This window comes from Mustela putorius, unplaced genomic scaffold, assembly GCF_011764305.1.
Source record: "Mustela putorius furo isolate JIRA1106 unplaced genomic scaffold, ASM1176430v1.1 tig00000788_pilon_pilon_pilon, whole genome shotgun sequence".
In the NCBI taxonomy this organism is placed as follows: domain Eukaryota; kingdom Metazoa; phylum Chordata; class Mammalia; order Carnivora; family Mustelidae; genus Mustela; species Mustela putorius.
In genome coordinates this window covers 2,983,737-3,055,825 of record NW_025421481.1, presented here as the reverse complement: position 1 = coordinate 3,055,825, position 72,089 = coordinate 2,983,737, and positions in this window count along the sequence as shown.

The window sequence follows — 72,089 nt, the reverse complement described above, 5'->3', positions numbered from 1 at the left end:
CCATTCCTACAAAGTCACAAGAGGGACTTGTTCAGTGATTCCAGTGAATGGGTAAAGTCTCTTTTGGTCTTGGTGAATGCTGTAGGAGAAAGCCCTGTGAGAATTACATTGTCAAGTTCCATACTGGAATCATTCTATTCCATGCTAGTCAACCTGTGCCATTCTAATGATACCTAACCCTTATTTATATAATTAAACAAATGTGTATATAGCACTCCAGTGCAAGGAGTCTGTGCTAAGTGCTTTATACTAACCCATTTAACCCTTGTATCAATCTTGTCATTAGGTGTAATTATTATCTGCCTTTTATAGATAAGGAAACAGAGGTAAGAAGTTAGTAAAATTTCCCCAAGTCAAACAGATAGTGAGTGATGGAATTGGGATTCAGATCCAGTCAGTCTGACCCCGGAGCCTATGCGGTACTATTTTTCATAACAGCCAATTAACTTAAATTGAGTTTCTAGGTTGAAAAAATAAAATAGTACCATTATATATATTGCATGCAAGAAGATCTTGGCACTTTGTCCTAGACTCTTTTGCCCAAAGTATGTACACTCGAATATCAAATTATTAGGACTGATATGAAGAATAGATTTGTCTGTTTGCTTATGCCCTCCTTCTTTCAAAAATAATTGAATATGTAATTAACATGTTCTACAAATCTGGAGGCATTGAATTTAAATTGCTAGTTGGAGTACCTCATGTAGAAAACATCTATTAGGCATTGTAAAATGCCAGTCAACAGAGAAGAAAGGTACAAATATTTTGGTATTGGAGATTATAAAGTCAGGAGAGACCTACACATTAGAGGGAGTCTGAAAATAGTACTAACAGCAAACATGTTGCACTTACTGTGCTCCAACCACTCTTCTAAAAACGTTATACATAGGAATTAGGCTTATATAGTGGAGAAACCAAAGTGCAGAGAGGTTAAGTAACTTGCCTAAGCCACCTAACAAGTAAATGGTAGAATTGACTTTGAACCCAATGCTGTGTTCTTACCCTCTATGCTGCATTGACCCAGACTAGCCATGTAGCATCTAGTGATAAAGGGAGAGACTGTTTGATATCCTTGACTGAAAGCTCTCTGAGATAAGTCCTACAGAAAGTCAAGAGAATTCCTGGAGAGATTCCTAGTGCTAGGTGATCCTGTTATGCCATAAAAAAAAATTCTCCACACTTGTGACCCACTAACATCTGGTGAGGGTGAGAATAAGGCTCCCTGATATGTCATGAACATCATGGAAGGGATCCAAATGGCCAATGGCACCTTAATCCCCAAACTCAATATCAAGAATCAAAATTCTGAATTCAGAGTCCATAATAGTTCCCACTATTAGTGACATTTATTGCTATGCAGTCACAACTTGAATTGAGTCTGTTCCATTTTCAGCTTCACAGTATAATAAATGAACTTTAACTTAATGAAAATAAAAAGTCAATGAAAAGTTGATGGCAATAATTTACACAATATTAAAGGGGTACTGGATTAAGGGTTTAAAAATCTACCTTAGTTCTACCATTCATTCACTAGATGAACGACTCTGGGCAATTCTCTGATACTGCATGGGATTTTACTTAATCCTCCACTCCCATCTAAAGTTAGGTGGGAAGAAATTAAAGTTGTTGACTGCCTTTTATGTACAAGAGCTTGTTTTAGGTACTTATGTTGGCTCGTTTAAGCCTCATAATATTAGTAACTGATAGAATCTAGCCCATATTTAAGTTGAGAAAGCAGAAGCTTAAAGAAATTAAGAATTTGCCTTAAGTTCAAGGGAAATAAAAGCAAAAATAAGCTATAGGGATTACATCAAAATAAAATGGTCCTGCACAGCAAAGGAAACTACCAACAAGATTAAAAGACAACCTAATGAATGGGAGAAGATATTTGCAAATGACCTATCTGATAAATTGTTACTATCCAAAATACATAAAGAAATGATACAACTCAACACCAAAAAACCCCAAATAACCCAATTTAGAGCAGAAGACACGAACAGATATTTCTCCAAAGACTAACAGACACATGAAAATATGTTCAGTATCACTCATCACCAGGGAAATGCAAATCAAACTGCAGTGAGATAACACCTCACACCTGTCAAAATGGTTAAGATCAAAAACCCAGGAAACAAGTGTTGGTGAGGATATGGAGAAAAAGGAACCCTCGTGCACTGTAAAAATAGAACTACTCCCATGATCCAGCAATTACCTGACTGGTATTTACCCTACAAATCCAAATTTCTAATTCAAAAGGATACATACACCCCTATGTTTATAGCAGCATTATTTACAATAACAAAATTATGGAAGCTGCCCAAGTGTCCATCCATCAGTAGATGAATGGACAAAGAAGAGGTGGTATATTTACACAATTGAATATTATTATGCCATAAAAGGAATGAAATTGTGCCATTTGCTACTACATGGATAGTGCTAGAGAGTATAATGCTAAGTGAAATAAGTCAGTCAGGGAAAGATAAATAGCACAAGATTTCGCTCATATGTGGAACATGAGAAACAAAACAAACAAAAGAAAGAAAGAAAGAGGGAGAGAGAAACCAAGAAACAGACTTTTAACACTAGAGACCAAACTGATAATTACCTGAGGGGAGGAGGGGGGGAATGGGTGAAATGGGGGATGGGCATTAAGGAGTGCACTTGTGATGAGCGCTGGGTGATGTATGGAATTGTTGAATCACTATATTGTTCACCTGAAACTAATATAGCACTGTATAAAATAAAAATAAGATAAAGAAAAATAAAAACTAAAATAAATTAATTAAAATATTTTTTGAAATCATTTATTTATTTATTAAAAGATTTTATTTATTTATTTGACAGACAGAGATCACAAGTAGGCAGAGAGGCAGGCAGAGAGAGAGGAGGAAGCAGGCTCCCCGCAGAGCGGAGAGCCCGATGCGGGGCTTGATCCCAGGACCCTGGGATCATGACCTGAGTTGAAGGCAGTGGCTTTAACCCACTGAGCCACCCAGGCACCCCTTGAAATCATTTAAAAAAAGAAAAAGAAGAATTTGCCTAAAGTCATTCAGCTGGTAAGCCTTAAGGTTTATGTGGTATAATTTTTTTTCTCCATTTGTTAATTTATTTATTTTGCATTTCATTTCCTTTTCATTACTTCAAATCTATAATTTCAGAATTTTAGAAGTGCACAAAATGATATGGTATTACTGCTTTTCTATAGATCCTAGGGCTACTACCTAGGAGACCACCATGTTAACTTGCCTTTAACCTCCCTCTCTTGGGTAATCTCCTTGGATTCTGACTTAATAGTCAAATACTATGGAGAAGTCTTTATTCTCATTACCAAAATTTAGATTTAGTCAACTGTATGATGGCTGCCTATACTGTGCTTCCTACTGTGGGTCAATGGTAACCCAATAGAGTGAAAACTTTGAATGCATTCCCTCAGGAGGTTAATTTATGTCTAGGGAGTGACAGGTATTAGAGAAGAAAATTTGATTATAGGTATTGTTTGCATGGTCTATTTTAATCTTGAAATCTTTGAAAAGACTTGATCTAAAGACAAGAAGGGACTTGTTCGTGGCAGTGGGTGTTTTCTACTCTTATGAATGTAATTTTGTCCCTGCTGAAAATTCAGAAGTTGCTTTGTCCAAAAGGACACTGACATCTTATACTATGCTTTATTTGACATCTTATACCGCACACTAAACCACACGGGGCACACTTCAAACAACTCAGCTATAGGAATGTATATCTGGTTTGAAAACTGAGGTCAGCTCCAGTGTGCTTCCTCATGTTGCTCTCAGAGGAGGTGAAGACATCTGTGAACACATCCTTTCTGTTCCCTTTTCTCTTTTATATTTATAAAATGGCCATCAGATCTTCAAGCACTTATACATCTTCCATTACACCTAGAGATTACTGTCTCAGTGGTGGTTGTTTTGGGTATTAGTAACAAGACCGAATATAAACTCTTGGTGGCTTCCAAGAATGTGAGTGAAATGGATCATTAGGAAATGTTGTGAAAGAAAGAAAAGAAAGAAAGAAAGAAAGAAAGAAAGAGAGGGAGGGAGGGAGGAAGGAAGAAAGAGAGAGAGAGAGAGAAAGGGAAAGAAAAAGAAAAAATTATAATTGAGAAAAAGTTGCCCCACATCAATCTCTGGGATGATAATGGCCAAATAATTTACTGATGTAAAAGTAAGATAAAAACTAAGAATATTCTTTCCTTCAAGACTACAAATTTATAGATGGTATTTCCAAAGACGTAAACAGAAGCCCAGATTGTACAATCATAAATTAGGAAAAAAAAATTATATCAAAGAAAGTGAGCATCTATGTATACTAAGAAATTAGGAGTTCCCCAAAAGAACCTCTTGGTGTTCTTCAAAAATTCTGGGTATACTTCTGTTTCAGAGAGTTCGCACTGCCTATTCCTTCTCCTTAGAATACTTTCTTCAGGTAACCACAGGGTTCACTTACTTAGTCATTCAAGTCTATGCTCAAATATCATCTCACTGGGAACAACTCTGGTCTGCCTGTTTAAAACTGAAAGTACGTTTTAGCACGACATACTGGCTTGTCTTTAATTTGCTTAACTTTATTTCTATTGTATGGAAATAAACCCATCTATTCCCTCTGTTAGAATGTCAGCTCCCAAGGGCTAGAATTTTGATTTGTTTTGTTCACTGCCCTATCTCTGAAAGAAGTCATAGTCAAGGTTTGGGAAACCAAGTATCAGGACTGATTTCACAGGGCAAGAGTGGGAAAGAATGATAAGGTATAGTAACTAGATAGAAATCGGTCTGGAAAGAGTGTAGGTCAAAGGCAAAGGGCTGCCAAGAACAGTTTTTTGAAATAATATGAGAACAGCTGCTTTTACAGTTATCAACTGATAATTAAGAAGTTTGTATAGGGCTGGACAAGTTTCAAGATGTTTGTCATACAGATAAGTACTATCATGAATCTTTGTGATATTTTTTTACTGTGCAACGACTGAATCACCACAGTCAGTTAGGATTGGCAAGGTTAAGCTGCAGTAACAAGCAATTCCCCAAATTGTTGTGGTTTTAAGCAATGATATTGATTTTCCTCTCATTCTGTATGTCCACCACAGGTTGACAAGGAGATTTTGCTCACTGTACTCAGGGACTTAGGCTGACAGAAGCATTATTTTAGCATGCTTCCCTATTTTCAGAGGCAAGGAAAAGTAAATTGGAAGAACCATATGCTGGCCCATAGTGCTTCTGTCCTGAAGTGATATATGTCACCCTTATTCATATTTGATTGACTAAAGTTAATCACATTGCTAAGCCTGAGTCAATGGGGGTAAATAATGTGCTTCTCCCATTGGAGAAGCAGTGAGTATAAGTGACGATGAACAGTCTACCTCATCCAGTTGTATAATTGGAAAATTACCTGACCTAGGGCTCCTGGAGGGAAGTAGAGCTTGTGTCCTGCTATAGGAATTAAAAATACCTGATCATTTGTCTTCCCCAGGCTTCCTGTCCCAATCATATGCCCTGGGGTATGATCTAAACTGGGGTTGGTGATATAAAACAACATAGGAAGGGAGAATTCTTTCCAGCAAGGTCCTGGTGGCAGCAGCATCCGATTTTCAGGGACAGCAGTGGCAGCCACACCAGCAATGGCTTCCAGCATCTTAAGTGTAAATTGGGGTAATCAGAGTCCAGTGGTGAATATGGAATGTTCACCTTACGGTATGTGGTGAGATTCCAGGCATAGTTATGGTTGTAACTTCCTGCCACACCTGTCCATTTTAGAGCCTTTTTCTCTAGCATTCAAATCAGCTCTGTGAGCTCCCCAACATCTTTTAATTAATACCTTTGTATTTAAACTAGCTCAATAAATCTCTCTTGCTTATGCCTAAGAATCACGTTAATACAAATGGTCTGAAAGAGCATACACTCTTTTTGTCCTATTTATTATAATATTTGCACCTGAATAAAAGCTGCTTTATCCAGCCTTGGGCTACATGGAAGAAGGTACTTCCTATCACTTTAAACTTAGCTTTTTTTTTTTTTTTTGTAAAGTTATTCATGAACATAAACTAAAAAAAAAAAAAATCAAATTCCTACAAAAATGTGAAAAGCAACAATCTTCTTTCTACAGCATCAGTCCCTTCCCCCACAACCAATTTCTGCTTCTTCCATTGATTCTTTCCATATTTACTGCCACATCTCTAGCAATGTTTTCTTAGCCAATCCTCCCATACTGCTCGTGGCAAGCCAAGTGCTGTTGTAAGCTCTTGAGAATTTAGCCCACATAATAATCTTAAGAGGTAGATAACTATTATCCCGGTTTTTAGATAATACGTAGGCAATTCACCCAAAGTCGTATGGTTATGAATTAGCAAGGGTGGAATTTCAACTCAGAGAGTCTGACTCAAGAGGCTAGACATGTAACTACCATGCTACATCGCAGTGCTGCGAGCTTTCTCTATGTGCACTCTGATTATTCAGTTTTAAATATTTACCTGTTAACATCCCACTCGGTGACTACCTCTTTTCCCCATCACACACAGGCACTTCTCATATCCCATCTTCCACGGGCTATAGAAATATTTAGTAATCAGTGGGCCTATTAATACATTTATAGATGAGCCACTAATTTAAATTCAAAATCTCTCCCATTTGTGAAAACACCCTCTTAATACATTCAAGCATATTAGGTGTTCCAAAGATTCTATCTTCTTGCAGTTTGCTCTTAGGGTCCCCTGAGTTAGTCTAATATGAGCAGATTACTGTCTAGGCCTGGTCCAGAAACGCTGTTTTGGATCTTTCTTCATAGAAAAACTTGATCTTCCTTCACCTCTCTCTTGTGTTGGAACTCCTTTTTCTAGAATTGCGTATCTTCTATTTTCTTAGTTCATTATTTGTTTTGTTAAGACACAGCCTCTAATAGCTTCCTGAGGAAGAGTACATGAGAGATAATTTATCAAACCTTTTCCTTTCTGGAAATGTATTTGTTCTGTGTACACACTTTAAATGGTAGTTTGTCTAAACCTAGAATTCTAGGTTGGAAATATGTTTTCTCTCCTGATTCTGAAGGCATTACTCCATCATCTTTTAGCATTCAGTGTTGCTTTTGAGAGGTTCAGGTTCCATTCTGATTCTTGATCCCAATTACAAAAACATTACAAAAAAACAGATAATTTCTTAATTATTAAGTTAGTTTGGTATTTGTTAAATTTACAGAGTACACTGCTGCATATTTTTCAGATTTTTATTTTTGGCTTAGAGTTTCATAATAACATAGATATGTTTGGCATTATGGTTCAAATATAATCACTCTTACTGCTCACAGAACTATATATTTCTCCCCTTCTCCCCATCTGATTTTGTTTCTGCAGAAGCTCTTTTAATGTTGTAACTTTTTTTTTCTATTCCCAGTAGAAAGTGGGAACAGTTGGCAGGGAAATTGAGAAGGAATGACTTCACACACCAAAGAAGCTGAAGGTAAGACATAGTCTATTTGGTTCAACTTTTTTATTTTCTGTATGGAAAAAAATTTGAAAAGTTTAAATGATTTTTTTCAGTGTCACATGCTATTATGTCAAGTGACCATAGAATTTATCATTCAAACCAGAGCACTTCTCAGAGTAAAACTGGATAATATTAATAATTATACCAGAAAGGCAAATATAAACCAAGTAAACTAGGTCTGTTCTGGGCAAACTAGGACATATGATTATCTGTGGTAATCATAGCTTAACCAGTCCTAGAATTCTTGTCTGCAGTGTTCTTCTCCCCTATTTTTCCACTTTGTGTTAAACTCACTTACATCTGATCTCTGTTTTGTGGTTTCTTCTTTCACATAGTTTTGTTTCATTCATAGATCCCTTTAGTCTACAAATATTAATTGAACATTTGCTTTCACCTCTGATCCTTAAAATCATTCCTACCCTTGAAAATGATTAGTATTATCCTCTGTTTAATAAATCCTATGTGCATAAAGCCAGTACAAATATTACAAAAGTACCACTGTCGAAGCTGATACCCCATATTTTATTCAAGAGGTAAATTGGTAGGTGAACTGTGACATTATTTGGTAACATTACTACAAAAGAACTCATTCAGTGACACTTCATATGAATTAGACACACAGCCAGCTAAGAGTGAGGGGGCTCAGCAGGTTTCTGAGAAAGCAGTGGTGAACTTGTTCCGTGGGCATTTCAGGAACAGTTTTATAGCACGGGCCAAGGGCATGCCAACAGAGGATGGAGACACAAAGTGAAGCCCAAAGTAGAAGACATACAAGTATAGACATAAAAGTAAATAATAATAATAATAATAATAATAATAATAATAATTTCAAAGTCCCAGCACCCAGTTTCATGCTCAGGGTTACTTTTCTAAAACTTTGCTTTTTTAGAGCAATTTTAGCTTCACAGCAAAATTGAAAGGTACAGGGATTTACCACATACTCCTTGTTCCAACAAATGCCTGGCTTCCTCCATTATCAACATCCCAGCAGGGACATTTGTTACAATCAACAAACATGTATCAACACATTGTAATCACCCAAAGTTCATGGTTCACGTTAGGGTTTTCCCTTGGTGCTGTCTAAGGTGATGTTTCAAGGTATAACTTCTATTTTGATCATCTGAACATACGAATTATAACTTCATTTTATGAGAAATGTGTGAAGTAAGGTTAAACTAGTTCATGTCTTTACTGGCAGTTTAATAGAAATGCTAGCTAGATTCTCTCTCTTTTTCAAGATTTTATTTATTTATTTGAGTGATAGAGAGAAAGAGAGCACAGATGGGATTGCGGGGGACGAGGAAGAAGGGGCAGACTCCCCCTGAGCAGGAAGCCCCATGCGGGGCTCAATCCCAGGACCCTGGTATCATGGCCTGAGCCAAAGGCAGACACTTCACCAACGGAGCCACGCAGGCGCCCCACTAGCTAGATTCTCAAGCTGTTGCTATCAGCTATTTGATACAAATTGTTTTTCATCTCAGATATGGATTTTAAAGCATGTCGTTCTTTAGATGGCCAAAACCGCAGTTGGTAGTATGTGAAGAATTGAGTTTGAAACTGCTGCTACACCACAGATTGATCTTCTGTGGCCCCTGGAAAATGTGAATGGTCTTTTGATTTCAATCAATAAACATATTGTCCTGAAATAGGGCATAAAACAATGCAGTGTGCAGTGCACATCTAGAGTTATTAGAAAGTTGGATGTGAGTTTTCTGACTTTGCCATTTACTCCATCTTTTGGTAAAGTTGTTAACATTTCTAACTTCTAGGCTCCACAGCTGTATAAAAAGAAAATATAATTTTCCAAAGAGGGTTTGTTGGAAAATTCAATGTTATGTTGGGCATAATGTAGTTAGCACAGTGCTGGATGCAGTATGAACACAGCCAGTGATAGAGTTTCTAATTCTCAAATCTTTATACAAATAACTAAACTCAGTTCTAAGATTTAGTTGTAGATGTATGTAAATGCTTTGATACTTTTCACAAATAGCTATAGAACTCATCATCTCAACATGACTGTCAAGATCATTTGATCCGTGCATGATGAAATTCAAACTGTCTATTTCATTCTTGGAAGGGGGTGTCAGTGATGTAGTTTCATGGCCATGGGTCATGTTTACAAATAGATTCTGAGGTTGTGTGGGGAAGCACTAACCTTTCTACTGGCAGCCATTTTATATTGGTAGGGTGTCTTTGAGAATGTGTTGGCGGAAAGGTGGTTTAACAGAAATAACAACAGTAACAGCTAAATAGAGGTTGCAATATTGTCATTTGTTGGGAGTTTCATGCTTCATATGCATTAGATTGGCTAAAATCAAGACATACTTGTGGTGTCCTGGAAAGGTCTGGAAATCTGGCAGTGTTGTCAGGTTCTTGTAATCTAAAACCAGTGAAGCAAAGGCAATGCTTACCCAGATACTCAGATTAAAGCTGTGTGCCATTCAGCTCTGGAAGAACTAAGGCAGTGGAGGGGAGCCAGTGGAAATGGAAATGTATCGTCTTTGTGGAATGGCTTCAAAACATTTAAATTTCTAAAGTTAAATAATCCAAAGCTTTTTTCTTTTTCACAAATAAATTATAATAAAAAAGTAACTTAGGGTTAAATGAATGGAACTACCATTCTATCTGGGGGAAACCAATATAAAGTCCAAGTGAGGATGCTTAGAATCTAGGAGTTTCCACACAACTGCTTCTAATTCTAAGCAAAGATCTTAGTTAAAAAACAACAACAACAACAACAACAACCAAAAACAAACAACAAAAAACTTTCCTTTACTTACATGAAGCCCATTTGACTTTCCATTTTTGTCGTTGTTTTTAAGGTCATAGCTATTTTTCTTGTCTTGTTTTTTTTTTTTTTTTTTTTTTAATGTACCAATTTCACAAATATGAACTCATTTAAATCTAACTCACTTTTCTCTCCAGCACACAGGTCACATGAGAAGACCAGAAAGAAAAAAAAAAAAAAGATTTCAGAAAGCACAATTCCTTTGAGGAGTCACTGTGCCTGCTGCAAAATTATTCGAATGAAAAGATTTTCTTTTTGGAGGTAAAACGACAATTAAGGTCGACCTCCTCCGTTCAAATTAAAAAAAGAGAAAAAGGAGTGTAATGAAGAATCTGACTCCTTCCTCTAATTTTACAAGTTCAATGGTAATCTAACCGTGCCATTCATTTACAGAAACCATTAATTTTACTATGTGGCTGAAAGTAGTAGGCCTCAGCTTTCATTCTCTTGCTTCTCCCCTCCCTTAGTCTTTGTATGTGCACCTGTTCAGGCCACTTTAGCATCCCATTTGTAAAACTTTGGATAATCCTCTGGCACTAACCCTGGTGTGATAATACTTCTGTTATTCAGCAGCCTAATTACAAAGGACAACACAGATAAAACACCCCAGTCCTATTTTTAATAGCTGATTTGCCAATTTCTCCAAGCTCCAAAGAGAATGGTCTCCAAATCTTGCTGGATTTAAATTTAATCTGAATTTGTTCAACACATGGAAGTCCAATACCTCAGAGCAGACCTTTTGTTGTTAGACCTCTGGACACCTCACTCCTTCCCTTACCTTTCCTCCATTTTAATAGTGATGTTAAAAATCTGTTTTTTAGAATATAGTTTAATAATATAATTGGGGCATTTTAAAAACATTCTCCAACACCCTTTGGAGACAACTGTTGACATCCTCCAGTAAGAAAACAATCAGAGAATTGGGGCTAGAGGCACCAAGAGTTATTTTACTCAATTAAGCTAAATGGAAGTTGAGCTAGTCACACTTCTTAATTTAGCAAATTCTTCAGAGGGCACTATCTTCAGAATTGGAGTTCAGTAAGGAAAATGTGTCTAATATTTCTTTTCTGATTTAAGACAGAGAAAAGAGAGGATTATTTCTAATGCATGACAAACCTAAGGATCATTACTTCAGTACAGATAAGCCTCCCAGCATCTGGGTACTTAACTCCATTTCTTTGATCTAGGAATAGGACTGGAGATCTGGCAGTAAAAGACAATCTTGGGAGTTCTGGGTACCTCCAGGTCAGCCAGAGAATATCCTGAAGTTTTGAGGGATTGACTAGATCTCTCCCACAAAACATGTTTTGGGGGGTTTCAAAGGGCACTGTGCAACTGAAGGGCGGCCCCTACCACCTTCTTAATCCCTTGATGTTGAAACTCCAAGTAACTCAAGGGAAATTTAATACATATGTTTCTGATTCGTTTACGCTGCTTCATCAAAACCATGTTTCGCAAGAGCTATTTGATATCTAAGGAGACTTCTCAGTCTTCTTTCTAAGCCTTTTATTTTGCTCCAGGAAATCACATTTTCTTCATGTTCAAAAGAATTGGAAGCAGGGAGGCCGAAATTTGGTTCTAAAGGTCATACTCACAAAATCAGCAGAAGTTTGGATTTGGGCAAAATATATTGCTCTGCTCAGTTATGGTTAACAGACAAATGAAAAACCTGACAAGTGGGAAACTCAAGGGTGTCCATTATCTGAAGGAGGACAGCATAGGTTAATTTCACCTGCTATTCCATTTAATCATTTTATCAACATATACATTCCTGATCTGTAAGATATCAACTGTGGTGTATTAACTGACAGAAGACTAATAAAAACATTCATCCTGTTTTGCACGTGGAAAAATATGTCACAGACTACAGTGATTCTGGTTTTAGTCCAAAATGACACTATGATTTGCTTAAAGCACCAGCTATCCTGGGTCATATAACACTGGCAAAAAGTATGTGGAAAAAAATATGTAGAAAAGACATTCTTTTTAGCTCATATGAGAGCCCATTAACTATAGAGGATTTTAAGGCTTTAGGAGAGAAATTTAGTTTGAAATTTGAATTTCTGATCAATCACCGAAATTCTCTAAAAGAGTGATAATAAATGAGTAACATCAAAGTAAAGCAAGTTATCTGTGAATGGTTTATACGTACTGGTATGTAATAACATTTACTGAGCACTTATAGTTCAGGCACTGTGCTAAGTATTATGTATAAAGTATTGCATTCAATTCTCACATAATCCTGTGAAATGGGTATTCGTGATTTTACATTTTTTTATTCTAATGAGCAAAAGGAGGTCTAACAACTTAAAGGGAAAAAGACTATCAAGACAGGAATGGCTATTTCAGTCATCTCTTATATTGATGCAATATTTTTATTCAATAGGACATGATTAATATATTCAACTTTATGAATAATATAAAATTTGCATGTAAATACTCTAGGTAAGGTAATGAGTTGGATGTTATGAACAAAGGTATTATCTCTAGTATGACACGTTTAAATACAGCAGGCTACCTTTTGTAGGTTTATGCTTGTCTGGTTGACCTTTGACAAAATGTCCTTCCCTGCACCAGCTGGGAAATGTGTCTTATTTATCTAACATTTCCCTAGATCTGATAGTTCTTTTATCCTTAGGGAACATGGCAAGTGGAATGGGATTCACAAACAAGTCAATTTTCCCTTAATAAGGAGTCCCAAACCTAGACTATTATGAGAATTTTCCATGAGGAACTAGAACCTCAGTGGTACACTTCTGTGAAAGTTTAAGTTGAATTCTAGAGAATATATTCTAGATATATTTTTCATTGTTATCCAATACCTAACACAATGCCTGGCAGGTCCTTGGCAAGTTTTTGTTGAAAGAAAGGATGAATGCCTGACTAAATAAGAAACAGAAGTCTTTATTTTTCCTAGCCACCAGTTAGACATTACTGGAAAACTCAAATGAGATGGCTTGTGATCTGGGTCCCTGCTGGGTCTCTGCTTCTGTGTAAATTTGCATGTGGAGAATTAACCAGTTGGCTTTACTCTGTTAATTGAGTGGGAGCTACCTCTTTCCTCTTGCACCCAAGGGCATACAAGAGTCAAGAGTTCTGTATTGGAGTTTGGGCTAGTCATCTCCTAGATGGCCCTTGGTGATTCTCTCCTCCCATATTTTTGTCCCTGTGTCATCCCCTCTTATGCTGAGTAGGGCTGACCTGTGCAACCAATAAAATATGGAAGAAAGGATGGCATACAATTCTAAGACTGGGTCATAAAGGATATTATGGCTTCCACCTTGTTCACTCTTCGAGAGCTGTGGAAGTGGTTACCATGTATGAGGACACTCAGACAACCCCATGGAAAGATCCATGTGATGAGACATTAAAGGGTCCATGGGACAGTCATGTGAGTGAGCCACCTTAGAACAGATGTCCCAGCCCTGCAAGCTTCAGGTGACTGGGATGTTGGCTGACGTCTTAACAACAACCTCATGAGAGACCCCTGAGCCAAAACCACTCACATAAGCTGCTCCTGAGCTCCTGGCGTAGAAAAACTGTGAGACAAAAAAAAAAAAAAAAAAAAAGCTTATCACTGCCCCTAGCTGCAGAATTTTTAGGTAAGTCCTTTCGTAGCAATAGCTAATACAGAGTTGTATTGAGTGACACAGAGTCAGACTAGGATACTTAAGAAAATAAATATATAGTATCAGTTGGCAATTCTTTGCATTGCTTATTTTTGTCTGTTTACACTGGCCCATCAGAAACCAGTTAATGATACTTCAATCTTTCACATAAGAATTACATGAAATACATGAAATTATATGAAAATATAATTTGTGGAGAGAGAGAGGGGTGTGTGTGTGTGTGTATGTTTTAAAGGTTTCAATGACTGATTCATAATGAACTTAATTCTGACACATCATGAAAATTGGATTCTGGTGTCATGTTTACTCTGTGACAATGGTCAAGACACTTGAGCTCTCCAAATTGTAAAACTGTAAAATTGAAAATCTCTTTTAGGTAAAACTTTTATGAATGAAGTATTTGGATCAAACAAAACCAGGACTGACAATGTAATCTGTATTCTCGGATTTTAAACATGGGTATGTGGAACGTCAGCATGGCCTGACTGACACAAAGGAGATTTTGTTTTAAGGTGAGTGCACGCACAGTATTATCCAAAAGGTCTCTGGTCCATAACTTCTGTTACTCAGAGCATTTGAAGCTGGCCGAGCAGCCAGCATGACTCCTAAAGAACAGCAATGTAGCAAGTTGTCCCTGCAGACAAACTACATTTTGGAGATTACTTATCAACACCTGAAGTTTTCATTGCCTATGGCTTCTTCAGAGACAGTGGGGTCTGATGCACGAAAGAGGGACTTTAAGTGTTCCTGGCATCAGCCTGATGTTTTAGCTCCACGGAGGAACATTTCTGCCAACCCTGGGGAAGTGAATGGCTGTGGCACCTTGTGGTGGCACAGAGACGTAGGGGAAGGCACAGTCACCATTCAATTAAGTGCATAAGCCTTGGGAATCTTCAGACAATATGAATGCCATCTATAAGAAACACAGACTAAACTTGTGTTATAATATAGGCAGTTTGAATACTTCCTCTGTCACTTATGGCTTTGGGTAAATTTTTTAATTACTTCAAGTGTCATTCTTTGTAAATGGGCCTAAAAAAACCAATGCGTACCTTATAGAGGTGTTGAAGGATATAATTATCCACACACAAAAAGCATCAAGCACAGTGTCCAGCACATTGTGCTATCTAAATGTTATCCAATATCATAATAATAATTATTACAATTTCACCTATGACCCAAGTGGTTTGAAGAAAGGCTTTGGGAATGTTAAAGGTTTAGGGGGAGGAGGGGGGAGATATCTACATTTCAACTAGGAGTTATAGAATATTTATAAATCCTGTCTTTAAGCCAGACCAGAGAGAAGTCTTTCACAACTAGCAAGGCAGAAAGCTAAAAAGCAATGGTATGATTTTTGGAAGACTTATTTCACTGGGACCAATGGATAACTTTTGTTCCTAAAAGGGGAGGGTGCTTCCTGTGAGAGACAGTAATGTCATTATTCATGCAGTAAACCAGCCCACTTCAACTGCCGGTCCTCACAATGCCTACAAGTGTAATAAAAAAAAAAGAATACAAAAAAACCACTTGCTTCCTTTTTTATGAGTATTGACATTCTTGTGCAGTATTAGGAGAGCTAATTTAGCTTCCAGTTCTAAGAATTTTTGAATCTATAGCCAGTAATTATTGGCATTCAGAGGTACAAAAGAGGAAAACAAAGCTTGCAAATTCTAGCACATTCATGTGGGATTGGGAGCTGAATTAGGATCCTCACACCCCATTGAATGATCAGCCCCCCTATTAGAGCCTTATTAAAATGGTAATGATTATATGCCAGCTATAGGCAGGCAGCCGCACCTGTCAAAAACTACCCCGATTATCCTGTTCATTGAACTGTCTGGCTCTCGAATCAGTGTCTCAGGTTTACTTCTCTGTGAAGTTTTTTTTTTCCCCCCATTTTAAATAAAAAAGATACAAGAACAAACATCTCTTTGGGGTCACAGAACACTCTTAGAGTCCATTATATCTTCTCCTCATTTTCTGTTTTTTATCTGGTCTGGCAATATGATAGGGGAGCTGTCCTCTCTTTGGTTTAGGATGCAAATAGGAGAAAGAAACAGAAGAAATGTAAACTCTCATCCAAATAAAAATTCTAATGTCAGTAAAAGATAATGCAAATCTATAATTAATCTGTAAACTGGGATTATTCGATTGTCAGTTATAAGTACTGTGATCAAGGCATAGATTCTTGTTACTCATGCATCATTTGCCAAGCCTAGAGATCTGTTGTCCTTTATTTAAAAGATATTTTGGGCTGTCATCTACCTTTTGCCTTTTAAAACCCACAGAACAATAATGTGTTTCATTTGAAATCGCTCCCCTCCACGAATGAACCATATCTTTGAATGCACAATGTTGGGTTTTTCCAGAGCTAAATTCTGCCCTTACTGGGAGGAAAAATGTCTTTAAAAGTGTTTCATCTTGTGGTTTGCCAAATTCCAGAATATAAAAGAAGATCAGTGGGAGAGGGCATTGAGGGGTGGATGTCACTGATAGCACTTGTGACATGCTATGATGGTAACTGCTCTGAGCACAGGAGAGAAAAGCAGATTTGTTTGGTTTGGTTTGCTTTTTTTGGTCAGAGGATGGCTTCCTCTGATTCCTAGCATTTCGTGGGTGGGTGGGGGCATCATGAAGGATTTTGGTTTCCTTCAATAGCTACTGAACTGCAGGGATTTCCATTACTCATAAGCCATATGAGAGGAGAGAAGGAAGCACATACTTTCTTATCATCTGCCCTTTGGTAGAACTTCCGCCTAGAGGGACTTTGAAGATACAGGAAGTTAATAATAGAAAGAATCTCAGATTCCTTTTACACATTGTTTTGTTAAGTTGCAGGAAAACAAACAACATTCAAATTTAGGATTTTGTGGGGCGCCTGGGTGGGTCAGTGGGGGTCCCGGGATCAAGTCCCACATGGCTCTCTGCTCAGCAGGGAGCCTGCTTCCTCCTCTCTCTCTCTCTCTCTGCCTCTCTGCCTACTTGTGATCTCTGTCTGTCAAATAAATAAATAAAATCTTTAAAAAAAATTAGGATTTTGTGACACTATCCTAGCTGAAGTACCTTGGGTTTCCAGTCACTTTCATATTACAGCATGAAAATATTCACAACTAGGTCTGTTAACCAATATCTTAATTACACTGAGCTGCTGCTTCTATTACTGTAACAACAAAAGAATGCCTTTTTTACAGCAATTCACAACTCATCTGAGACATTCTTTCTAAACATGCTATTTATTTATTGAATGACTTCTGTGCAACATACTGCCGTGCCTTCCCAACACCCACTGCAATCTACCTTGTCCCCATCCAGCCAGTATTGATTGACTATCATGAAGTACCACCTGCATCATTCTCAAGCCTTTCTTGCCACAATATTTGAAGAAGGTTGTATTATGGGATGATTACATATTGAAATAATTGATTTACTATGCAGCCAAGATTACTACCAGAGCGTCTGGGTGCCCAAATCCTGTTCATAACCCTTAAGCCCCCTGACCTTGTTCTAGCATAAACAACCCTTGCCTCTCTGTCCAGAACCATTCAGCCTGACACCTTTGTGATATGTTATCTCCCTGGCTCTCCTCCTACTTCCCTTCTCTTTTCTTTCCACTCTTTTCTTTTTAGCAATTTATTTTTTCTGCGATTCCTTGTAGTCACCTCTAAAAAGACAGCCCCAAATTTCAGCCTCAAGCAGAGACCTCTGCAGTCACTCATTCCCAATAGCTGGTCTCTTCCCCCAAGGGTGTCCCAGGAGTTCCCAGCTCAGCCTGACTACTTCTGAGTTAGTAGTTCTTATACCTGTTCCCATTTCTGTAGCATTCTCCTCCACTAATGGGTCACAAATTGACCATCGATATTCAAACCTTACAGTGTTTTACAGCAGGATATTCTGACAAACTAGACAGTGTTTCTGTCTAGAAATATATAGCCAGTAATTATTTGCATTCAATGTAGATGTATCCTCATGTACATTTTGTCTCACAAAGACCACCATTCAATGCATAGTAAAGGGTATCACAGAAGAAAACTATCTTGGGTCTTCCAAGTTCAAAGCCAAGACTCCAAGAAAATGCAGTGTATAAACTCTGAATCTGGAGGAATTTGTGGTAAATTATTCCAGTTTTCCTATCCACATCAGCTAGGTACAGATATCTTGGGTTGAAGGGAAAAATGAGAGGACCAGAGGGGTAACTAAGGAGGGAAGCCTGTGGGTTCCAGGACAAGGAGAACAGGGCTTGCACAACCTCCACTCTTGTGGATGTCATCTTTAGCCAGTCCTGTGAGCCAGGGGGAACTGGGCCAGTGCTCACAGTAGTGGTTCTTCTCAGTTCACAATGTACATGGTCATGCTGGACAGTTCCACTGGTGGTCCTTCATGGTGGCATCCGTTGCTCATCCATGGAGAGTAACCAGCAGAAATGACTTGTGACTTAGGACATCGAAGTCCTAAATGACTCACTGTGACTTACCAACTTACCATGCATGGGCAGCCTCCTGTCACTGATTTTGTAAACCTCTCCCTCCCAGCGATTCCTTGATGCAGAGAAAAGGCTCTGTTCTGCACTTCAGAGAGAGCATAGTGGTGTGAGAGGTAAAGCTCAAGGTCTTCCTCTTAGTCAAGGCACTGGTGGGAGAAACAGCCCACCCCACATTCTCTTAAATATTCCTACTTGGCCTTCCACTAACCTATATGAGGTCTTCATTACCTTCTTTCTTACGCTGCATGTCGCTGGTTTATCCCTCCTCCCATCTGTCTTGTGGATTGGGTCCCTTCACGTTAGTTCCCTGTGGAAACACCATGAATGGTCCTCTATTTCATGCTGCATTAAGTTCAAACTGCTCTTATGTCTTATCTACATAGGAATAAAAATCAGTCTCACTTCCTCTAAGTCTTAAAGGGAACCATCCATTCTTGGCTCTGTTAGGATTCATAGACCACAAAGGCTACTCCTTATTTCAACAGATTTAAGTTCCTTCCACTCCTAGAGGCCTGCAATTCATGAGTCCTGTCTACAGATAACCTCCTTTGACAGTAAAAGCTAGAAGTTATTTCTTCCTCCTCTGACTCCCCACAACACAACACTTTATCTAAACCTCTTTCCTGGCCCCTTTCTCTTTAAATATTCCATATGTACCTATTTTATTTACCTCTCAGTTGTACATCTCTTGAAGGCAGGAGCAAATTTTGTTCCATCTCCAGAGAACCCAAGACCTTGCCTGCTATATCAAATTCAAGATACATGCTTGTTAGAGGAAAGCATATCTGTGGTTTGTGTTATGCACCTGGCTGTATTGAAGTGTTGTTAATGTGTCCTGAAGTAATTTCCTGGGAAAATTGCTTAATATTCAGTGCGAAAGGTGAAAAAAAGTAGAAATGCTTAAAATTGAACAGTGAAGTTAATTTTATTATTTTACGAACTGATTCGCATCAATGTTTAGAAAATTTTTTTTAATTGTAGCATTTCATTTTTGCCACATGCCCCAAATCTTGAATTCTTTTTGACTGTACTGTTTCACTTCTCAGAATACATCAGGACATCCTTTCAGAATATATCCAGAATCCCAGCCATTCTTACCACTTCTACTACTACTCTATTTTAAGCTGCCATCAACTATGTTACCATAAATATATAATATATAACATATATGAAATATATAACATATATGGTATATATAATATATAACATTTAACATATAATCATATATTATACATTATATATTATAAGTATATTTTATTTACATAAGTATATTAATATAAGTATATTTTACATAGATAATATACAATATATAGAATATGTGAGATGTTATCATATCATATTATAATCACCACCACCTAGATTACTGTAAGAGCTCCCTAATTGGTCCCTTGTCTCTACAGTTTATTTAATATAGAAGCTGAAGTGATCCTGTTAAGATGTAAGTTAGATCATGTCATACCCCCTCTCAGAACTCAGTGGCTTCCCATTTCATTCAGAGAAAACTTTACAATGGTCTACCAGGGCTTATCTGCCTCCAGTCCTGCCTCATCTATAACCTCTTTTCTTATCACTCCACTTCTTGATGGCTCCGAGCCAGTCACACTGGTGTCCTTGATGGATCTTGAGCACCCCAGATACTCTTGTGTTTTAGAGTCTTTGCCTGACTGTCCCTCTGTCTGAAACACACCCTTCCAGATTTGTACAGGACTTACATCTCATTTCCTTCGAGTCTCTGCTCAGATGTCACTTTCTCATAACATCTATTCCCAACAGTCCCGTTTAAAATTATAGTTTCCTAGGGACTCCTGATGTCCAACCTCTCCCCCCCATGACTACTCATCACCTTCCAACATATAACATAATTCACTTATTTTATTTTATTATCAGCATCCTCCACTAGAAGGTAAATTCCACCAAGCTAAGTTTTTATGTTTTGTTCTATGGTGTATCCTAAGATTTTAGATCAGCTACTCATATATAGTAGCTACTCAATAAATATGGAGTAAATGAATGGTACCATATTAGACTTTAAAGAGAGGTCTCCACAATCTTCTGGTCTCATGGTTTCTGACTTGAGGACCTCTGAAAGTCATAATAGTATCTCTTAGCAATTTTCATAATTTTCAAGAAGTCTAATAAAATAAAAACAACCACTTGGCTAGATAAAATTATCTAGTTTGGGAGTCACACTCCCAAACTGTGTGCTAAGGACCAGAGTCATCATCTAGCTCATGTTCCTTTCATCAGGCTTTCTCCCTATGTCTACAAGGAGTCTGTGGAGGGATTTTCAATACATTAGACTTTGATAGGTACATGATCATTCTATCTGTGCTCTAGTAAAGAGTGTACTTTCCTCCCCTTGCCATGTCCTATGGTCATTGAGTAATTCTTGGAACATATTCAAAAAATGTATGCTCAATTGAATTATACAGTGACCTTTCCATGTATAGATCAGATTTCTTAAGTTCAGATGTATATTGATGATAATGAAACCAAGAGGAAAGTTAGAAAAGCTGCTTGGTTCATAGAGGGAAGGAGCTGGTGCTGGTTAACACAACAATGCATTAAAAATGGAGTGTGTTGAACAGGTGTGCTTGGACACGACTTTATTTCACAGAACATCTTGTGAATGCTGGAAAGAATATAGTCCTATCTATACACAGCACTCTTAGTTAAGAGAAAAGTTTGATTAAGAAGTCAAGGCCCTTTTGATGGAACTAGAGCGTATCATGCTTAGCGAAATAAGTCAAGCAGAGAAAGACAACTATCATATGATCTCCCTGATATGAGGAAGTGGTGATGCAACATGGAGGCTTAAGTGGGTAGAAGAAGAATAAATGAAACAAGACGGGATTGGGAGGGAGACAAACCATAAGTGACTCTTAATCTCACAAAACAAACTGAGGGTTGCCGGGGGGAGGGGGTTTGGGAGAAGGGGGTGGGATTATGGACATTGGGGAGGGTATGTGATTTGGTGAGTGCTGTGAAGTGTGTAAACCTGGTGATTCACAGACCTGTACCCCTGGGGATAAAAATATATGTTTATAAAAAATAAAAAATTAAAAAAAAAAAAAGAAGTCAAGGCCCTAATCATTTTTTTTTTTTTAATGTAGCTCATGCATTAGGATTTGAGGATAAGAATATTTTTAATTCCATCCTTCACAATATAAACATCAGTCTTACTTACCAAATCCAAGTCAGCAATCTAAGAAATGTGTTGGCTTAGTAACCATAAGTATCTAGAGTTGTATATAGAATAGTTTCAAACTGAAAAATGAGAAAATGCAGAATAATGCCTGCTTCTTTAACATCTTGTGCTCCACAGATGGTCCCATAGCCAACATAATTTTCTCTCTCATTTTGATGATATGGGCTGGAAAATGTCTCAACCAAATTAAGCTAATGGAGGTCAGTGTGTGGTATGTGCCATTAATTTGAAAAACAAGGAGATAGATAGAGGAAAGACAAGGTAATGATTTGTGACAGGGGGCCCCAAATTTGATTTAAACAATTCAATTACCCCTTTTAAAGTCCCCCAAAGAAATGTACTGCAAAGCTCTCCACTCCCCACCCATGCAGACAAGGACACAAAAGCTGCTCTTAATAACAGTTCTATATTACTTTCCCTGTGACATGCTGTGGGGATTGCAAGACAAGAGCAAAACAAACCTCAATGTATCCTATTGTGAAAGATTAGAGGTGGACAGACCATGGAGGTCTGTTTATGCAGGACTTGGAGAACAGAAGATGGCAAGTCTCATGGGAACAGCCTTTTTGGCACCTTACTGGGGACACTGGGCTAATGTTGCCAAAGTAGCTCTGGCATTATGAGAGAATTACTTAAGGAAATTTCCACCTGCAACAGCCCAAAGATACCAAGTATATTTAAACTTCAGCCCTGGCCTCACAAGAGAAACCAATGGAAGCATGTACTCTTATCAAGGTCACAAGTTCTAAAAAGAAGCTTGAACATTGGTTCAGTGACCTTCCCTAATCTTGGGCAAATTGGTGAGCTTTTCCCTGTCTCAATTTTTTCATGTGTGAAATAGAGATTATAGCAAAACTGATCTCATAGGACCCTTATGAGGTTCTTAGGAGGACCTCATATTTAATCCTTAGAAGGATTAAATGAGATAATTCGTATAAAGTACTTATAACCAAATTGAACTTGTGAAGGTCAGAGCTAACATATTATGGATACTAAAGAAACTTTATAAAAAGTAAACAATAAAGTATTAATATTTGTTTGTTTTTCTTATTTTAATAATGACAAAAACACTTCTTAGTGTTAGTTATTAGCCATCTTCTGGGTACTTCCTTTCAAAACCAACACCAGTCATCTCTCACCCTAAAAAGGAGCAAGGCCATATGCTTAACTGTCTTTAGTTCGGAAAAGAGAGAGAATTCTCTGATCAAAGGGGAGAGTGTATCATTAGATACACTCAATGAGTAGATCATTAGATCTATTCCAGGAATATTCTTTTATTCCTTCACCTGCAAAGCCAAAACACATGTATAAGACAGAGATTGTTTGGAAGTGCTATGAGAGAGAAAATTGTTCAGTTTCTGAAACAGAATAACTGTAGAAGTATTTCACAATATTTTGTAAATACACAACCTTTGCAAAGGGGTTGTGGCCACAACAATGGGTAGAAGCACTGTGCAGCCATCATACTACCTTACATATTCATGGAATTAGTAAAGGAAGCTGGACATATTTGAATGAGCAAAGACCATAGTCATCAGTTTGTGTCTGGCATATGGTAGGTGCTCAATTATTGAAAGCTATAGTGATGGTAACAATGAGAAGAGGTACGATGGAAAAGAAACTGTATCTTAAGAAGAAAACATAAAAATAATTTGGAGACATATTGCCTGTCAGTTATAACATGGATATTTTAAATATGTGTTCATCCTACTGCAAATATTTTTGTCAGGAAGTGATCTTTTTATCTATCATCACCAAGTCCAAAATTTGCAAGGTATGTTGACTGGATGTAACATTCCAAATATATTTAATAGGTTGATCTCTTTTTGTGGCACCACGAGGTTGAAAGTACAAAGACATAGATTCACTTGTTGATGACTTTGTGACATTGATCCTTAATTCAACATATAATTGTTGCTCATCTAATCACCTGTATATGCTAAGTCAACCAAAATAAGCGAGAAGTAGAAAGAGCTTTCTAACAGCTCTCCGTGTAGCAAGGGATGCAGACACACAAGCCAATAACTTAAAAATCTTCTTGATCTTTACAAGAAAAGAATTATATACAAGAGCATACAGAAGCTGGATATACTAAGCATAAAGCAGCTTGAAGGTTGAGTTTGAGGGACTCAGGATCTCTGTTGTGTTGATCATTACCTACTTTGTCAAATACAAAATAAATTACAACAGCCCCTTTGTAGAGGACTTTGAAAGAATGGAAAAGATATTGCATCCAAGCACAGGAAATTTTATTCTTCTAGTTAAAATAGAACGTATTTTCCATAGTGGTATGAAATGCTGTATCTGGAGAATCATTTTTAGTGTTTCTGTATTTCAAGAAAATGTGACCAATTCTGAATCACCTGTTATCAAAACATTGCACAAATGGGAGTATCACCTTTCTTTCTAAAAGCCTATAAGTTTTTATTGTAATAAATAATAAATATAGTAAAACTTAAAAAGTTTACATGACATTTTATAGACAACTTTCTCTTCTATGTACTGGGAAAATAGACCAAGTTATTTAGGAATAAAAGAATATATATCCTGTGAGTAGATAAACCTGTCTAATTAGTACAGCCTGTCTCCCTTGATCAGAGAGTTCTCTTTTTTCCAAACTATAGAACATTTTTTTAGATGAAATAAGTTACCCAATCTTGCCATACTTGCAATTTCTACTATGCTCATAGTATATTCTTAGCCCAATTCTTCACATTGCGTGTCATTTTGATTTTCTATTTCATAAGGAAATCAAACCTCAGATGTCTATGCTGTTCAGATCCCCAAGGCAGGAGGACATAGGCCTGGTGTCCTGCCTTTGGAGCCACACACGCCATGCCCACAGGACTGGCCCAAACTTTGGCCGGCAATCTTGCCCACAGAATCGGTGAGCTGATGATGAATGGCTGTGAAGGCTTTGTGATTGCTCAGGCTCCTTTGTGGTACTGGACAATGGAGGAGGACACAAGTCTGGCTCAGGAGAGCAACGGATAAAACTGCTGGGCAGGATGGCGGGCTCCTGCCGACACGACCACTTGTTGACATTGAAAGGATTTCACAACAAGTGAGCAGAAACAGAAACGATTCTGTTCGGCAGGGCTATTAGTTGCAACGTGTGGCACCGGAGCGGTCACTCCCGATGTGTTTCCTCACTAATGAGCTCTGAATGCCCATTAAACTGGGCTGCCATAGGCCCAGAGCCACCCGGACAATGGCATGCATGAATGCTTGCCCCTGTTACTATTGGTTGGCCCAAGGAAGAAACAACTGGTATCACTCAAATTTAAACAGAGTTGACAGTACAGTTAAATGATCATTAATTAGAGTTTGTGGGCAGATAAAGATGCAGAGCCATTTCTAATGACAAGATAGGTTAGCGTGACTCACTCGGGAGCGTAACCCAGTCTGGTCCTGCCCTATTTCTCGAACCATGTGAAGGGGCATCCATGGGATTTTAGACAGGGTAAAATCATCTTTGGAAAAGTGTGTCGGGGTGGGGGTGACAAAAATAAAGCTTTATAAGTTGTAGCTAATAACTAATCGTTATTAGCGATTAATAATACCTCAGAAATAGTATTAAGAACTGAGTTCAATTGTATATATGAAAAGTCCTTGAGCTGGGATAGTGTAGTATGGGGTGCAGAAGGCTTTAGATAGAAAACCAGGCTTAAACTTTGGCTCTTAAGTTTATTTGTTGAGTGATCTTGAGCAGCTTTTGAAACTCAGGCATCTCCATTTCTCCATCTGTGAACTGGGGCTAATCATCACCTCAACAGTACAGTGTTATTGCAAGGATCACATGAGGGAGAGATTTTTGGGTTATGTTGAATCATACATCTGTCATTATCTCTCAATTTCAGGCTACCTACATTATACACAGATATGACATATGCAGAAGGTGGCTAGGTCTCTCAATAAGCAAAAATATAGACAGTTCCAATGAAATGACAAATTTAAACTTTGTTTTCCAAACATTTCATTCTTAGAGGCATGATTCAAGCTGCATGATACCTCAAAACACCTCAAAAGAAAAATCACTCTCAGAGGTCTTTTCCTTAATTGTTCACCTCATAGTATCTCCTCAGAAATAATGGCAACAGAGCTGAATGAAGAACAATATTTCATGATCAGAAGATTAACATCTTATTCAGAAATTAAGGAATATTCTCATATACATCCTTGACATCAGTTGCCTTCCTCATGCTGATAACCCATAAATCTCTACAAAGAACTTTATCTGCTCTCCAAGATTCAGATCTGAATCTTCCTTCATATCTAAATGGATATTTTACAAAAATCTCAAATTTAATACTTCTATAAAAGTTAGCTTTTGCTGTATGATAAACTTCTCCAAAACTTAGTGACTATTGATTTAGCTTATGATTCTGTGGGTTGGCAATTTGGGCTGGGCTCAGTAGGGTGATTCTTCTGATGTTGGATGGACTCCAAAACCATCCTTGGTGTTGGTCCACCATGGATGGTCCAAGGTCAGCTGTTTGGTAAGGTGGACTGTCTGACTCGTCCAGGATGGCTTTGGTCAAGGTGGCTTATTTCTGCTGCACGTGACCTTCCATCCTGGAGTTGGTCAGCCTAGGCTTGCTCACATAAGGGCTACATGGTTCCAAGAGAAAGAGCAGAAGTGGTCAGAGACTTTTTAGGCTTAGACTTGGAACTGGCAGGCATTCCTTCATCTGCATTCTATTGGCCAACACAAGTCACAGGTCAAGGCGGGAGAAAAGTGTTGAGAAGATTCCATTTCTCGGTGGAAAGAGCTGCAAAGTCTCACTGCAAAGAAGGATGGATATGTGGAGGGAAATTAACATGGCCATGTTTGCTGATAATCCTAAACTCTCCCAAACTGAACTCATCATGTTCCCATGAAATTTTTCTCACCCCTGATTGTCCCACTTTGGTTAAAACCATCAAGACCTACCTGAAAACCTTAATGTTATTCCAGGACATTTCATGCTGACAGTGGGTGGTTGAGTTTTATTATGTCTACTTGATTGATAGATCTTTATTCAATACTCTCATTATCTCCATTCCAATAGACTCAGTGTGAAGTTATTTTGTTTTAAAGAGACAGTGCTCCTGTTTTCCTAAAGAGATTTTTCTCTCTCTCTCTGTCTTTAAGTATCTTAACTTCTCCTCCCCACCTTTTTCTTTTCTTCCTTTATATATATATATATATATATATATATATATATATATATATTGATTCAGAGGTGTTTTTCCACTGCTGTCACGGGAGGGTAATAAGGGGGTATTGGCCCCTTGGCCTCCTGAAACTTTTTATTTTATGTACTTAAGTTTAAAATATGAGTGTGAGTTCTCTTTTGTGGAACTTAAGATGTAATATAAATGATTCTTTCCAAAATTGTCCAACAGCTTTAAGGAGACAGTAACAGTTTCTAAGTAGTTGGCTGGGAGTCCTTTCACATTTCTACTTAGATTATTTTGCAATCTGAGTGGCTCTCCCTGCCCCCAGAGTGTCTGCTTAGCCATTTCACCTCTAATACGGATGTTTTATAAGAATCTGCTGATAACTTGGAGTTCGGCAGATCTTGTTATCTGGGCTCCAGGGAAACACACATTTTCTTGACTTCAAAAACCCAAAACGCATGCAACTTTACAATTTGGAGAATTAGCTGATGTGCCTCCCAGAGACCTGAGGAGGTGATGGGGAATATGAGCAGTGTTGTCTCTTTAAAAGTGCCTTTTCTATGATTCCCCCTCCTGGGGCCTCCTGCAGGAGCTGTAGGCTTGGGTGAGATTGCTGTAGATAGTAGTGAATCAGAATGAAATGATTTTTGTGTAGATGCATTTGGCTGCCTATATATCTATGTATATATACATATATATAAAACTTATTATAACTGTACAGTTTGTTTCTGTGGTAAAACATCATTAAACCATTTTCCAAGTGAAAAAAATGATTCTTCCCATTTTTGCCTGGATTATTTGATAACCCAATTGACCTGTTTCCAGTACTACATTCTGTATTAGTTTTCTATTGCTATGTCACAATTTGCTACAAATTTAGCAGTTTATAAAACACCCATTTATTATCTCACAGTTTCTATAGGTCCAAATTCTGGATATAGGTTAGCTGGATTCTCTGCCGAAATTCTCACAAGTTGTCACCTGGGTTATGTTCCTTTCTGGAGCTCATTACCAATAGGTCCAAATTCTGGATATAGGTTAGCTGGATTCTCTGCCGAAATTCTCACAAGTTGTCACCTGGGTTATGTTCCTTTCTGGAGCTCATTACCAATGTCATGGGACTATTAGTAGAATTCAATTCCTTGCTGTTGTAGGATGGAGGTCTCTACTTTCCTTCCGGCCAACAGAACACCAGAAGCCACCTGTTCTTCCTGTCACAAGGCCTGCTCCATTAACATTAGAGTTGATTTCTTCCAGTCAGTAGGAGCACATCTCTCTGACTCCCATCCTTTCCCTATCTCAGGATGCTAAGACAGAATCTTATATACAATATAACTAAGTCACAGGAATGACTTGTTATCATTCTCAGGTTCCTCTCACACTAAAGAGTAGAGGGTTACATAAGTTATGCACACCTACTCACAGGCAGTGGGAATCTTGGGGACCATTTAGAATTCTGTCTACTATATCTTCCTCCAAAGGCCATCTCATCAGAATGCAAATTGCATTATGTCATTCCTTGGTTTTTAATCCATTCATGGATTCCTATTACCTACAAGATAAGCATCTTCTTTGACAGGGTGAATCTTTCCCTTGAAACTCTTTCTTATTTAAGCCAAGACACAGGGAAAATGCTCTCAGTTTAGAATAAGCCTATCAAGTCAGAGACATGGCTAGACCAGCAGACACGTGGCACAATAATGACTTGGGCTCAAAATATATCATCAGTTCAGTATTTGGACTATATTTAATCATGGGCCCTATTGTCACTAAAAAATCACCAGAAAGAAAATATTGTGGGTCATATGGGTTTTTTACTCCCTTTAAGACTCAAGAATGAAATAACTACACAACATGCAAGCATACGCTTATATTTATTAAAAATAAATAAGCAGAAACAGTCTAAAATCTGTAGAGTTATAGTTACTGAACAACATAATTAAAGTTTGTCAACTGTACTCAATCCCACTTAATTTATAGTTCATGTTTATCCTGGGGCTACTCTATGCCAGGTGCTGTGCCTAGCTTATATGCATCAGTTCATTTAATCTTTATGGCAGTCAAATACGGTAGTATGATTAACTCAATTTTTTTGGAGGAGGAAGCTGAGGTAGTAGGAAGTTAGTTAGAGCACAGCTAATGAGTGACCAAAAAGAAAAATGGGTTTTCAAATATATATGTCAGAATGAGGTTACATGTAAGTACCTTCAGTCCTGGCAACACAGACACACACACAGACACACACACACACACACACACACACACACATACACACAAGGGATAAAATATAACATAATTAGTTAAATATGAGTTCAAAATAAAGAAGGACAAAGTCCCAGATATGCAGATACCAGGATGAAAAGCCCAAATGAAGTCTGAACAAATGAACACTACAGCAATCTAGGAAAATGCTGGATGTAGAAACATCTTCCAATAGCTAGGAGTTGCGGTTTTCATGTTCAGGTAGAGAGAGAAAACTGAGAAGATAGGGTCTTGGGTCTGCTCAAAATGTGCAGCTGGAGCTGAAGCGGGTGCATAAGGTTCTAAGCTCGATGGAGCTGTCTTGCCATACAAGAGTGGGGAGAAAACCCCTACCCACAAGGTCATGAAAACAGGAGGGATGTTTGTCTCTCCTTGGGGCTCTCACAGAACAAAATAGTCCCTACCTTCTACATGAAATATTGAAACCCAAGTCTGAACTGTCTGTAGGTGTGGCTTGGATTGTTCCCACACTGTGTTGGTTTCTAAGCAAAGAAACATATGTCAAGATTTGTCTTAGACAGAAACCAGAGGCACATATGTATGCTGTGTACAGACTTCTATCCAGGCTCGTGGGACCTGGCAGGAAGGAAGTGCAGATAGAGGTGAATTCAGAGTCAAAAACTATAAACCATATGAGGAAAAGATCCACTATAAGGGAGAGTCAACAGACACAACAAAGAGGAGGATGAACATTTCCATAATTTTAGATGTTCTTACAGCTGAAGGAGTTTATAAAATAAGAGACAAAAAAAAAAACCCCTCAATTTAAAAAATAGACTAAAAACTAAAACATAATTAGATTTGAAGAAAAACTGAGTGGAACAGTGGAACTGCCTGTATTTTAATGTCTTATTTAAGTGAAAAACTCAATAGTTATTTAAATTAAATTAATTAATGTTTATTTAAATTAAAACCTCAATAGCACACTAGATACAATAAGATAAATGTACAGATTTAGAGCTAAATATGAGGAAATTACACAGAATGCTACACAGAGGGAGAAAAAGATAGAACATAAAAATTTGTTGTTTTTTTTTTTCCCTTTTTTCTTTTAGTGAAGTGTATTTCACACACAGTGTTATATGAGATTCAGGTGTACAAAATAGTGGTTCAAGAGTTCTATACATTACTCAGTGCTCATCACATTAAGTGTACTCTTAATCTCCTTTATCCACAGGTGAAATTTGAAAGGGATCTTAGTGACAGGAACATAGTGATATAACATTTCAACAGGCACCTGGGAACAGGTTTGAGAATGGAGAAGACAATACATTCAAAGATAAAATAATAGAAGTTCTTTTCATAATTCACTAGAAATGTGAAAGTATAGACGGAGGCATATAAGTACCAAGTAAGATAAAATGAATAAAACCATATCTGATAAATCATGCTACAGTTGCGGAGAAAACTTATTTTAATGTAGCCATGGGGAAAACTTAATGTCTTCCTCAGGGATGGTGGATCAACTCCAAGGCTCCCCAGCAACAGAAATAGAAGTCAGAAAGTGATGGAATAATGCCTAGCTTACATATAATTCAAGAAAGAAAGTGAAATAAAGGTATGTCAGACATGCAAAGACTGAGTTTATCACTTGCCAACACTCCCTGAAATAAGATTGTTAAAGGATGCACCTGGGTAAAAAGGAAACAAGCCTGAAGAAACAGGTACTAGCAATGGTGGGGAAAGAAAATACCAAATGTGAGAGAAAATATGAGCAAACATGGACTGTTTTCTAAAACAGAGTCATTCTTAAAGTTACAATTCCATTTATTTTTTCTAAAAATATAACAATATGGAATTATCATTTTGTAACAGTAACATGAAATGTGGAATAAATGATCTAAAATTTTTTGTTTCACGAAGAAGGGATGCAGAAACACTGCTAAAACTTTGACTTTATGAATACATAGTTAAAAGTTGTGGGTACCCACTAAAACTATGAAAATAATATATTTGATTTCTAAAGACTGATGGTGAAGAAAAGGGTATAAAGAAAAGTCAAATAATCCCAAGAAGTCAGGAAAAGAGGAGAGAGAGAGAAAAGGAAGGTATGGGGAAAATAAAACTAAACATTAAACAACAAAAAGAAATCACATGTGGGGCACCTGGGTGGCTCAGTGGGTTAAGCTGCTGCCTTCGGCTCAGGTCATGGTCTCAGGGTCCTGGGATCGAGTCCCGCATCGGGCTCTCTGCTCAGCAGGGAGCCTGCTTCCCTTCCTCTCTCTCTGCCTGCCTTTCTGCTTGCTTGTGGTCTCTCTCTGTCAAATAAATAAAAAAATCTTTAAAAAAAAGAAAGAAATCACATGTATCAGTAACCACAATAAGCATGAATTTGTAAGCTCCATAGTCAAAAGACAGATATTCTGAGAATTAATAAAATTATAAAATCCTGCTAAGGCTGTTTCTAAGAGACACTATTGAAATACAACAATAATGAAAGATTGAAAGTAACCTAAAGGAAAATTATTTGCCAGGAAAATATTAATCAGAAAAAAACAGGTGGGAAGGCAAACTGGTGCAGCCACTCTGGAAAACAGTATGGAGTGTCCTCAAAAAGTTAAAAATAGAGCTACTCTACGACCCAGCAATTGCACTACCAGGAATTTATCCAAGGGATACAAAAATACTGATTTGAAGACATACATGCACCCTGACATTTATAACAGCATCATCCACACTAGCCAAATTATCAAAAGAACCCAAATGTCCGTTGACTGATGAATGGATAAAGATGATGTGGTATATGTACACAATGGAATATTACTCAGACATCAAAAAAATGAAATTTACCATTTGCAATGACGTGGATGGAGCTAGAGAGTATTATGCTAAGCGAAAAAAAAAAAAAGAGAAAGACAAACACCATAAGATTTCACTCATATGTGGAATTTAAGGAAAAAAAAAAGCAGATGAACATAAAGGGGACAAAAAAGAGAGGCAAACCAAAAAACAGACTCCTAAGGCTAGAAAACAAACAAGGTTGCTGGAGGGGAGGTGGATGGGGATGAGCTAGAAGCATGATGGGTAATAAGGAGGGCACTGGTTGTGATGAACTGAATATCTTATGTACGTGCTGAATCACTAGATTCTACACCTCAACCTACTGTTACATGTTATACTGTATGTTACCTGTATGTTAATGAACTGGAATTTAAATAAAAACTTGAAAAAAAAGAGAAAGTAAGTATAACATTATGGAAGGGAAAAAAGCATTATGAAAAATGTTTAAAAGAATAATTTATGAGAAAACTATGGTAATCCTGGACTGTAAGAACCGCCTCATCTAGATTCACACTATCTAAAGCAGCAATCAGATAATGACAGACTCACGAGTTAACACACCTCTGTGAGCAACTGATAGGTCAGTTAAGCAGCTAAAATTATCAAAGTCATAAAACATTTGGTAAACAAAATAAAAACTCCTGAATATATGTCTTGCCTATTGAAACCTGGAATCCTAAAATTAAAGAACAGCATTCTTAATCTTAAAACTAGAGAACAGTATTCTTTTTAAGCACACAGTGGACATTTATAAAATTAACCATGCACAGAGTCACAAAGCAATTGCCAAAAATATTAAAGAATCAAAGTACAAATCTGGGTTTTTTTTCCCTTGATATAGGTAAATATAAAAAGCAATAATAAAATTATAGTCCTACCTCTCATTATGTTTGGAAACTAAACAAAATATATGTTTAATCAGTTTACTGGTTAAAAATGTGTTACAGAAATGACAATTTTTAAAATTAGGTGACAGTGAAAGAACTACATTTTAAAGATTATGAGATACAGATGGTACAGCACTTAGAGAAAATTCATAATCTTTAACACATAAATTAGAAAGAGAGAGAGATTAAAAATGAATGAGTTAAACATTTAAGTTAAGAAGTTAGAAAAGAGGGGCGCCTGGGTGGCTCAAACCTTAAGCATCTGCCTTTGGCTCAGGTCATAATCTCAGGGACCAGGGATCCAGCCCCATCTTAGGCTCCCTGCTTAACAGGAGTCTGATTCTCTCTCTCTCTCCCTCTGCCCCTCCTCCACTCCACTCACACTCTTTCTCTCTCAACTAAATAAATAAAATCTAAAAAAAAAAAAAAGTTAGAAAAAAGCAACATTGTAAACTTTTAAAGTAGAAGGAAGGAAATAATAAAGAGAATGTGTTAATGACAAAAAGAAATAACAATTAAGCCAAAAGTTATCCTACTGCAAAGACAATAAAATCATTCTCTAGAATGACTGATTTAAAAAGAGAGACAGGGAAAAAAATAATAAAAAGAGAGACAGAAGAAATAAACAAATAAGATCAGGAAGTTTAAAGGGACAAATAAAGACAGAGATAAAATATTTAAAAATATAAAGTGAGAAACAGCTCAATGCCAATTATTTTTAAAATCATTAAAATAAACAACAGTCCAGATAAATATTAATTCCTATAATTGACTAACACAAAACTTCATGACATGAGCAGTTTTATTTATAATCGTTATACAAATTTGATCTACATCCAAAATTTCCTTGTTTTGAAAAAGAACTGGCCAACAAAATTTTTCTGGAGCGGCCTATCAAATCTTCTAGGAACAGACACTGTTGTGTTATAGCAACTGTTTCAGAAAACAACAAAGGAAGGAAAGCTCCCTGAATCATCTCATGAGGCCAATAAAATCTCCATGGCAAACCCATACAAACTAGCGTTGGAATGAAAACTCACAAGGCACACTCATTCATGAGTATATATGCAAAATCATAAATAGAATTCCAGTAAATTGAATCCAACCCTGTGTGTGTGTGTGTGTGTGTGTGTGTGAGAGAGAGAGAGAGAGAGAGAGAGAGAGAAAGAGAATGAGAGAGAGAAAGAGAATGAGAGAGAATGTGTATGTATATGTCTGCATGTAGGACTTATCATAAGAGGTAAATACGATTTAATACAGAAATATTTGTTGGGGCGCCTGGGTGGCTCAGTGGGTTAAAGCCTCTGCCTTCAGCTCAGGTCATGATCCCAGGGTCCTGGGATCGAACCCCACATCAGGATCTCTGCTCAGTGGGGAACCTGCTTCCTCCTCTCTCTCTGCCTGCCTCTGCCTACTTGTGATCTCTGTCAAATAAATAAATTAATAAATAGATAATATTTATTAATGTAGTTTATCACATGATCAGACTAAAGGAGGAAAAACCATTTAGTAATTTATAAAAAATGTAAACATACAATGCAATCATTATTTTAAAAACTTTTAGCCAAATCTGTATTGAAAGAATCTTTCTCAATCTGATAAAGAAAATCTACCTCAGACTGAAAACAAACATCATAATTACTCATAGGAGTACACCTTTCAAAGTTAGGAACAAATCAAGGATGTCAGTTGTCAATTTCTATTTAACATTGTATGAAAGATCTTAACAAGTTGCCATCCAAAAACAGTGGATTAGCCATATACTGAGGTAAAACACTTGTAAAACATGTATTTGACAAAGGTTCAGAATATAAAAAGAATATTCTGGAATACATAAGTAGCTGCAAGTTACCTAAAATAGATCTAGATATGAAAGACCCAATAGAGAAAACTATTAACATTCTTTGAAGTACATAAGGGAAGATATTAGTCTTTGGAGAAATGTATATGCCATTGTAGGAAGATTTAATATCATAGAGGTGTCAGTTGTCACCTAACAAATGTCTAAATTTAATGCAGCAAATCACAACTGACAGTTTTTCATGGGCTTGACAGAACACTAACCCCAAAATTTATATGGATGAAGGGGGGGCCAAGAATAATCAAGAAAATTTTGAAGAAGAATTAGGAGGGGAAATTTGCCTGATCAGATATTAAGAGTTATTATAAAGCCAGATTAATGAAAGCAGTGTGATGTTACTGCAGGTGTAGAGAGACGGACCAATGAAACAAAACAGACAACTCAAACACAAGCCCATATACACACCTGTGCTGGTGTGTGCATGTGGGTGTATGTGTGTATATGTGTGTGTTGCAAAGCTAGTCTATGAGACAAGTGCCATTACAGATGAGTGGAGAAAAATGAACCACTTACAATCTGATTTGGGGACCAATGGCTTGCATTACAGAAAAAAAGAAAATTGAATCCCCATCTTAAGCCTTTCCCTAAAAGCAATTCTAGATAAATTAAAGTTCTCAGTGTGAAATGCAAAGCTTTAATATGCTTAGAAGAAAAATAAAAGAAAATATCACTATACAATCAGGATAAGCAATGATATCATAAGCAATACACAAAAGCATCGATCATAAATGAAGTCTTCTTATAAATGACACTACACTAAAATTTAAATAATTAGATAAAAATGGGCACCATGAGCAAATAAAAATGATAAGACACTGATTTTTTAAAATGTGCATTAAAGGGTTAAAGACAATTTATTAGCACCTAAAATGTATAAACAATTTCAATTTATGTTAAGTATCAAACAATCCCACCCCCATCTCCAGCTCCCTACAATGAGAAAAGGTTATGAATAAGAAATTCACAGAGAGGGAGTGCCTGATTGGCGCAGTCCTTGAATGTCCCAATTTTCATTTCTGAATCAGGTCAAGATCTCAGGGTCCGGACCGCCAGCCCAGCATGGGTCTCTGCACTCCGCACAGGGTCAGCTTGAGATTCTCTCTTCTTCTCCCCTTGTCCCTCCTGCTCATTCTCTCTCTGTCTCAAATAAATAAATCTTTAAAAAAAATTCACAGAAAGGAAATAAAAATCCCCATAATAATATCGATAGTAATCAGAACAAATCAGTAAAGCAACAGGGAAAGAATGTTAACTTTTTACACTAGGTAACAATAAAAAGTCTGATGACCTCAGATGTCTTACGATGTCTAGCAGAGGGTTTAATGGTGGACCCAGGCCCTGCCCGTCTGCTACAACCTCTTTGGGGAGTAATAATCAGCCTGTCCCTCAATAGAGGGTACATAGATGTATTTATTACAACTTGAACTACTACACAGCAGAGGTCAATGAATGAAAGTTAATCAACATGGTTAAAACTGGAAAACTTCGTTGAGTGAACAAAGCAATAATCAAGAATGGACCTCCGGTATGATACCATTTGTGTAAATTCTCAGAACATACAAAATAAGATAGCCTGCTGTTTATGGAAACATGTACTAAAAGCACAGGAAGGCTATATAAGCAACCTCAGGATAAGAGTTCTGTCTGGGACTGGAAAAGGAAGAGTTGGTTAGGGAAGGTTATCTTCCCATTCATTTTATGGAAAACAAAAGCTCTGGAGGAATTATGACAAAAAGTTTTTGCTAAATCTAAGTACTGGATACAAAAGAGCCTGAAAAACTGTTTCGTGGGCTTTTTTTCATGTCTGAAATATATCAAAATTAAAGTTTTTAAAAGTCATACAAAATTTTCTGGCTAATGCAAAAACTATGTAAAATTAGCAGAAATCTCTATGAGTTAGAGTTAGAAATATCTATCTCTATAACTCATATAACTCTATGAGTTATACAAATATCTACTTCCTTATTTTCTATTTTCTATTTTCAAAACTCTTCTGGATTATAAAAAGCTGCTACATTTTGAATTTGGTTTGTACGTTTGGGATGAGAGATTTGGCAAGGGTTTTATTTGCAAACAATGCTAATATCTTGGAAGCACTTGTTTTTTAGTCATTCATAGCAAATATGTAAATAGATTTTAAGTCGGTAACACCAGTTGGGCTATTTGGTCATTATTAAATGTTATGTTCCTGGTGCTCTCACCAAGGAGGATTGAAAGGGCAGACAGTGCTGAGCAACTCTTGCTTTTTATCAAAACTCTATGTCCTTTGGCCTCCAGGAAACTCAGAGCTCACTGAATTATCAAGTACAGCTGCCAATTTAACTTCGTTATGGGTCTTACTTATTTATTTCATCTTCCACTTTTTTTTTTTCATTTTTGATCATCCTTTCAATAGTCTTATTGTTCTGTCTCTTAAACCAATCTCAACCAACAACAATAGAAAAAGAAAAAAAGACGTTGGAAAATAACTAAAATGTGAAGAAAGTACTTGTTCAGAAAATTAAGTTTAAAACATGTAATATTTAAAACATGGACCCCCTCCCCTGTCCTGGCCTTTCTGACATTAGTCAGGGTCCCTAAACTCAAGTCTTACAGAAGTGGGAGGGATAGTGTGTTATTGCTTTCAGAGTCCCTGTACCTTCAAAAAGAATTTCATGGAAATAAATAGCCAGTGATTAGCCCCAAGGAAAACAAACAGTGGGATTTCAGGAACAGTGAGAAGATGTTTTAGGGTTAAGGGCTCCCCAGCATCTCTAGAGCCGCATGAAATTAACCAGCTCAGTTATATTGTATGCAAAATGCCCCACGCAGTCTGGGACACAAAGCAAGCAGTCAATTAGAGTTCTCTTCTCTTGAAGACTTTGTTCTCAACATTTGGTCACATGTGGAGACATTTCAGATTGTCCTAAGGAGAGGCCCCCGGCACCTAGTGGGTAGGGTTTAGGGATGTTGCTAAAGATCCTACAATACACTGAACAGCCCTCCTCTCCTGCCCCAACAAAGAAGGACCCAACCCAAATGCCAATAGTTTCAAGGTTGAGAGACCCCGGCTCAGAGTTCAAGTTTAATAGCAGAGATTTAGAAGAAGCTAACTGCTTTTTAAATTAAAGTCATTGGTTTCTCTTCTGTACTATGGAGTCCTTCAAGTATGTGTTTCGGACTCTTCATTTTGTGAACGGTCATATAGGGTTTGGGATATGGAAATGTCGATTCCAACCAGACCACACTTTATCTAGTATGTGTTTCTTTTCACCAAATGAGTTCATTTGTCAAAGTTTACATTTTCTTGTCAAATCATAGGTTTTTAAAAAATACTCTTTAATAACCGGATTTCCCCTACCAGAAAGGTGGGGGGGATGTTTTCCATTTTTGTTAAAAATGTTTTCATAAGATAGAAGGTATTCCATTGGAAACGTTTGAATTGTTCGAATAAGACTTTGTGGTTTGCATTTTAAAGAAAGATTAAAGTGTCTAGAGGGAGATAGCCAGTGGATCTGTGGCGATTTGTTGTACTTGGGCAGTGGATTCTAGAAAGAGGAGGCATGGCTAGGAGTCAGAAACCCATCTTTTACTCTGGCTGTCCTCAACATGGGGTCCATGGAACAGTAGCAGCATCAGGATCACCCAGGGATTAGTGAGAAATGCAGGTTCTCAGGCCCTACCTCGACCGGCTCACTCGTACATCAGGAGCTGAGGCAGGCACATAAGACTTCCATATAACCCTGATGCATACCCAGGTGTGAGAACCACAGACCTAAAGCTCTTTCACTTCCCTCATATCACTTGGGCAAGTCAGTGACCCTCCATGACCCTCAATTTCTTTGTGTATTTGCCTCTTTGGATGAAAACAAAAGGAGACTTCACTATAAAGGCACTTTGTAAACTGCATGGTGTAACACTAATAGTATTAATCTGCAACACGTCAGAACCAGAATCCACACTGTTGAGGACAGAAGGCCTCCACCTCCCTTAGAAATGTGTCCTTGTCCTTTTCTGTTCGTTATCCCCAAAGTGGAGACATCCACCCCTAGGATGAGTGGCTTAGGCCATGTATCAATCAGATAGAGGGTTCACAGAAATGACTCAGTGTTTACCAGGGTAAACAAGAGAATTTGCAAGCTGTGCAAAAAAGGCACCCCAAAACACTTAATGATTGTTTTCATCCTGGCATAACTGTATCCCAATGTACTTGGTCCTTGTTGATAACAAATTGTACCCTGAACTTCAGTCTCACTGGTAAAGTCTGAGAACTAAAAACACACTGTGGGAATGTCATTTGGTCTGCTTGGTCACCCATCGCCTCTCAAAAAAAGGAATGGAGTCTTTGTATTCATCTCTTAATTAATCTATCATGCTCTCACTTCTTTGCCCTTCAGCTAAGTTACCACAGCAGCAGATCCTCTCAGAATAACACAAGTTGTGGAATCTCCTCGATCCCTAGTCAATGGATAATTTTTTTTTAAGTTTTATTTATTTATTTGAAAGAGAACGAGCAGGGGGAGAGGCAGAAGAAGAGGGAGAGAGAGAATTCCAAGCAGACTCCCTGCTCAGTGTGGAGCCCTATGTAGGTCTCTATCTCATGACCCTGAGATCATGACCTGAGCTGAAATCAAGAGTCAGATTCTCAACTAACCAGGCCACCCAGACACCCCCCTCACTGGATTATTTTTTGATTATGGCTATAAAAAAATTGGAGATGCTGAGTGTTTTAATTGTGATTCCAAAGTGATATTATAAGGGTTTTTGCCCCCACCCTTGCATCCCCCACAACCCCCCCAAATCTCTATTTCCTGGAAGATAAGAGTTCTAAGCTGTTTCCTTTATCTCATAAAGCCAAATAGGTACCTTAGAAAATTGTGTGGGTGAGGAAGTAAAATTGAAGTAGATGCTATTTTTATTTGGAGCATGTAGAGAAATGGGGGCTTTTATTCACAGCAGGTTCTGTTCTTGGTACCCACCTGTAAAGTGGGATCATATCACTCACCTATCAGATTTGTCTGGATAATTTAATGGATTATAAGATCTTTAGTACATGTGAAAAATTTCATGCAGAGGATGGCACATAGGAAGTGATCATCTAAGATCATATGTATTTATCTGCAAAAATCAGTTCAAACGCTCAGGCTTGCTTTTGTGGACATGTAAGGACCTCTCCCAATTCTGCCCGCAGTGTTTGAATTTTCTTGGCAAATATGGCTGGATTCAGTTGTAGAAATCATGACTATAATGGTGGGTTTCACAAAAACTATAGCTATTTTTTTTTCTCCTAGCTATCTACATAGGTAGTGAGTGGAACATGATTTAGTCACGGGGAGCTCTGAACTTGGAGTTTGGGTTATAAAAGGACATTTGAGAAGCAATAGATCAATATGTGAACATACCATTGCCCCTGCTGATAAGGAGAGTCAAACAGAGAAAATTTGTATTGCCAAAATGGGGTGTTGAGAAAGGCGTTATTTGCCTCTTGATGACATTTAAATTTGGGGTGACATTGTGTCTGTCTTGTTGGGTATTTCATCCAAGCCCAGTGGTTCCATTACATTGTGAATACTGCGATGTGCCCCTCAATACCTTGGTCCTAAATCTCTATACCAGAAAGTGCTATTTTTAAAAATAGTGATGACCCATTGAGCATTCATCCTGAGCCAGCAAAGTGCCCCCGTCAGTTCACTAGTGAACATTGGCGTGTGGAGACCGTGGGTGACACACTGGGAAATTAACAGTCCACATGATAAAACCAACCCCCCTACCCTCACCCTTGGGTGCTTTTGGTACTTACTAGTCTTCACTACAGGAAAGATGTTTTTATTCCCATTTCACAGATTACAGAAATGAGACTCAGAAAGTTTAAGTTCTCAGAGACTGGATTAAAACCCAGGTTTCCCTAACTCTTAATCCGATCCTATTTTCAAAATGCCTGTTAATCTCCAGCTATATTTGGTGTTGAGCCCTCTGTCATGAGAATGGTAAACTCAAAGTCCTCTTTCAATGGAGCAGTGATAGATTCTGAATAACTCTTTGCACTTCGTTGTGTTTAAGGCATGTTTCAAGGTTTAAGCAATGACTGCCATCCATGTACAGGTTGCTTATGACTTGTGTTGGTTATCTACTTACATTTTTTTTTTATAACCTTCAGTATAAGGAGGAGAGTGCTTGTCCTGTTACCATCCCCACGTGTAGAGAGGGAAACTGAGATCCCAAAGTTAAATAAGTGGAAAAGCTGGCATTCAACGTCAGTTCACTGACTTCATGCACTGGATTTACTTTCTGTCCTGAGTAGCTGTGAGAGCAGCGGCACAGGGCCCCCACAATGACCACATTTTTGGCTGGGTATGGTTCATGAGTATCAAACAGTCCCACCTCGGGCATTAAAGTGATTTCTCTCCTTTTAAGAAATGGATATTGCTGGCTAATTTTGAGATTAGCTGATTTTTGTTAATGTAGAGATTGCTTGGTCTTTAAAATATATTTTTATGTATGTGGTTGATAATGACTATTTCAATATTTTAAGAATAATCTCCAGAAGGATAGAAAAGAAGTTGTAGTAGCTCTGAAGCTCAAATTTAATTCTGCAAGAGTTTATTAGTAAAAGATTTGGGTTTTATTCATTTCCTTCCGGTGTATTCTATGAAGGCACTCTGGCTATAGCTCTGATTTGTAAATAAAAACCTTGAATTTTCACATCCTGACCCCCCAGCTTATTAGCCCTATGGTCTTGGAAAACTCAAAAGTGCAGCTTTCTCATCTACCAACTGAAGCTGAAGTACTCTCTTTCCATTGTTATTGTAAGGATTAAAAGCAATAATTTATGTTAAAATGATCTAGAAATTGTAAGTCACAGAGGAAAGTGAAGCACTAGAGACTTTGGTATCCTTAAAATTTTAACTTGGAGGCATAAACTCATGGTGGTAGAAGGCTAGTGTTTTCATAACTTGGGAGGCTTAGCGGAAGGCTATGCCTGGACAGAAATTACACCACTGAGTTTATCATTTGTGTGTTTGCCTCTACCACTTGATGGAAAATCTAGAGAGCAGGCATTATGACTTACTCAGCTTGTTTATCTCCAGTGCCTGGCACGCACATACACAAAAAAACACCTGAGCACATAATAAATATTTTGAGGAATGAATGAATCCAACCATCTACTGGGAGATAAGATCATAAGGGGAACATAAAGTCCTATAATTCATCATCCGTCTCCCCTGCTAACTCATGAGCACCAATGGAAATGAGAGTTGGTCCAAGATTAGACATGGATCTTTAGTATATTTTTCTTTGACCTCTCTCTCTAAGCATTAGCTTTCTTTAGGTACCTGGAACTATGAAAACATTAGCTTTTATACAATCATAAGCTATGTCTTAGATTTATGAATTTATGGAAACCAAAGTATTTAATACTTTACATTTTTGTGATTTAAATTTATACATTCCTGAAAATCCAGCACAAGATTGCATATAAAAGTAAATACATGCCCCAATTTGCCTAAAAAAGACCTGACTTATATTTGCTATCCTGAAGAGGGGTTAATTATTAATAGTTCTTTCATTCTTCAGAGGATTCTGTTTTGGATAATTAAGAAAAACTGGCATGAATGTAACTTGCTGGATTTCTTTTTTGCCACTAGAAATGAGGGAAGCAGTATTGTTATATGGTTTGAACATATAGGCCTTGGGATCTAACAACTGGATCTTAATTCCAGACCCTTAATTTACTAACTATTTAATCCTGGGCAAGTTACGTAACCTCTCTAAATGTTATAATTACTGTAATTAGAACAGAATCACTGGGGCACCTGGCTGGCTCAGTTGGAAGAACATATGACTCTTGATCTTGGGGCCATGACTTTGACCCCCACATTGGGGGTAGAGATTACTTAATAAATAAATAAATATATTTTTTTAAAAAGCCAGAATTGCTAATAACATCAACCTTGACAGTTGTTATGATAATTAAATGATATAATATATGAGAAGCATAGAGTCTGCTGTAAAATAAACACTCAATAAATACTACGAATATAGTTCTCCCTCCCATTTTTGTCCCAGTGAAGTGCAGCACAGCCATTCCATGTCGTTGGTGGTATCCGCCCTGAGCCTCAGGAAAGACCCCAGGACAGAGGAGGTGGTGACAGAGAAAAGCAATGTTAACTAATAGAAGATCCATGAAGACTCATCATCTGGCAGATCCAGATAACTTTTCAGAGAATGCAGTGATTGCTCACTTGTTCAAAGTCTGTCTTCTTCAAGTCAGCTACATGCTCCATGAGGGCAGAAACTCTATCGGACCTGTCTACTATTTGTGGCTTTGGAACATGGTATTGTGTCTCAGGAAGAAGGCCAGCATGCAAAGGAATGTTGAACCACTGCAGTTCCCATGAAATCTAAAGATGCCAAGCTACAACAAATGTGGAATGTCCTTCGTCTGCAGGACTTCTGTACCAGCTGTCTGGGAGGGACCAGATCAACATGTGGGAGGAGAAAAGGCGGTCTCTGGGATCTGACTCAGTGGGCCAAGCCTGGCAGGCTGTCCCCAGTAACCACACTGCCATTGTCCATAATTGTCCATCAGATCCAACCGGAGTTTTATCCTCAGATATTTCTCACATCAGAAGTCTGCCTCAAATGACCCTGGTGTCCAAGATTTGCTCTACCCAAGCGTTCTAGATTTCACTCATACTGAGTAAAAAGATTAGCCCCTGCTAGTTTTTATGACCTGAGTAGCTAGATGACTCTATTGTGTAGCTAAAGTCATTTGTATTTCAACTCAGTGGGAAATTAATAACACAAGTACTTTAACATCTATATAGGGAAATTTAGATGGAAAATACCTTGCCTAGTAGAGATAGTATTTTGAGCAAATATGTGAACTGGGGGTTAAAGGTGTAGTTTCAAAGAGTGGAGAAGCAGGAAACTTCAGTCATTACTCAGGCTGAACAAGCCATCTGGTTGATGGATTCTGGGGTTTTTTTGTAATCTGAAAATTTGCTTTAATCTTTTACTACACTTTATATGTGTACCTACAGCCTCCGGGTCTGCTCAAAGTGGCCAGCATAATTTTTTTTTTTATGTTAAATTCTGTGAAAGCAACCAAGTATGGGTTAGGCTGAGGGAAGAACCAAAGACACAGCCTGAAGTGCTTCGTGATTGCAAGGAGGTAAACCAAGAGGGCTGGCAAATGACTTTGTTCTTCCATTCTTCCTGCTCTTCCTTCCGGTCTGTTTGCATTTGGGACAACCCACCCCCATGTCAGAAAGAAATGGGCAGTGATCTATGGGAGGGGTTCCCAGGAAATGTTTTTCAGAGTTCCCGAGGGAGCAGAGCCAGACTTCCTAATGTGCAGGGCCCAGGGCCTTCTGCGTGCATCAGGACACTTTTGTTTCCTTTTGCCACTTGAGAGGGTAATCCTGGGCAAGGTTGCAGCCACTGTTTTTGTTCGTTCAGCCGTTCAACAAGTATTTATTGGTCACCTGCTATGTGTCTGCACTATGCAGCTTCTGGAAATCCAGGCGTAAACCAGACATATATGGTGTAGGAGAAAACTGGACAGACAAGAAAAAATACATATAAATATGTAAGTAAAATGTATATAATATTAGATGGTGATAAGTTCTACGAAAAGAACTGAACAAGGAAAGGAGATCTAGTATTGGCAGGGGACTGCCGTAATGAATAAGATGATAAGGCCTGTCCTCGATGATAAGGTAACATTTGACTAATGACGTGAAGGACATAGGAGAACACACCATGGGACTATCTTGGGGGTACACATTCCCGGCAGGGGAAACTCAAGTGCCAGGGCTCTGAGGACTCTGCCTGCTCTGCAGAAGGAACAGCAAGAAGGTCTAGAGCAGAGTTAAGAAAGTGGGGAGGTGAGGTCCTAAGAGAGTTATTGCAAAATACCTCATAGGCCAGTGTAAGGACTTTGGCTTTTTACTGTGACTGAGATGGGAAGCCATTGGAGGGTGTGGATCCAGGAGTGGTATGAACCACCTTGCATGTTAACAGAATCAGTCTGATTGCTGTGTGCGGAATATACTTAAGAGGGGCAAGGGTAGAAACAGGAAGACCAGATAAGAAGCTACTATGATAGCCCAGGCAAGAGATGATGGTGTTTTGAATCAAGCTGTTAGCCGTGAATCGGTGGGAAGTGGTGAAATTATGATATATTTCATTGGAAATATTGTTCACAGGGTCTTCTGTAGAGACTGATGCATGTTAGGGGGGAAGATCCTGGGTTCAAATTTGGGAATTTCTGAGACTTTGCTGCAATCTGTATGGACTAGCACCTGTTCTGTGTTGCTAGAGAGCCACAACCATCTTCAATCGAGGTTAGCCAAGGAAAAGTCCAGCCAGTTGGCAAGTGTTTGCAGACAAGTAATCACAAACAGGTTGTGCAAAAGGCCGCAGTGTTGCTCAGATGCTCCAACTGACTAGGTCAGTAAGCAGGCTGCCAGCTTTAGCAAGTGGCAGGAAGTCAGTTTCCAGGATAATCCTGGGATGACCCTGGTCATGGGTCTCTCAGCGCTAGGTCAGAGAAGGTACTGGATTTGAAAGAATAGTCAAGAGATACGACCTGGAGAATTAAGACTTTCACCACTCAGCCTGAAGCACTAATTAAGGAACTCAGTGAGGAAGAATTAGTGCCTGACCAAAAACAAAATAATAATAAAAATAGGAAGCCTATATTTAATGCTTTAGAACCATTTCCTGGTATGGTAGACATTAGTAACATGTGGCTATTGAGCATTTGAAAAATTCCTGGTTGACATGAGATGTGGTGAAGATGTAAACTACATATGGATTTTAATACTTCGTATGGAACAGCAAAAAGGTAAAATATCACTTTAATAGATTTTATATGGACTGCCTGTTTAAATCATATTGGGTAAACTTTAAAGAAATATGTTAAAACATTAAATTAATTTCACTTCCTTCTTTTTAAAATATTTGACCACTAAAAAACTTAAAATCATACCAATGAGACAGACTCATAAATATAGGGAACAAACTGGTGGTTCCAGAAGGGAACCAGAAATAGGTTCCAGATGGGCAGAAATGGTGAAGGGGATTAAGAGGTACAAATGTCCAATTATACAATAAATAAGCCATAGGGATGGACAATACAGCCTAGAAAATATAACCAATAATATTGTGATAACTTTGTATAGAGATACATGGTAACTACACTTTCATAGTGAGCATTTTACAATGTACATAATTATCAAGTCATTATGTTGTATACCTTCAATGAATATACTATTGTATGTCAACTGTTCTTCAGTTAAAGAAAAGAATACATGGGATGCCTAGGTGGCTCGGTGGGTTTAGCATCCAACTCTTGGTTTCGGCTCAGGTATGATCCCAGGGTCGTGAGACTGAGCCCCATGTCAGGATCCACACGGGGTGTTGATTCTTCTTAAGATTCCCTCTCTCCCTCTCCCTCTGCACCACCCCCCACTCGCACTCTATCTCTCTATCTCTCAAAAAAACTTTTTTTAAATTAAATGTGGTAAAATTATACTATGCCTCCCATTTGTGGCCCTCATTATATTTCTATTGGGCAGAGCTGCTCTGTATAAAATGCTTTCATGCAACACCTCAAGGTAAGTGTAAATTTGTCTTTGCTTTCCTTGAAGAAGTCAAAGTACAGAGAATCCTTACCAAAGGATACCTAGCTAGTGATTGGAATTCCTACTCTTTCAGCCATGAGAAGGAAACTATGTATTAAGAATGGAAGCAAAGCAAACTAATGGCTTTTCAAAATCTCTGCTAGTTCAACTGCTCTATTTGCTTTAACTTTGTATAGTAGTTCTGTTTATAATGTTGCTGTGTCTGCTCCTTTGGCCATAGGGTTCCTATTCATTATGACCCCAAGATGCTAGATAGGTTGTATGCAATTCTGTAGGACTCCAAAAGATACTTTTCTACACAATATGTTGGTTTTAATTTTCTTAGGGCCTTGTTAGAGAATGTAAAGGAGGGGAGAAAAAGAACTTCTATGGGGTTTCCATACTGAGGCTGAAAGTTATTGATAAGAGGTGGGTTTGTGGTGATAGTGGGCTGTTTGCATGTGGATGGGACAGTCACCAACATCAGTAAAAGACCTTGAGAAGAACCAAATGGCACCCTTGGCATCACACAGTCTCTGATCATAGACACCTCAAAGCCCCTATAGGTGTTTGGGTGATGTTACCACTACACAGTTCACAGTCATAAACTGACCTTGCTTTCAAACCTCTTGAAAACTATTTTGGGCATTGCAGTATTTGGAAAGTCAAGAATTAAACACTGGCCAGCAATTCCAAGTGACCACAGACTCAAAGCAAAGGGCCATAGTTATTTATGGTTGAATCCAGCATAAGAATACAGTTAGTTTTTTAGTGGCCTTTGTACTTATACATCCTAAGTAATTACTATGTAGCATTATCTTCAAACACTTGGGATATTGACACAGATGTAGCTGTAGATACTTGGGACGAGGGCCAGGAGTAAGTATTGGTAAAGTGGGCTTTTGTTTATGAGGTTCATGAAAATAATTCTCTACTCTCCTAAAAGGCCTTGTTCACACAAACTTCATGGTGATTTTGACCCTATCATTCTTTCATATTCTGTATTTTGGTTCTCAAAAATTTCAGGGAAAAGGCTACAGACTGAATTTATTCATCCTAAGTTATAGCAAGCTAGATTTAAAAATCGTAGCTTTAAAAATATTCAGAGAAAATATAGCTATAACCCCAAAGCCAGAAACCCCAATTTATAAAATAATCCAAGACTCATAGGATACCCTAAAAAATCCTAAGAGGCTGACATTAAAATTACCTACAACCTCAATCCAGGAAGAAGAGAGGGATGTGTTCATGTCTCCAGCAAGACTATGCAGGGGACTCTCTAGGAGCTCAGACTGTCCAATAACTACCTGAAGACCACACAGCACTGTCTGCTATCTGTAAGTGCAGAGTACTCCAAGATAAAGAATGCTAGAAAGAAATTATAGATTTTTTTTTAAAGAAAACTTTGTAAGAGGTTAATGAGAAAAAAGAGATGGACCCACTACTTGGTAGAATGCTAACAAATGGCTGAGAAAGCAGAGTACCTCTTTCACTTGTCTCTGTATTGTGTATCCAGAAGTAATGTGTTTGTTCTCAAAGCAGTAGGCCAGTTACCATTGCAACTGACCATTGATGAGGACCTCTGGGTCAAATGGCAATGTGTTCACAAGAGATCATTTCCCTCTTTCCCAATTCCCAACAAAACCACCTTAGTGATGTAGAAGACAAGGTGGGAGAGATTTACATCACAAAAAAAAATAAAGAAAAATGTCATTGCTAAATCAGAAACATTGACAGATTTCTGCTAGAAATGGTGTAAGAGAGACCACATCAGACCGAGACACTACCAACTCCTGATGCTTCTTCCTTAGAGTGAACAGGAAATGGAAAGCCCAAAAGTCTGAGCTGTTTTCACATCTATGAGCCTATGCAGAAGCAGCTTGTAACTCTGGGACACCTCAGAATTTATGCGTGATGAAGGCAGAGACAGTGACCACAGGATGGCAGGAGCTGTTTCCCATTTGGGCTAACCACTCAAGGAAGAAGTGTAGGTAGCAGTGCTCCCTGTATCTATCTGCCCCAGGAAACAGCAGATGCTGTTAGGACAAATCTCCTAGTGATGCTTGATTTGTTGAAAACAAAAAGGAAATGATGCCAAGAAAGACCCCACTTGGGCCCACAACTCTGGCCTTTTCCATGTCACTTTTAGAAAGAACCTGAAAAAGTTCAATACCCACTCTTGATTCTAAAACAAACAAGAAACACACCATTGTAAAGAGGATGAGTAATTTCTTAATATAATAAAGTTATCTATCTGAAAAGTCACCATAATTATACCTACAGGTGACATGTTAATTTCAGATCCATTAATAACAGTAACAAGATAAGATACCCATTACGAGAGCAATTATCAGCTTGTTCTGGAAGACACAATCAGTGTAATGGCTCAAGAATGGGAGGAGAGGTTATGTATTAGGGAGATGTAAACCTATAGATATTTGGAGATGTGATAGAAAGCTTCATGGCATTATCTGAAAAAATAAACAGAGAGAAAGGACCACAAAGAGTGCTCATAGATACCACTCCCTACTAGTTTCCCACATATTTTTTTTTTCTGAAATAAGATCTATTCACAAGAAATACAAAATAAGAAGTAGCTAAAAGCAAAATTACATTATTTTTTTTCTTTGTAAAAATACAGGGTTAAACTCACTGCAGGACATAAAAGGAGACATAAATGCATGAAAGAGCATACAATATTCCTTGTCTAAAAATGGTAAAATGTCAGCTTTCCCAAAATTAATGTTAAATTTGAAGTATTAGTTTGAAACATATAAAATTGTCAATATGCTATCATTTTTTAACCTAAAAAGACTGTAATTCCAATAAAATTCCCCACTGGATTACTTACAAATTTTATGAATAATGTTAAACAAATTTTAAATGATATTAAAAGTTTTTAAGAATTCTTATACAATTACAAAAATTATAACTAAAATTAAGAGACAAGTAGCAAACTGGGAAACTATTGTATATAAGAACAATAAGGGTTACTCTATATCCCATATAAAGAATTCTTATAAAAATCAACTCTTAAAAAAGAAAACAGTCAGATAAAAATAAGCAAAGGATACAGAATACAATTCCAAAAACAAGAAATGCAAATAGCTAAAATATGCAAACAGATGTTCAATCTTACTAGTAATCAAGAAATTCAAATTAGCCATGTGATGTTATTCATTTTACCTGTCACACTGGCAGAGATTTAAAATATTGCTAATACCAACTGTTGATGATGATGTGAGAAATAAGCACTGTCATGCGATGCTGAAAGGAACATTTTTTAAGGTTTTATTTATTTATTAGAGAGAGAGCATACGAATAAAAGGAAGTGAGAGAGAACAAGAGCAGGAACAGAGGGAGAGGGAAAAGCAGACTCCTTGCTGAGCAGGGAGCCCAGCGTGGGGCTCAAGCCCAGGACACTGGGATCATGACCTGAGTCAAACAGATGCTTAACCAACTAAACCACCCAGGAACCAAGAGGAGCATTACTTAATGACTTGATTACTTTCTGGAGAAAAATTAACAAAATCTACAAAGGTCATCAGCCTAGAAACTCCATTTCTAGGAGTTTATCAGGGAAAAAACCAAAAAACAAAACCCAAAAAACTTCCTTTACTAAGATCTATGCATTAGACCATTCACTGCAGTGTTTCTTATGCTGGAAAAACAATTACCTTAAGGGGCAAAACTAGGGTAAAGTTTCCTTATCTGATAAGTATCATATAAGGATAAAATGCAGTATTCTGTAATATTAAGCATAAAATGCATTATTATTGCAAAATATCTAAGATATTATAATTTAGATATTCTTACCTATATAAAAACAAAAGGTTATGAAACAATGTGCATAACATAACCCAATTTTTAATATACACAAGCATATTGTTTGCATAGAAAAATAAATGTAAGTGTGCATGAATGTGTATGTATATGTGTGTGTGTATGTGTGTGTGTGTATACGTATGGAGAGAGAGAAAACAAAGAGCTCTCTTGGAGAAATCTTGCCTCTTCTCCAGGAATCATTTGGTCAATTGATATTTTTTGCTTCTCACAACTGGGCAGGGTAACGTACCAACATCTAGTGGGCCAGGAGTGCTGCTAAGCTTCCTAAAATGTACACAACAGAATTCACCTCAACGAAGAATTATCTGAGCCAAATGTCAATAGTGCCAAAGAAGCCCTGAGACATACGTATACACTTCTGTGTATAGTACTTATGGGAATATTCTTTACTCAGGCTTTTGTTTCTGGCTTCTGCTTCTTTGTATTCTTCATCGGCTCCAATGTTTTGGGCCAAGAAGCTTGATTATTTTTAGAGTCAGGGAAATCATGAAATATTCTCTAATTTGGTGGAGGAGGAGATGCCCTTAGAGCGTCATTTTCTGCTTGCCTCTTATTCTTTACTATCCTACCCCCTCTCCCTCCTCTGGACTACCATAATACTTCCAGTGGTATCACATCATTTAGGACAATTCTAGTCCATTTCGTTTTATTCTGGTCTATTGGCTATTGTCTCCACCATCCAACTACATTATAAACCCCTGGAAGTCTTGGAACCCTGAAAACTTTCAGAGGGGGATCATGTTCCCCAGCTGTCTGCCCCCAAACCTGACATGTGAGAAGTGTTTGATAGCTGTGTGTGAAAACAAGGGAAAGAGGAAGGAAGGGAGGAGGAGAGAAAGGTAGTGAGGGAAGGATAAAGCAGAAGAAGTTGCTAACTTTATAAATCTTGATAGTTTCCCTTGTTCCTCTCACCACACCATCTGGCACAGGGCAGCGGCGGAGCCCGCACATGGTATAGAAAGAGCAGTGTGGGGTGGTAGAAAGAGTACCTGTTTGGGAATTAGAGAAATGGGTTCAAATTTGGATTCTGCAACTCACTGTTTTGGGGTTTTCGATTTTTTTTTTTTCCTTAGCAAACACACAGTGCTTTCCATTTGCCAAGCACTTTCTAAACTTTTTACAAATATTTGTTAACTGTGTCATCTTGTGCAGACACACGAGTCTTTCAGAGCCCAGATTCTGCATCTGCAAAATGGGAGCAACAGTACCTTGCACAGTGCTGTGAAGTGTAAATGTGATCATGTATGCCCAGGGTTATGGCCAGGCCACAATGTGTGATAGGCCCATATCACCATCATTGTCACCATCATCTTTCTCATCCTGATCATCCAATGAACTCTTTGCAGATGCTTTGTTATTAATGGACCTAATGGACTATGAGATGTAAAGTATGTCTTGAAACTATTTCTGCAAATGAATTATTAGCTTGATAGAGGGTGGCCCAGTGCTTCATACACTCTTAAAGGAAGAAATCTCAACTTCCTCCTGGATTATCATACCGACTGTCTGACTGCTGAGTCTGGGAGTTGATATGCACCGGATAAGTGGGGTGGCTTTCCCATACAGTATTCTTAACAATCTGCCTCAACTACTCTATGACCCTTGACAAGCACAGGGACTGCGTACTGTATTCTTGGAAGTTATACTTAAGGACCAACATCAGAATCGTGGACTGGAGTGTAGGAGCATGGAGAGAGAGGAAATGCTGATGCATGGCCCAGAAAAATGCTAGGGGAACGAGATTGTGGACAGATGGGGGAAAAAACTATTGATTGTCCAGACTTTGCCCATGATTCCAGTAGGTTCCAATATATGGGACGGAGTGGCATCAGGGCATGTTGACGCTGAACCTTGACCAGAGCTGAGTCAGATGGGATGAAAGATGAGAAGGTTGATAGGAGAAATCAACTGAATGGGTGGAGGTTTCTTTGAACATATTTCATTGGTTTGTTCTATTTGCCTCTCCCACATTCCCAATCAATAAATCAAAGTATTTCTTTAGCAACTACTACATATCAGATCCATCCTAAGTGATTATTGGTTTTGTTTCCTTTTGATATGTCTCCCAGAGTCCAAGTCCTCCCAACCCCTTTTAAAATCTCCTTTCTCACCATTACCGTATGTTTTTCTGTATTCACACCTTCCTAAATAACAGGGGAAGGCATTCCAGCCCAGTCTTCACTACCCAACATACTCCAGAAACCTGAACATGTTTTGTCTTTTAATCCTGCAAAGCACCCTTTGGCACCTTCTAACCCACTTTACCCCAAATGTCTTCTTGGCGCAGATGCAGAGGATATCAGCTACCATCTACTGCTGCCTGGCTGAACCTCTCTTCTGTGTTATGTATGGACTTCTCCCTGTCTTGCCCACCTCTCATCCCCAGTGCCCATGCAACCCCCCAGAAAAATGCTGAGGATACTAACTACCCAGATTCCTGAATATTGTCCCCAGCCCTTTCCCTTGGGAGAAGTGCTTATTCCATGGAGATTTGCATCACTCATTCCTGGAAACATGTAAGTACTTCACATTTTTAAACTCTTTCCCCACAGATACAGACAACATAGTTACACTTTCTCCAAGTCAACCTTGGTGTCAAGCCCTTTAAGTGTTGTGGCTCATCTGATTAGCAAACCTCTTTGGTAATTATTGTCTTCAATTTACAGATTGGAGAGCTGAGATGGAATGAGGTCAAGTTATTTCCCCAAGGTCATGTGGCTATAGGTGGTAAAGCAGCAACTCTAAGTCAAGTTAGTCCACCTTTAGTTTGTATTTCCAAATTCCATACTGGGTGGCTTGGCTGAGGATTTGTCTTTAACCATCATTTTAAATAAAAAGAAAAAAAAAACTTACACTGTGGTTTTCAAAGAGATTTTACTGAACCAGCTCATTTGATGCTCACAAGAGCTCTATGGGTTGGAAGAAGTCAGTGAGGTTGATTAAAAGGACCGGTGTTACTTCTGCAGCCTGGGTCCTCCAGGGAGCAAACTTGGAGATGCGGATTAGTGTTTAAGTCATTTCTTGGAAAGGGGGTTGCCAATCAACACTCATGCAAAGAAGGAAGGGAAGTGGACCAGGCAGAGGCAGAAGTCAAGCTCAGTGCAGACTCAATGGCACCCTTGGCCAAAGTTGGGGAACTAAAGATGAAGTAACCTTGAGTAGGGGTGAGAGGACTGAGACTAATTATATTACCATGATTGGTCATTGGATGTAGATTGTCCTCAGAAATTTTCATGACCTTCTGCCAGGTAGCTCTTTGCTGCTGCTACAACATCTGGTAGCTGAGGGGAATGTGGGTTGTGCATTGGGTTTTTCCCTACAGTTACCAGCTGGTCAACAGTACAGCGAGAATGAGGAGCTGGTCCTGGGACCCCCACATGGACACGCTTGCACTTTTCTAGAGAGTCTGTCACATTGCCATAGCCTTCCCAGCATTGACAGTTCTTTGCTGATTTTGAAGCAAAGTAAGAATCCAATAACTTGTACTGACCATTTGGATACTTACAAGCTGCCTACATGGGTACCCAAAGTAGATGTTGGTGAGTGTGTTAGTGAGATTTATGGGGGCCCCAGGTAGCATAACGAAACTGATAAAAGTGGAACTTAGCTCATTCCATCTATTACAAAAGGACAATAAACTTCCCTGAATAGAAATCACTGTGAGGCATTGGTAAATGATTCGGTGTCCTTGAAAATTCACATAGAAAGAGAAGGATTTTTAATTCTTTGGATATACATACAAAATCCATTGCATGCATCAGTCCTGACTTTTAACTTGTTAAAAGTTATACATTTGGTATTTCCTCTAGTCCAAGTCACTTTAAAACACTTACTTTTTTGGCTCCAAACTGCATTCCAATCCAAAAGTCATAATCTGGGAAGTATCCATTGTCATGTACTTTCACATGGTACAGTTTGTCAGATTTTTTTCCTTGATAATTTTAATCAAATCATCTGTGGTTTAGTTAGGTCCTCATATTACTTTCAATTTCCAATATCCTTTGAATTATCTGTACTATTTTTGCTCATTCTTATCTTGTTTTCTCAGAAGGAATCTAAGAAATTCAATCCAGAAAGATCCACCTCTGAAGATTTTTCTCAGAGAATCGGACAGTTGTAGTCACTTGAGGGGGAGTTCTGATGAGGAATGTGGGTGGTGGTGGCAATATTGTATTTGGTGGTGGTGGCGATGTTGGGGATACGGTATTGTCAAGGTAGGGGTTTTGTTGTTGGGTGTTGGGTGATGGTTGTGGTGGTACTGACATTCTTACTGGTTGTGGTGGTAAAAGAGTGTTTGGATCATGATGGAGGTAAGGAGTTCTCATATTGAAAAATCCACAGTTTAAACCATCTATTGAAAAGGAGCTAAATAGGAATGAAACACATTTGCTTCCTGTCCTGCTCTTCCAAGATTTGAGCCAAAATAAGGGTCAATAGTACTGGATAAAATCCTTTTCTGAGGTGCTCATTCAAAATTCTTTCCCAGGAAACTATATATTCCCCAGAAAACAAATCAGAGAAGAAAATTTCCTGCCCTTCCTGAGAAACCAAAGTCATCATTTTATGCCATAGCACACTTCTCATGCTGGTGAGAGTGTTTCCTTCCTCAGACCCTGACAAGCCACATCACTCTCCACTTTGTCTTTACTCACCTCTTGCCTTTCCTTAGCATAAGTCCATCCCCTGTCATACTTTTCTCAATTGTATCTTTGAAGATTCAGCTTGAATTTCAAATCCTCCACCTTTGTAGAATTCTGATTCCCTTGACCATCAATACCACATGGTTTAGCACAATTACGTATTTGTGCTGTTCTTAAACAGTGCCATGCGAGTTCATCTCATCTCTCCAGACAGACTCGCAGCTCTACAAGGACAATGCCCTTGTCCTGTGCTTTCCTCATATTCTCCAGAGCATCCAGCACTCAGTAGGTACTTAACTGAATACCATACATTACTATAAAGCACAAAGAAAGAACATCATACTGGAAAAAAGGACCCTAGTCCTGGCTCTGCCCCTCATCCATTACATCTTTATTTCACTTTTCTGGTCTTGTTTCTTCATCAGTAAAGTACATTACTGAACCAAATTAATAAAATAATAATAACAACAACAACAATAGTAAGTTACACATTATGTTAATGAATTTATTATTATTATAAATATTAATAAATTTAATACTTTAATAATTTTATATAATATATTTACATAATATTAATAAATTTATGATTACTATTATTATTATTCAGCACTGTTTTCCAGGCATGTGGATGATATATAAATTTCTTCTTATTTTCAAGTAGCCTTATTCAATGCATTTCACTTATAATCTCTGAATTCACTATTTATTATTTTGGGTTAAAAAATAACTTCAGAGGTCAGCTGGGGTGGCTTAGTTGGTTAAGTGTCCAACTCTCTATTTCCGCTAAGGTCATGATCCAAGGGTCACAAGACCGAGCCCCATGTCCAACTCTACACTCAGCATGTGGGGTCTGCTTGAGATTCTCTCTCCCCCTCCCCTCCACTTGTGTTCTCTATCTCTAAAATAAATAAAATCTTAAAAAAAAAAACTTTGATATGAGGAATTTGAAAGGGAAGGTGGGGAGGTTCATGGGGAGAAGGGAGGGGAAAAATGAAACAAGATGGGACTGGAGGGAGAGGCTCTTAATCTCAGGAAACAAAAACTGAGAGTTGCTGAATTGCTGGGGGTAGGAGAGGACAGATAGGGTGGCTGCATTATGGACACTGGAGAGCGTATGTGCTATGGTGAGTGCTGTGAATTATGTAAGACTGATGATTCATAGACCTGTACCCCTGAAAAAAATATACATTATGTGTTAATAAAAATAAATAAAAAATAAAATAAAATAAAATAAAACCTTCAGAGTTCTTGTTCCTGATGTTCTAGGTGGTGGTGTAAACACACAAGAACCATCCCTGTCCTGCTTCTATTACATCTATTACATCAACAGATGTAATAGAGAACAGTATTTAAAAATATTAATACACAGTTAGCTGAACTCAAAACAAGAGCAAAAACAGAGATTTCCAGTGACCAAAAAAATTATGATGTGCATGGTTCTCTTAAGAAAAAAAGAAAGGGAGACACAGAAAACTCAGAAACTAATTCAGGCTGATTTTGAAGCACAGAGAGGGTCCGTCGTGGGTGTGGGTCCTGCTGCAGAAGCTCAGGTGCTACATCTGTCAAGTTTTATCTGTAATAGTCTAATCTTTTAAAAAGACATATGTGCTATGTGTAATTAAAGAAAAAAAAATGCAAATACAGAGTAAAAAAAAAAGGTCAGGAGGCAAACTGCCCCTAAAGTTTTATGATGGTAGGACTATGAAAAATAACTATTTTCTTCTTTGTCCATTTCTATAGTTTTAAAGTTAAAGCACAGACAAAAACTCCTCCTCCATTTCCTTATCTCATTGCTCTACATGTCTCCCTTCAATTACCTGAAATAATTGCCAAAGTACAAGCTACCTGCGCTCTAAGCCCAACCTCTGTGAGGCCAACATACTAAAACCCAGGGCTCTGGGCAGTGAATCTAAGCCAGAAATGGTGGCTTCTTCCAGTTGTCAACAGAACTGTCCTTGGGAAGATCAGGTGGGCTCTTGTCTGTAGCTCCTCTGTCCCCTCCCCCCTGGTATTCTTCTGTAACAATACAAACATTCTATCATTAAAAGCTAAAAACCCACTGGCTTCTGTTTTTGAGTCATTTCATTGTTTTGGTGCCTTGTGGCAGGGCACCCGATGAATGGAAGCCAGGCTGACCTAATCTAGTCTAAATATTCAGAACGCTAGAAGGGAATCCTTGTGCAGCAGAATGCCAACCTACATCTTTTAATTGCCTCAGCTCCTGATAGATTGGCTCTTACCCCCTTTGAATTCCTTTGTTGCAATGGAGTTAAAATTCATGAGCGCCCCATGCCTGGGAAAATTTACTCCAGTGCTGCGATTTTTCTGAGCCAAGCTGGCCAACATCGCAAAGAGTCGGAGGTCTGTCGGGCCATCTGTTACATAATAGTCAACAATCTCAAAAATCTAGGGAAACAGGGATGGGGAGAGTGAAGATGATGAGGCATTTAAACAGAACAGATTGCTGCTTTACTTACGGGAAAAAACGGGAGAGATAATATGCTTTGATGGAGGCAGAGACAAGCTTTATTAGCATAGGGAACAAAACAAACTTAAAAAAATGGCACCAATAAAGCTGACAGTCTAAAGAGTCTTGGTGACAAACCCCACGTTGAATTGTAGTTCACAGGGGCCCCAAATGCGACAGGGAGACACGCACACAGTAACAACACACAATGTAGGCACTGGCACACAGACGCGCACACAGTGGTGACAGAGGAGAGAACTTGCTGCTGGACGCAAACACTAAATATAAGCCTAGACCTGAATTTCAAAAGCTTACAGGCCTGGGAAAAAGACACTGGGACTTCACCACCACCCAAGCGAATCACCTTAGTTATTATGGGGTTGGAAAAGAGGCCGGACACACTTAGAATATTTCAACAAAGCCAGAGCCTCACATTTGATATGACTAGGCTCTTCAGGTGCCTGGGAGCTGCCAGGAAACTGTAATCTTACTAGGCACAAGTCAGTTCCCAGTCCTGACTTGTAACATTCCACCTGAGAAATACTGTTTCTAGAGGAAAAGAAGGAACAAGGTAACAAAGAGTAAGGAAAAACCATAGATGAAGACAACTGGGGAAAGAGAAATAACAAAAGAGACAAAAGAAAATCTGGAAAAGGCATAATGTCAGTAGAGAGGTCCAAAATATAGTACAGAAATAAAGTATGTTAAAAACCAACCAACTGGCAACAAAAATTGAGCGCTAGTTAATGGTGTGCAGGCTGAAGTCTTTCAGGGGTGGGGGTAGGGCTGTCTATGGATGTCTACATCTTACCTTAAAATGCAACCAATAATCAAATAGACTGACGGGCTGAAGGATGCATGAATTGATCAGTTTATTACAAAACAAATATAGAAGGATGCTAATTGTGGCATCTAGGTGGTGGGCCATATGGATACACATTGAGCAATTCCTGTCTGATTTTGAAAACGTCCACAAGATGTTCAAAACAAAATAAATGAATGTGTAATTCCAAAAACTAAAAGGGAATGAATATTGAAGCTAAAGTCCTAGATATTTAAAAACATCCAGTTATTCATCCCTTTAATTTCCATTTTTCTTTGATGTGGCATTGTTTTCAAATATGTCGCTTGAAGTAGAAATGAAAGAAATGGATTAAAATATGTTATTGCCAAGTTGGAGACCAGTTTTGCAACTGTGCTTACTCCAATGTTGTTATTTTGTTGTTGTTTTCAGGAAACTAAAATTAATGAGATTGTGGAAAGTCAGAATCTGGTATAAAATAGATTTTCTTTGTCACTTTCCCACAAATGGGCTTTCTTTGAAATGAACAATACAAATTCTTAATTCTTCCTCACCAGCTCCTTTTCCTGACCAATCATCACTTAAAAACAAAACAACAACAAAAACCACAAAAAACAAACAAACAAAAAATCCCCAAACCAGTTTAAAATGTCAGATATTTCAGAGTACTTTTGGGTTTTGGAATGTTTCTGGCAAATTTCACTCCAGTGAAGATGATTGTATCTGGTTTGTTTTCTTGCAAACCTTCACTGGATCTAAGTAACTAAACTCATTAGATGTATTTTTTTTTTTTTGAGGGATTGGCCCCCAATTTAAGACTCTTATGTATCAAGGACAGAGAAAGAGAAAACTTTTCTTTCCAAAGATCCCCTTTTGTTTATCTCTTTGAACTAAACTATGAAATGGCAGGATTGAATCAGTGATGGGAGAAATCAAAAAGAAAGAGGAAGGGCGCCTGGGTGGCTCAGTGGGTTAAGCCCCTGCCTTCGGCTCAGGTCATGATCTCAGGGTCCTGGGATAGAGTCCCACATCAGGCTCTCTGCTCAGCAGGGAGCCTCCTTCCTCCTCTCTCTCTCTCTGCCTGCCTCTCTGCCTACTTGTGATCTCTCTCTGTCAAATAAATAAAATCTTAAAAAAAAAAAAAAGAAAGGAAATTCAAAGGGTAACAAAATCTTCATATGCATCTGTCTGTGTATGTCTGGGTAAAGGCTTAATCTCCATGTTCAGGGCATTTTATGTATAATTCAACAGTGTAGCAAATCACCTCTTTCTGTAATAAATATATATATATATATATATATATATATATATATATTTTTTTTTTTTTAACCAACTCCACCCAATGTGTTTAAGTCAAATTTTTAAACACCTCACATTGGAATTTCAGATGAAGACATAAACCAATTCCATACAAAACTATCTTGTGGGGTAACATCCCAGCTCAGAACATGAAAGACCAAAAGGGGGCAAGATGAAAGGCTTGGCTGGTGTAAGAATATCTGTTTGTCAACAAGTGTTGGAGAGGATGTGGAGAAAGGGGAACCCTCTTACACTGTTGGTGGGAATGCAAGTTGGTGCAGCCACTTTGGAAAACAGTGGGGAGATTCCTTAAGAAATTAAAAATAGAGCTACCCTATGATCCTGCAATTGCAGTACTGGGTATTTACCCCAAAGATACTGATGTAGTGAAAAGAAGGGCCATCTGTACCTCAATGTTCATAGGAGCAAAGCCCATGGTCGCTAAACTGTGGAAAGAACCAAGATGCCCTTCAACAGACAAATGGATAAAAAAGAAATGGTCCTTATATACAATGGAGTATTATACCTCCATCAGAAAGGATGAATACCCAACTTTTGTATCAAAATGGACGAGACTGGAAGAGATTATGCTGAGCAAAATAAGTCAAGCAGAGAGAGTCAATTATCATATGGTTTCACTTATTTGTGGAGCATAAGGAATAACACAGAGGACATGGGGAGCTGGAAAGAAGTGAGTTGGGGGAAATTGGAGGAGGAGTCAAACCGTGAGAGACTGTGAACTCTAAGAAACAAACCGAGGGTTTTGGAGGAAAGGGGGGTGGAGGTTGGGTGAGCCTGGTGGTGAGTATTAAGGAGGGCACGTATTGCACGTAGCACTGGGTGTGGTACATAAACAACGAATTTTGGAACACCGGGGGAAATAAAGAATATCTGTTTGTAAGCAGCACATTTTACACTGGAATGCGACAGGCGACAAGGCTATTGTCTGCAAGTTTTCACCTCAGGGGATAAAAAAGAGATGGGGGAGAAATGTAAATGTATTTGCGTCCATAGTAGACACTGTGGGGTGTCCTCTTTTCCAAGCCAGTAACAGCATTTTCGATGCCCTGACCCATGAAAGGAAACATTGGTAGCTCAATGCCCACCAAATGGCAAGTTGGGAATTCAGTATTGGAAAATTACTGGGTAGAAGTAGATGCAATTTCTAAGAGCAAAATAAGGCAGAGGATCTGGAAGAGGGACTGTTTGTTACCTCAAATGCCTTTCCTGGCCTCTCTCACTCCTTCCTCCTTCCTTGGGTCACATCCCAGGCCTGAGAACCAGCTGGGTACTACCACCTCAGACACCAAGAACCCCAGGCAAACTGCCACCAGTTGCCTAATTGTTTCTGCATACTCAGTGCCTAGACTTGCAAAACCCCACCCCATTTATTTGAGAAGAGTGAAAATTCACCTCATATTTTTTTGTAACAATGATCTCCAATGCCTTGCAATTCCAAACGGAATTCCAAATGCTTGTCTACAAAGTCTTTCTCTCATAGGAGAAAAGGCTTTTGAAGAATTTATCAGATGGGATAATAGAAATGTTTGGGAAACTTTTTATATGATTATAAGCTCTGAAGCACAAACAAACCAAACACTGATTTGAAGTCCGATGGTGTCCCAAATGGCTCAGTTGGTTAAGTGCCCAACTCCTTGTTTCTGCTCAGATCAGAGTCTCAGGGTTGTGAGATCAAGCGCCTTATCAGGCTTGTGATCAGTGTGAAGTCTTGATCTTCTTTCCTCTTTCCTCTCCCTCCCTCTCTCTCCCCATTGGCTCCTCTCCCCTCCTCCCCCACCCTCCACTCTTGCACACTTTGTCTCTCTAAAATGAATAAATACATATCTTAAAAAAAAAAAAGTCTGACTCTCTGAGAACCAGTTGCCTCTGCCATTTTCTCCTTGTGTATAGTGTGCTAGGTTTTTGTAACTCTAGTCTCAGCTTTCCCATATGTAAAATGGGGATGATAATAGTAAGAAGACAATACTACTACTAATCATTCTCATCATTATTATTAACACAAGATTACTGCAGGTTTCAAAGGAGCTAATCCAAACAGAGCATATACCGCAATGCTTCATAGTCAAGTGTTAATAACTGCTTGGTAAATCAACTACTGCCCAGTTTATTGTTATCATTATCTTCTGAGTAGAAAGAAAATATAAATTCCCATAAAATATATTTATTGGGGGCTCCTGGCTAAAGAGTCTTACACGTGTACTTCTCAATCTTGGGCTGAAAAGCTTTTCAGTGTTTCTTTAGCTTCCTTCTCTTAAAAGAAAAAAAAAAAAGTCAGAGGAAGAGGAGGAGGAGAAGAAAAAGCTAAAAGAATGCATTATTTGTAGGCAATCTTGGCTTTAAACAAAAACCATTTATCTCTCCAGATATTGGTTGCTATTTGCAGTCACCTAAGCAAGACTGAGGAAAGTCCCATGGTATTTTTCTATTCTTAAGCCATATTTGCAGTAATAAGGTAAGTCCCTTAATGAAAAATGAGATGCCAAAGAGGCAGAGAGTACAATTTTCTGGTTTTGCAATGTGCTAGGCAAAGTGGATGTTGGTATCAGCTTTCATCATTGCAAGGCAATGAGGGAAGTCTTCCACACAGATTTATTATATTTGACGGTTGAGCTTTAACACATTCCTCATGATCATAGGGGGTGATATAATTTGGAAGGGTGGATGAAAAAATTACCATTCACATCATATATATATATATATATATATATATATCACATAATCCATCTGCATGTAGTTGGCATTCTTAGTTGCAGACAACTTTAGCAGAAGGGATTATTGGAATGATATGGAGACTGTTTAAAAGTACCACCCTTAGAATGAGCAAGGACCATTGGAACGGGGCGGAGGGTGGCAAGCTGAAAGAACCCCACCTCTGCTGTTTAAGGGTTATCATTGACATCTTCCCAACATGTCCACCCCTCAAGAGGCAGAATCCCAGGAAAGCATATTTGACTGGCAGAGGCGAGTCATGTGACCTACCCTGGCTGTCTTGCATCTGTGCTGGGGCTGTGGTCTCCTTACCTCCAAGGCAGGGAGTGGGCACCGTTTCCTCTGATGGTTACACGCAATGAAGGCTAACCCAGAAAAGCAATCAGGATGTTATAAGGGTTAGGACTGGATGTTGGAGAGCCGGAAAAGGTGCTTATACACTGTGCTTTTCTAACCATTCCAAGAGGTTAGAATTAAACTGTTATTTCTAATCATGATTATCATCTTTCACCCTTTCTTAAAAATTCCTGTCTTAAAACAGGTAATTCTTAGAGATCTGAGTTTTCTATTTCCAATTCAGTAGGTTATGGATCTTAATCAATCCCAAAGAGCTCTTGTGAGAAAAAATAGTAATGACCATTACTACATCATTAACAGAGATGTTAGAGTTCAGGCTCCCTCCTGTTGCTTTGACAAGTGTGGGTTAAATTTACTTTTTGTATATGAAACTGACCAACATAAAAATGGAATAATAAGCACCAGTGATGAGGTTAGAGTGAACCAGACACTCTCATACTTTGCTGGTAAGAGACTGAATTTGTGCAGCCCATCCGAACAGAAATTTGACATTATGTATCAAAAAGCCTTGAAAATGCCCACATTCTAGGTTGCTTGGGAGGCTCAGTCATTTGAGCCCCCGACTCCTCATTTTGGCTCAGGTCATGATCTCATGGTTCCAGGGATGGAGGCCGCCTCAACTCTGCACTCAGTGGGGAGTCTGCTTGGGATCCTTTCCCTATGCCCCTGCCCCAGTAAATCAATAAATCTTAAAAAAAAAGTCCACATCCCCGATCTAATAATTCAATATCTAGGAGTTCATCCTAATGGAAAAATTAGTGTAAATACAAGGATATTTATTATAACATTGAGCATAACTGTGAAAAATTAGGAACCACAAAAATATCCAATAAAGGCTAGATTGGTTGATTAAACTGTGGTACAACCATAGGATGAAATACTTTCTGGTTATTAAAAGATGTGGAATTTTTATCAACATTTTAAGATATTTATGATACATTGTTGGTGAACAACAAAAAATTACAAAGGAGTATGTGAAGTATGGCAAAGTTTTTATTTAAAAAAATGGAAATAAAGTTTGTATGGATTAATATATATAAAAATACAGAAAGAGGGAAAAAGTTTGGAAAGCCACACCAATGTGTTAATCATGATAACTGCAGGGAAATATGGATGACTTGGTGTTTTTCTTTGAGATTATGGTGTGATTTTTATGTTTTTATTTGTGTTTTTGTTTGATTTTTTTGTCTTTATGTACTATAAATACAAGCAAAATATAATAAACACTTTTAATAAGGCCTTTTAAGGTTAAGAATATATAAGCTAACATAAATGAGCATGCAGAAGCAAGATCAATGTCACAGATACTATTTCAGAATATGCTTTATGTAAATTGTGCTCTTTTCAGAAAAAAATACCTCTTTGCCCAAGTTGAAAAAACATCTTGAAAGTGTCCTTACATGTTTATAAGATAGATCATAATGTTCTTTCTTATGTCTTTTTCACATCATGAGGCTAAGGCATTAAAAAAAAAAGTTATCTGGGGCGCTGGGTGGCTCAGTCGTTAAGCATCTGCCTTCGGCTCAGGTCATGATCCTGGGGTCCTGGGATAGAGCCCTGCATTGAGTTCCCTGTTCAACGGTAATCCTGCTTCTCCCTCTCCCACTACCCCTACTTGTATTCCCTCTCTCACTGTGTCTCTGTCTGCCAAATAAATAAATAAAAATCCTAAAAAGATATGTAAAAAAAAATTTTTTTGAATTATCTACTAATGTGGTTTGCATAAACCTTGGGACACTGGGAGAAGCTGCCTTCCTTTGCTCATGGGTGGAAGAACTGAAAACTGCATTTTTCCAAACAAACAAGACCCACTAAGGTCACCCAGAAATGCCATTCAGACATGACCTACATGTGAGATCAATAGATAAACCTGTAAGCAGGATGTCCTAGCCCCTTATTTCCAGGGCAAAGTTGGCTCCTGGAGCATAATTCAAAGGGCCTTAGGATGCAGAAGATACACTCATTTAGTGCAGCTCAGGATGAATTTGTACATTTTTAATTTAAGTTAAGCTTTAATAATAGTGGTTTCTATAAATAAGGAGCCCCATAAAAGAGGCAGGAAAGCAAGCATTATTAAAGTGTTACCCTGTGCTGTGGTCAAAATGAAGTTCCAAAGAATGAAAACAATTTAGTCTACTTCTTTTCCACTTATCTGGCTTCTAGCTTTCATTTTTCTCAACAATTATTTTCTAATTCAGATGCTTATCAAGAAACTTCAGGTCAAAAAAAACAAAAACAAAAAAACCTTCAGGTCAATATGATGAAAGACACTTCGTAGAATGGAGAACTAACATTATGCCAAAGTTTGGGGCTTTGCAAGGAATGAAGCATTTTCTACATAGAAATCCACGGCTATGTCCCAGGGGCAATGCAGAGGTTAATTTTTTTGTTGTTGTTGTTCTTTCTAATGAAACTTTCTCTCTTTTTTTCCTGCCAGGTTTCTTTGTGTCTCAGAATTGAATGCAGCCCACCCGACTATGCCTCTGGTTCCCTCCCTTTTCTGCACTGCACAACAGTCACGACTACACAAAGTGTGCTCTGTAAAGCCGTGATTGTGTAAGGCTGGTGTTCGCCTGGAGTGTTGGTACAGTACACGTCATCTTGTTTAGGTCCCTGTTCCCCTTTTCTATCTTGCTTTGAAAAACCTTGTTCTCAGCCGTTGCAAGAGAACAAAATGCCTTGCAAATCAGGAGGGAAGAGATTGCAGAGAAAGTCTGTTTACCTAAGGCACATGGACCAAAATAGCCTGACCAACTTTGTGGTTTAACTTTTCATAAGTAGTGACCAGAGGACAAAGCTCCTGGGGAATAATGGGGGAAATAAACGTTAGTAGCATCCCCTCCTTTTTTTATTAGTCATACAAAAGAGAGCCATTTAATTTTAAAAGGACTAGCATGTGTGGGAGAAGCATACCTCTCTTTATGTATTATTGATGGGTGACAGTAACGCAGACAGATGGAAAAATAAACTGACTTCGTTCAATAAAAGCAAAAAAGGTAGGTTTGTGGGAATGAATCCTCACTATGGTACACAAGAGATGTGATCAGGTTTCTGTGTAGGTCTGCTAGAAATCCAATTATTTTAGGTTATTTTAGGTTCTTGCACTTACAAGCCTTTGCTAATTAAAAAGGTTGATATTGTAGCTATCACTGTATGTCTGTATCAAGAGTCAAGTGTTGAATATGACTTCCGTCTTATCAGTTTCAGACCAAAGTATGTTTTGCTTTAATCAAGGCACTCCCATAGTTCTAATTATGTTTTTAAGTCTAGTTGTAAGCTGGATTTGTTAGGGTCTTCTGTGGCCCATACTGTACCAACAGGAACACCTAGCTGCAAATTCTCTGCAAATCCCACTTTATTTACAGGCCAGTGCTTTTTTGTTCCCCAAATTACTTCTTTATCTACCGTCCTTGTGTGAAATATTACAGCATCTTGGAAGAATGTGAATAAAGAAGATTCCTTTTCTTTTAGTGATTAGATTTATATCATGAAGGTCTCTTTAAAACTTCTTCCTTTAGGGCACCTGGGTGGCTCAGTTGGTTAAGCAACTGCCTTTGGCTCAGGTCATGATACTGGAGTCGCAGGATCCAGTTCCACATCGGGCTCTCTGCTCAGCAGGGAGCCGGCTTCTCCCTCTGCCCCTCACCTCTCTCATGCTCTCTCTCCCAAATAAATAAAATATTAAAAAAAAAAAAGAAAGAAAACTTCTTCCTTTAGCCCTGTGTGTTGTTCTCTGGGCCCCGGGACCATAAACTGAGCAGATGCTAATCAGGACTCATCCCAGCTATACTGGGATTTGCTAGCAGATATAAATAAATAGTATCCACTTTAGTAACGTGGGGTGTCTCTCAGAATAACTAAGATATAAATTGGTATCGATTTCATATTATATCACTTTCTTTAATTATCCCTGTAATGTAATATATGTGGACATAGATTTTAGTTCTACTTTCCATGTGGGAAACTAAGTGCAGATTAGTTGAACATTATAAAAAGTCATGTTCTAGCATGCATCTGGTTAAAAATGTGGGCTAGGGAAACTGCAGAAGAGGTTCCCAAGATGTCTGTGCAGCCAAAGAACTATGGGAACCTCAACCACTCAAGAAGGAATTTGTGTATCATGGCATTTCCTTATACAGATTTATATTAAAACTATAAAATAGGGCCCTGAACATAGTTGGTGTACAATTCCCTGTTCTCATTTATCCAAAAGGCAAACTTGGTCAGGGAGCCCCAATACCTAACTACTTCCTACCTAAATGTTTACTTGTCTTCAAAAATCCATTTTGAGGGGCGCCTGGGTGGCTCAGTGTGTTAAAGCCTAGGCCTTCGGCGCAGGTCATGATCCCGGAATCCTGGGATCGCCCCACATTGGGCTCTCTGCTTGGTGGGGAGCCTGCTTCTCCTCTCTCTCTGTGCCTGCCTCTCTGCCTACTTGTGATCCCTGTCTGTCAAATATATAAATAAAATCTTTAAAAAAATCCATTTTGAAGTACAAAGATTGAGCCTAAACTGTATTCCCTTTTCACTGATTTTTAAAATGAAACCTTTGCTTAGAGTTAGTTTTCTGTCGATAGAACACCTGAAGTTTTCATTCTGATTTTGGGACCAAAAAAATAGCAATTTGTAAACCATGCCCCCACAGAACGCTGTACGACATAGATTGCCTCAGTATTTGGTTCCATCCTTTAAAATGAAATTTTTCAAGTTGTCAGTTTAGCAAATGAAAATTTAGGACACCCAGTTAAGTTTGAATTTCAAATAAACAATGTGTACTTTCTAATAAACCGAAATATAAGTATATTCCTATGCCTTCTGAAAATACTTAAGAAGCAATCTAGTCATGAAATAAGATTTCATTAAAAAAAGATTTATTGATCGATTGATTTGAGAGAGAGGGGGCACATGCACACGAGTGGGAGGAGCAGAGAGATGGGGAGAGAGAGTTCAAGCAAACTCAGTGCTGAGCGCAGAGGATGACGCAGGTCTGTTTCTCACAACACTGACATCATAACTTGTCCCAAAACCAAGAGTCAGAACTTAACCGACTGAGCCACCTGGGCTCCCCAAGATTTCATTTTTAATTCACTCCTCATGTTCAAAGTTTCTTTAGTGAAGAGGATATTTAAGATTGGAATTAATAATTTGGAAATTAATCTATTAATAGAATAATCTAATAGAATAATCTATTCTCTCATAAATATATGCTATTACTTTTATAAAGTCACTTCTTAAATAAAATGACTTTCTTTTAGCACCTATATCAAAAATGCCAAGTTATCTCGAATCTAAGGAATTTATAAAAGTAAATCTCGGTGGATGAATTGTCAAACCAAAGTTTTTAAGAATAGACATATCCTGAAATTTAAGATAATGACATAATTTAATGAATCTCTGTCACCGGTATTGCAAGATTCTTTTTATTTGATCATATAGTAGAGATTATTGAGCATCTGTGCTGTGTCAGGCACTGGATATATAAATATGAAGGAAATCATGTTGTTTTCTTTAAGAATCTCATAGTCAAATTGGCAAAAAAGAAAAAAAAGGTAAGTTAACTTCAAGAAAATGTCATTGTAGCCAAAATACCTTAGAAATACCACCCACAAATGTGTTACTTCTGCTAAGAATACACGAAAACCAAAGTGCTTCTAAAACAGTGACTAGGCAAACATTTTGAAGTTAGCTTTTAATGAATGCTTATTATAGGCTAGCCTTTATGCTAATTTAGGTTAATCCATAATCTAACTGAATCCTCATAATTCTATGACATACATTATTTTATTCTCTTTTTGCAGATGAAAAAACTGAGGCACAGCAAGACAGAGTCACATGCCCCAGGGCACACCTCTTTGGAAAGGTGGCCCAGCTGATGCCTGCTATGAATCCAAAGAACTGGGATATAGGACTTGCTCAAAGTGATGCATGGTTTTTGTTTGCTCCAAGTAGATTCCTGGAGGTATCACCAATAGCGGAGCACATATTTCTAATACAAAATACTGAAAAAGCTGAGTATTGTGGATTAGTAACTGCTTATATCAGAGTTTTTCTCTACTGGACCACCTTGCTCTTTTTTTCCATCAACATCATCACTTTGCTCCAGAAAACTATCATAGATTACATCCTAGATTTCTTAACCTGGCTATCATCTGAAGGAAGAGTACCTCATCACTTTGCTCCAGAAAACTATCATAGATTACATCCTAGATTTCTTAACCTGTCTATCATCTGAAGGAAGAGTATCTTCCAAGGTGATTAATACTGGCAGACACCCAAATGACTTCACCAGTGAATTAATTGAAACATTTAGCAATGAAATAGTATCGGTCTTGCACAAACTCTTCAAGAGAATAGAAAAAGAATACTTCCTAACAGGTCAGAATAACCTCAGTTTTTAACCCAACAAAAATATTAACATTAATATTAATTAATAATACTAACATTAATTAATTAACACTAACATTAGCATATTCTTTAAGAAGAGTAGCATCATAATCAAATGAAGTTTAAAAAAAATCAATCAATATAACTCACATTAACATTAAGAAAAGGAGAAATTATTAGTCATCTCAAGAGATGCAAAAATTTGACAAGATTTAATATACATTTGTGAAAATAACTTTTGACAAACTAGTTATAGATTTATAAATTAATAAAAGAATTCTCAGTTCCTTATTCTTGAATATTGGCAGAAACTGTAAGTATGATGGGATCACTTTGCAATTAAGTTAATAATGAGTGATGTCAAGTTAATCAAAGGGCAGATTATCCAAGTGGGCCTGACCTTATCAGGTGAGCCATTAAAAAGAACTGGGTCCTCCCTGAAGTTAGAGAGATTTGATATAAAGAGGGTTTCCTGCTCCTAGCCTTGAAGAAGGAAGAGGCCAAGTGTCCAGGACTAGAGTGTGACCACTAGGAGCTCCAAGAAACCCCAAGGCAGGGATCTACAAAACTATGAGATAATAAATTGTGGTGTCTTAAGTTGCTGAATTTTGTAGTAATTTGTTATGCAGCAATAGAAAAGCAATTCAAAACTGTATTTTAAAAATCCACAAAAAATATCAAACTAAATGACAAATATTAAAAACTTCCCTTTGAGATCAGAAATGCCCACTTTCATTATTTCTATTCAATATTGCACTGGCTGTCTTAACAAATACATCAAAACAAACAAAAAGAAATAAAAGGCAGGAAGGATTGAAAAGAAATGGATAAAATTGACATCGCTTTCATAATTGTGGACCTAGAATATCCAAAGTATCTATAAACTTTTAGATTTAAAAATAAATGTATCAAGGTTGCTCAGTACAAGGAAAGTCAATATACAACAGTATTTTTATAAAATAAAATTTATTAAAATTTTTATAAAATGCAATAATTGTATTTTACCCTAGTAAGCAGCAAACAGTGGAAAATAACATTTTAAAAATGTCATTTAAGATAGCACCAAAATAGTCAAACACATTTGAGACTTATAATGAAAGATATACAAGACTTTGTACTAAAAACTAAAAGAATATTACTGAGAGAAATTAAAGATTTAAATAGAGAGACCATGTTCATGAATTGTGACGATATCAAGCCCCCACAAATTAATCTATTTACCTACTGCAGTCCCAATATAAATCCCAGCAGTGTTACAGATTGAATGATTGTGCACCCCCCCAGATTCACATGTTGAAATCCTAACCTCCACTGTAATGATATTAAAACATGGGGTCTTGCGAGGTAATTAGGTAATATGGGTACAGTCCTCATGGATGGGATTAGCTCCCTTATAAGAAGAAAGATTTAAAATCTCTCTCTCTCCATCTTTCCCTCCTTCCCTCCCTCTCTCGTTTTCCATCTCTTTCTCTCTCTCTCTGCCTCTCTCTCTGCCATGTGAAAAAGTAACAAAATGTAACCTGCCTGCAAACTTAGAAATGGACCTTCATCAGATACCAGATCTGTCAGCTCCTTTACCATAGACTTCCCAGCCTCCAGAACTGTGAGAAATAAATTTGTTATTTAAGCCATCAGTCTATAGTAAATAGTTACAGAAGCCCTAGGTTACTTAGAGAAGCAGTTCTAAATTTTTTTGGATAAAATTAACAGGTTGTAGTCCCTGTTGTTTAATGTGCTTATATTGCTTGTGATTTTAGTGTCATATCCAAAAAAAATCATTGCCAATGTCAAGGAGCTTTATCCCTACATTTTCTTCTAGAACTTTTAGTTTCAGGTGTTAGAGTTAAGTCTTTAATGCATTTTGATTTAATTTTTGTGAACAGTATAAAATCAGGTCTAATTTTATTTTATTTTTTGCATATGTACAACACCCTTATTGAAGAGATATTCTTTCCTTACTGTATGTTCTTAGAAGCCTTTTAGAAGACTAGTTGCCAACATACGTGTAGGTTTATTTCTGGGCTTTCTGTTCTGTTCCATTGCTCTATTTGCCTGTTTATATGCTAGCATGCAGAAGTCTAAGAAGAGCTAAGAAAAGGTTATTGTGATACATCAGCTAGGTAGAGCGAGAATTGTTCTTCAATAAATAACACTGTATCAATTGAATATCTTCACAGGAAAAAAAAAGTATCGTAATTCCTACCATACATTATATAGAAAATTAAATTCCAGGTGGATTGCAGATTTAATTGTGAAGAATAAAACAGTATGTCATTCAGAAAGAAATTGCAGGAGAACATCTTCCTGACTTGGGGTAGCACATATTTAAAAAAAATAAAATACAAGACAAAATTATAAAAGAAAACCATCTGTTAATGAAATTATACATAATTAAAATTTTGTGTTCTTCAAAATACACAAATAAGAGACTTACAAGTAAACTGACGGAGTGGGACAAGGTATTTTCAGTAAAGAATTCATATCCTAAATATATAAAGAACATCAACAATTCAAGAAGAAAAAGGCAGACTTCCCAATAGAAAAATGATCAAAAACCTTGAACAAATACTTCATAAAAGTAGATATTTGAATGGCCAATGACTTATAAAAAGATACTCAAATTCATTTGTCATCAGGGAAATTAAAATATTACACTCACACTAGAAAAATTAAAATGGAATAGACCAAATATTGCTGAGACATGGAGTATGTGACACTCTCATGTACAAATAGCACAAGTATAAATCGGTACAACCACTGTGGAAAATTGAGTACCTATAATATCAGAATATATGCACATTCTATGACCCAGCATTTCTACTCCTATGTGTATGCCTAAGAGAAATTGAAACATATGTCCACCAAAAACACATACTCCAATATTTTATAGCCTTACTCTTCATAATAGTAAAAAACTGGGAACTACTAAATCCCCTTCAATACTAGTAAGTAAATTATGGTGTAATCACAGAATGGAATACTACACAACAGTGAGCATTAACAATCTACAAGGACATACAAGAATGGGGATGAATCTCAGAAAAATAATTTTGATAAATGAAGCCAGACACATGTGGTCATGCAATGAAATTCCATTTGTATCAAAAGTACAAAGTACACAAAACTAATTACTGCTGACAGATATCAAGACAGTGGCTCCACGTGTGTGGGGAGATGACTGGAATGGGCTGTGAAGTTGAGGGAGTGGCTTCTGGGGGTGCTGGTAATGTTCTATCTCCTAATTTAGGAGCAGGTTAGGTTTAGTCAGTGAAAGAAAATTCACCGAGATATGTAATTATATGTGCATTTTTTTCTGAGGGAATATTTTTACCTCAATTAAAAGTAAAATTTAAAAACAAGCAAAAAAATCCCCATGTTTTGCAGTCAGGTCAGGCATCCATCAGCGTTC